The sequence below is a fragment of the Rattus norvegicus genome, chromosome 1 (genome assembly GCF_036323735.1).
Source record: "Rattus norvegicus strain BN/NHsdMcwi chromosome 1, GRCr8, whole genome shotgun sequence".
Classification (NCBI taxonomy): Eukaryota; Metazoa; Chordata; class Mammalia; order Rodentia; family Muridae; genus Rattus; species Rattus norvegicus.
The window spans coordinates 80,021,317-80,082,264 of NC_086019.1; the positions used below are offsets into that span (position 1 = coordinate 80,021,317).

Consider the following 60,948-nt stretch of genomic DNA (forward strand, 5'->3'; position numbering starts at 1 on the left):
TCAAGGAAGAAATAAAGAAAGAAATTAAAGATTTCTTAGAATTTCATGAAAATGAAGGTACAACATACCCAAACTTATGAGACACAATTAAAGCTATGGTAAGAGGAAAAATTATAGCTCTGAGTATCTGCAGAAAGAGACCGGAGAGAGCATATATCAGCAACTGGACAGCACACATCAAAGCTCTAGAACAAAAAGAAGCAAATACACCAAGGAGGAGTAGAAGGCAGAAAATAATCAAACTCAGAGGTGAAATAAATAAAGTAGAAACAGAAAGGACCATACAAAGAATCAACAGAACCAAAAGTTGGTTCTTTGAGAAAATCAACAAGACATATAAACACTTAGCCAGACTAATGAGAGGAAACTGAGTGTGTGTCCAAACAAACAAAATCAGAAATGAAAAGGGAGACATAAATACAAAATCAGAGGAAATTCAAAAAATCATCAGATCCTACTACAAAAGCCTATATTCTACAAAACTTGAAAATCTGCAGAAAATAGACAATTTCCTAGACATATACTAGGTACTGAAGTTAAATCAAGAACAGATAAACCATTTGAACAACCCCATAAGTCCTAAAGAAATAGAAGTAGTCATTAAAGGTCTCCCAACCAAAAAAAGGCCAGGTCCAGATGGGTTCAGTGCAGAATTATATCAGACCATCACAGAAGTCCACACACCAATACTATCCAAAAATTCCACACAATTGAAACAAATGGAGCACTATGGAATTCCTTCTATCAAGGAACAATTACTCTTATACTTAAACAACACATAGACCCAACAATGAAAGAGAACTTCAGACCAATTTCCCTTATGAATATCGACACAAAAATACTCAATTAAATTCTGGCAAACCTAATCCAAGAGCACATCAAAACAATCATCCACCATGATCAAGTAGACTTCATCTCAGGCATTCCGGAATGGATTCATGTATGGAAAACCATCAATGTAATCCATTATGTAAAGAAACTGAAAAATAAAAAACACATGATCATTTCATTAGATGCTTAGAAAACATTTGACAAAATTGACACACCTTCATGATAAAAGTTCTCGATAGAATAGAAATTCAAGGCCCATACCTAAACATAGTAAAAGCCATATATAGCAAACCAGTAGCTAACATTAAACTAAATGGAGAGAAACTTGAAAGAATCCCGCTAAAATCAGGGACTAGACAAGGCTGCCCACTCTCTCTCTACTTTTCAATTTAGTTCTTGAAGTTCTAGCCAGAGCAATCAGACAACAAAAGGAGATCAAAGGGATACCGATTAGAAAAGAAGAAGTCAAAATATAACTATTTGCAGATGATATGATAGTATAATTCAGTGTTCCCAAGAATTCTACCAGAGAACTACTAAACCTGAAAAACACCTTCACCAAAGTGGCTGGGTATAAAATTAACTCAAATAAATCCGTAGCCTTCCTCTACAAAAAAGAGAAAGAAGCCGAGATAGAAATTAGGGAAATGACACCCTTCATAATAGTCCCAAATAATACAAAATACCACTGTGTGACTTTAATCAAGCAAGTGAAAGATCTTTATGATAAGGTCCTCATGCTTCTTAAGAAAGAAATTGAAGAAGACCTCAGAATATGAAAAGATCTCCCATGCTCATGGATTGGCAGGATTAATATAGTATAAATGGCTATTTTACCAAAAGCAATCTACAGATTCAATGCAATCCCCCCCCAAATACCAACCCAATTCTTCAGAGAGTTAGACAGAAAAATTTCCAAATTCATCTGGAATTAGAAAAAACCCAGGACATCTAAAACTATCCTCAACAATAAAAGGACTTATGAGGGATCACTATCCCTGAACTCAAGCACTATTACAGAGCAATATTGACAAAAACTGCATGTATTGGTAAAGAGACAGACAGATAGACCAGTGGAATAGAATTGAAGACAAAGAAATGAGCCCACACACCTATGGTCACTTGTTTTTTTCACAAAGGAGCCAAAACCATCCAATGGAAAAAGTACAGCATTTTCAGAAAATAGTGCTGGTTCAACTGGACGTACGCATGTAGAAGAAGGCAGATCGATCCATGCTTATCACCCTGTACAAAACTTAAGTCCAAGTGGATTAAGGACCTCCACATCAAACCAGATCCAATCAAACAAATAGAAGCAAATGTGGGGAAGCATCTCAAACACATGGGCATTGGAGAAAATTTCCTGAACAAAACCCAATGGCTTATGCTCTAAGATCAAGAATAGACAAGTGGGATCTCATAAAACTGCAAAGCTCTGTAAGGCAAAGGACACTGTTGTTAGGACAAAACGGCAACCAACAGATTGGGAAAAGATCTTTACCAGTCCTACAAGTGATAGAGGGCTTATATCTAAAATATACAAAGAATTCAAGAAGTTAGACTGCAGACAGACAAATAATCATATTAGAAAAGGGGGTTCAGAGCTAAACAAAGAATTCACAGCTGAGGAATGTTGAATGGCTGAGAAACACCTAAAGAAATGTTCAATATCTTTAGTCATAAGGGAAAAGCAAATCAAAAGAACCCTGAGATTTCACCTCACACCAGTGAGAATGTCTAAGATGAAAATCTCAGATGACAGCGAATGCTGCTGAGGATGTGGAGAAAGAGGAACACTCCTCTATTGTTGGTGGCATTTCCGACTGCTACAACCATTCTGGAAATCAATCTGGAGATTCCTCAGAAAATTGGACATTGAACTACCTGAGGATCCAGCTATACCTCTCTTGGGCATAAACCCAAAGATGCCCCAACATATAACAAAGACACATGCTCCACTATGTTCATAGCAGCCTTATTTATAATAGCCAGAAGCTGGAAAGAACCCAGATGCCCTTCAACAGAGGAATAGATACAGAAAATATGGTACATCTCCACAATGGCATATTACTCAGCTATGAAAAACAATGACTTTATGAAATTCCTTCACAAATGGATGGAACTGGAAAATATCATTCTGAGTGAGGTAACTCAATTCCAGAAAAATCACACATATTATGAACTCAATGGCAAGTGGCTATTAGCCCAAATGCTTGAATTACTCTAGATGCACAGAATACATAAACTCAAGAAGGTTGACCAAATGTGAATGCTTCACTCCTTCTTTAAAAGGGAAATAAGAATACCCTTGAGAGGGAAAAGGGAGGCAATGTTTAGAACAGAGGCAGAGAGAACACCCATTAAAGCCTGCCCCACATGTGGCCCATACATATACAGCCACCAAACTAGATAAGATGAATGAAGCAAAGAAGTGCAGGCCAACAGGAACTGGATGTAGATCTCTCCTGAGAGACACAGCCGGAATACATCAAATACATAGGTGAATGCCATCATTAAACCACTGAACTGAGAACGGTACCCCCATTTAAGGCATCTTAGAAAGGACTAAAAGAGCTTGAAGGGGCGTGAGATCCCTTATGACCAACAATGCCAAATAACCAGAGCTTCCAGGGACTAAGCCACTACCCAAAGACTATACATGGACTGACCCTGGACTCTGACCTCATAGGTAGCAATGAATATCCTAGTAAGAGCACCAGTGGAAGGGGAAGCCCTTGGTCCCGCCAAGACTGAACACGCGGGGAATGTGATTTTTGGGGGGAGGCCGGTAATGGGAGGATGTGTGAGGAGCTGTCCTCACATACTCCATTACAAGATGGCACCGGCATCTGGCAGAACGCACCTAGTAAAAAGGGCAATACGCAGGCACCTGGTAACTTCCCTACTCAAAGGGATACGTACGCTTTGGTACGTCATCTGGCATAATTGGCAGCGACCAGTCAGAGAGTGACACGTCCTAGGCGAGGATAGTTTCCTATATAAGGGACGGTTATTCCTCACTCGGCGTCTCCGCATTGTAAGCTTATGCTCTCCCTCTCAAGACGCAGTAAAAGTTGTCTGCAGAAGGATCCTGTGTGTGCTGCGTCGTTCCTGCTGGCGAGACTTAGTGCAAGACATCTGGTGCCGAAAACCCGGGAAAGACCTCACCATCATCAGCACCTTCGGAGATCCCTTGGCGACAAGGAGGATTCAGAACTGCAGGTAGGTACGTTCGGAGAGGCAGGCCTCTCTTGGACTTTGGTCTGGGGTTGTCACCGCCTTGGGAAGGATTTGTTGAGGCTATAGTATTTGTCCTGGGAGCCACCTTACTCTTTCTTATTATTATGTTCTGTTTTCACCGTTTTCGCTGTTAAAAGGACGATCACAGCAGCTGAAGGCGCGTCTCAGTCTCTCGTATATAAGTGAGCTTCGCGCAGCTCCCTTTTACCTTCAGTTTTGACTGTTGAGGAGCAAGGACACGATAAGGCCGATGTAGATAAGCAGCACTGTCCGGGGAGGCGCATGTAAGACTCCCGTACATAAGAGAGCAGTGTGTCCGTCTCTACCCTTTCACCTCACGCCTTGTCAGAAGGACGTAGATAAGCCGCCGGCATTCCTGGCCCATCATGGGATCCTCACAGTCTGTGGTCATGGCCTTGGAAACAGTGTTAAAGCAGAGGGACATCAAAATTGGAGGAAGAACACTTAAAAACTTAGTGAAGGAGGTGGAGAGGGTGGCTCCTTGGTTTGCCTGTTCAGGCTCGTTTACAATTGCCTCATGGAACAAACTTGGAAAGGACCTTGACAGAAAATTGGCAGAAGAGGATCTGCGCCTAGGGACCAAAGCTATATGGAAGCTGGTTAAGAATTGTTTAATGGATGAAACGTGTAAGGCAGCAGTAGTAGAAGGACAGGCCACTCTCGAGGTAGTCTGGGACAGTATGTCAGAAACCGAACGTAGTGAGAGGTTGGGCGCGCGCAAGAAAAAGGACGTCCCAAGAAAGAAAAAAGGCCCTCCTAGTAAGTCCGTAGACAAGGGAGCGTTGAAATTTTCAGATTCCAGCACTTCCTCCTCTACACATAAACCAGGAGGGGGAGCCAGCCTATACCCTGTGAAAGAGCTAGAAGCGCTGAACCTCGACAGTTCTGAAAGCTCTGAAAATAAAACCTTAGACTCAGAGGAGGAGGCCGAGCTAGATGAGGAAGCAGCTAAATATGAGGAGGAAAGATATTACCCCAATGAATGTAGGGGAAGTAATAGAAGGCTTCTAGCGCGGCCGCCACCAACGGCGCCCCCTCCATATGAGACACGCTCACGCGATTTCTCACTAGTCCCCGAGAGGGTGAGAAGAAAGCTGAGTATGACATTTCCTGTCTTTGAGACTCCGGAGGGAGGACAGGTCCATGCCCCTGTTGAAAATAATCAGATTAAGGAATTAGTGGAATCAGTTAGAAAGTATGGAGTCACGGCCAACTTTACTCTAACAGAACTCGACAGGTTGGCCATGACGGCATTGACACCAGCTGATTGGCAGATGATTGCTAAGGCAGCCCTTGCCACCATGGGCCAATACATGGAATGGAAAGTGCTCTGGTATGAAGCAGTCCAAACACAGGCCAGAGCTAATGCTACACCCTCTATACCTGAGCAACAGGAATGGACTTTCGAACTCTTAACAGGACAGGGCCGCTTTGCAGCTGATCAGTCTGCTTACCACTGGGGCGCCTATGCTCAGGTCTCCAGCAGGGCTATTAGAGCCTGGAAGGCACTGTCCAGGAGAGGAGGGATCGATAATCAACTTACAAATATCATTCAGGGACCCCAGGAAAATTTCTCAGATTTTGTAGCTAGAGTGACAGAGGCTGCAGGACGAATCTTTGGTGATCCTGAACAAGAAGCACCGCTTATAGAACAGCTCGTTTTCAAGCAAGCCACCCAAGAGTGCCGAGCAGCCATAGTCCCCCGAAGAAATAAAGGGCTACAGGATTGGCTTAGAGTCTACAGGGAACTTGGAGGGCCCCTTACTAACTCAGGCCTGGCTGCCGCCATTCTCCAGTCCCAGCAACACCCCATTAAAGGGACGGATAAAAGATCATGCTTTCAATGTGGGAAAACAGGCCATCTAAAAAGAGACTGCAGGATGACAAAAGGAGACAGGGGGTCTGCAACCCTCTGTGTCCGATGTGGCAAAGGCTACCATAGGGCAGACCAGTGCCGATCAGTGAGAGACATTAAAGGCAAACTACTCCCTCCTTTGGAGACTCGGCCTAATGAGATGTCAAAAAACGGGCTGGTGGGCCCCCGGTCCCAGGGCCCTCAAAGATATGGGAACCGCTTTCATAGGGCCACGACCCCGGCAGAGGAGGTTCCCCAACAGGCGACACAAAATTGGACCTGCGTGCCGCCTCAGACTTCTTTCTAATGCCCCAGATGAGCATTCAGCCAATTCCTGCTCAGACTGTGGGGCCTCTACCCCCGGGAACCATAGGCCTTGTCCTTGGGAGAGGATCTCTCGCCCTACAAGGACTGATAATCCATCCAGTCCTTGTTGAAGCTCATTGCTCTCTTGATGCTCAGATTCTTTGTTCAAGTCCTGATGGGGTTTTTTTCCATAAGTAAAGGAGATAGAATAGCACAGTTATTACTCCTTCCGTGCTCCCAGGCCACGATACAGGATACCAAGGGACCCATGGGGTCCACTGGTCATGATTCGGCATATTTGGTGGTTCTCCTTAACAACTGCCCAAAATTGAGCTTAGAAATTAATGGAAAGAAATTCGAAGGCATACTGGATACTGGGGCTGATAAAAGTATAATTTCCTCAAAATGGTGGCCTCAATCATGGCCTACCACAAAATCTTCTCACTCGCTACAAGGATTAGGCTACCAGTCATGCCCTATGATCAGCTCTGCCACTCTAACTTGGACAACTGCCGATGGCCGACAGGGACAATTTATTCCTTATGTACTTCCCCTGCCTGTTAATCTTTGGGGGAGGGATGTTATGCAGACCATGGGACTGACCTTATCTAATGAATACCCCCCACAAGTGGCCCACATGATGTCAATGATGGGCTATAAGTAAGGGAAAGGCCTAGGGCGATTAGAACAGGGTCGTCTCACACCCATTGAACCGATCGCCAACCCCCATAAACAAGGCCTGGGTTTTTCCTAGGCGCCATTGGGGCAGCACGACCCATACCATGGAGGACAGAGGACGCGGTGTGGGTTCCCCAATGGCCACTAACCCCTGAGAAATTACAGGCAGCTACAGGACTGGTGGATGAACAATTAAGATTGGGACATTTGGAGCCCTCCACCTCTCCTTGGAACACCCCAATTTTTGTAATAAGGAAAAAAACCAGGAAAATGGCAACTACTCCATGACTTGAGGGCCATTAACGATCAGATGGAATCCCTTGGACCCATTCAGCGGGGCCTTCCTATACTCTCGGCCCTACAAAAAGTTTGGAATTTGGTAATAATAGATATCAAGGATTGTTTTTTCTCTATTCTGCTTTACCCCCCTGATAGTCCCAGGTTTGCTTTTACTGTCCCATCAATTAATCATACTGAACCTGATAAAAGATACCAGTGGAAGGTCCTACCTCAGGGCATGGCCAACAGCCCTACGATGTGTCAGTTATATGTTCAGGAAGCCCTCAAACCAGTGAGGGAGACCTATACAAATTTACTGTTAATCCATTACATGGATGATATATTGACGTATCATAAAGACTTTGAATTACTCAAACAAGCCTATTCCTTATTACAAAAAACCCTTAAACAATGGGACTTACATATTGCTACAGAAAAGGTCCAAATTGCTGACACAGGTCATTTTCTAGGATCCATTATTTTCCCTGATAAGATTATACCCCAGAAACTGGAAATCCGTAGAGACCACCTCCATACTCTTAATGACTTTCAGAAGCTCTTGGGAGATATCAACTGGTTGAGACCATTTTTGAAAATCCCTTCCGCAGAACTAAAACCTTTGTTCGAAATATTGGAAGGGGACGGCCACATCACCTCCCCTCGTGTGCTAACTCCCGCTGCAACCAAGGCCTTATTAAAAGTAGAAGATGCCATAAAACAGGCCCAATTGCAACGCATTGATTGGTCTCTACCTTTTTCACTCTGTGTACTAGATACCAAGGATTTACCCACTGCAGTTTTATGGCAACAAGGTCCACTGTTATGGATCCATCCACATGCTTCCCCTGTGAAGATTATTGATTGGTATCCAGCCGCAGTAGCACATCTGACTATTAAGGGCCTAAAAGCTGCCATCTGTCATTTTGGGACTCCACCCCAATCCTTGATTATCCCATATACACCCTACCAGGTCCAAACTCTAGCCGCTACCTCTGATGATTGGGCAGTGCTGCTCACATCCTTTACAGGGAAGATAGATAATCATTATCCTAAACACCCCCTATTGTGTTTTGCAAGATCACAACCTGTTGTTTTCCCTCGAGTCACATCCCACAGACCATTAAAGGAGGGGATAACAGTGTATACGGATGGGTCAAAAACAGGGGTGGGAGCATATGTGGTAAACTCCCAAGTATTCTCACGACAATATTTTGAAACCTCACCCCAAGTGGTAGAATGCCTAGTGGTCATGGAGGTCATTGAAAAATACCAGGTTCCTCTAAATATTGTTTCAGATTCCTCCTATGTGGTTAATGCTGTTAGTATTCTTGAAACCGCCGGTATAATTAAAACCACTACTAAGGTGGCAGATATTTTCCGAAAAATCCAAATTATCCTATTAAATAGAAGATTCCCTGTATACATTACTCATATACGGGCCCATTCTGGACTCCCTGGCCCAATGAGTTCAGAGAATGATTTGGCTGACAAAGCCACAAAAATGATAGCTGTGGCCCTGGCCTCTCCTTTAGAGGCCGCTGAAGCCTTTCATGGCAATTTCCATGTCACCTCAGAAACTTTACGCCGCCGCTTCTCTATAACTAGAAAAGAGGCACGTGATATAGTCACCCAATGCCAACAGTGCTGCCAGTTCCTCCCAGTTCCTCACATCGGGGTCAACCCGAGAGGAATACAGCCATTGCAAATCTGGCAAATGGATGTTACTCATAATTCTACTTTTGGAAAATTACAGTATGTGCATGTATCTATAGACACATGTTCTGGCATTCTACATGCCACCCCACTTACAGGAGAAAAAACAACACATGTCATTCAGCACTGCCTTGAAGCATGGAGTGCTTGGGGAAAGCCAAAATGTGTAAAAACTGACAAGGGCCCCGCCTACACATCTCAAAATTCCGTCAGTTTTGTGCTCAGATGCAGGTTACCCACCTGACGGGCCTGCCCTACAACCCTCAAGGACAGGGAATCATAGTGCGTGCTCATCGGATGCTCATCGGAGCGTGCTGGCAAGATGTAGCACAGGACACAGAAGCCTAGCATAACTACCCTCTGAGCAGCACAACAAGCAGGTGAATGAGCCAGAAACACATTAAGTACACTCAACCAAAGGACATTAGTGGTGAACACAATTAGGGAAAGGCTGGGAGATGCTTAGGGGGAGGGCACACACTTCGAAAGACTAGCCATCTCAGCTAACATGGACCCCTGAGATCTCCCAGAGACTGAGCTAACAAATAGGCAAAATACACGGCTAGTATGAAGCCCAAGAAATATATACAGCAGAGGGATCCCTATTCTGGCCTCAGTGAGAGAAGATGAACCTAAGTCTTGAGAGTCTTGAAGCCCCAGTCAGTGGTGAGGACTTCATCTTGGAGATGGGGAAGAAGAAATAGGATGAGGAACAGGGGGAAGTTGGACTGGAAAGAGATAAGATAGGACTCTAAAGGAAGGATTAAAGATAATTTATAACAACAACAACAATAACAACAACAACAACAACAACAACAACAACAAAAAGAGATGAGTCTTTGTTGAAGTATGAGTGTGCTTATGCTCAGATGAGTTTAGGAAGTGTTTCTTTTCCTATTTCCTGCCACGTTGTATGTAGCAAACTTGGCTCTTTTTCTAGAATGTTGCTGCCTTTGTTCCAGCATGCATCTTGCCATGATGAAAATGGAATGATTTTGTGAATCTGTAAGCCAACCCCAAATAAACGTTTTCTTTTAAAATTATTGCCATTGTCATAGTATGTCTTCACAACAATAGAGACTCTAAATAATCCCAAGACACAGTTTACTGAGCTTCTCTGGATGATGGGATGTTTCAATCACAGAAGAAACTACTACACAGTAACAGGAGTAGATTTTTGTTAAAATTCATAACCTCAGCATTCCAGGTATTCTGCAACACATATCTAATATTGCTCACAGGATAGCTTAAGAGAGTTTGTGCCAAATACTATCTTCTGAGAAGTCAAGTCTGTTAATACAATTGATCATATAATAAATGGCTTGATTGTGGTATTTGAAGACAAAGATGCTATGGCACTGATGAGGTCAATTGTGCCAGGAAGCATCCATTAGTCATGTCTTCAGTACAACTAATCAGGTTATAAAAGTAATCTTCTTTGATTGTCCCCTGAAAGCCAGATGCTTTATTGTGCCTAGAGTTTAGAGGCATGTAGACTGCTGGATTTGTAATGGCATTATGTTTTCAACAGTGTCTATTATTTCCTAACAGAATCAAAATCCAAAAGTCTTATGATGCACGAGGCAAAATATCTAAGGAAACCAGTGTTATTGGACCTGTATTGAGAACTGTTTTCATTCATTCACTCATTCAATCATTCAATTTCCCCTCCAATCTTCTTCATTCTCCTGTCAGATTGAGTTATAGTCTGATCCATATATATATATCATCCATAATTCTGACCATAACTCAAAGTTCCCCTTTTTTGTTTTCTTTTTCTGTTTCTCACAAATCATCTTTAAATGCTCACCTGAAAGGTCTTCCACAATCCAATTAACACTGTTTTATTCTCCAAATGTGGTATCCCATGACAGATTCTTGGTTTTCTCAAAGTTAGCAGGAAGTTTCTACTGAGTGTATATGTTACAACAACTGTTTGAGGTTCATGGAACTGATTACTCAACAGATTTTGATATCCACAGAGACCCATAATGAGCAGAAATTCTAAGTCATTTATCCTGTAATATCTGCAGTGAATTATAAATGTTTAAAGACAACTAAATACCTCAAATTCCCCTCCTGAGCCAATCATCTTTATTCATCATAATTTTAGTTTGTGTGTTCCACGTCACATTTCCACTACCTTGAGTTCATTCCTTTGCAATATTTCCTTCATGTAAAGACAATTCCCTGGTGACATATGATTTACTTTTTTAATACTGAGAGATATTTCACACTTATAAACAACTCAGCACCCCCAGACTGAACACATTTAATGAGAGTGGAGGAACACAACTGTGTATCTCAGTGTACTGGCTTGCTATGGTAGACTTAGAGTGACTGAGTCTATGGAATGCACATTGAGATAAACAGGAGTTTTGGGACCAATTTGATCTCTTTTCATATTTATGTACTTCAAAATTTTAGGAAGAGTAAATGTCTGGGTGTTAGTCTCTATGTAGTAGGCAGAGATATATCAAATTTGTTTTTCTGTACTCAGTTGCAATTTCATTACAGGCACAATCACAAGTGACAGAGGTAGCATTGTGGTTTCAGATTGCTTACGAATGTTCTCCAGTTGATAAAAAATAAAAGTATACAAGAGGTTTTTGTGAACATTTACAAAAACACAAGGATTTGAGAAGGAACTACGTTTTTTATCTCTTAAAGCTGAGCTAGTGTCTTTTGAAAGATGCTAAAAACTTTGAGTCAGATTTGTAAGAAAGTGAGGGAACCCTCTATGTTTCACTGGTACAAAGTTTTAGTGACCATTTCCAACAAAAAGTACATAGAATAGTTATTTTTTAAATGTTTTTATAATATTTTATATTTGGATATGTGTTTTACTCATTAGCCTTAAGTTGTTACTTTTCCAATCTCTTTCTTATCCACTACCACTATGTCCTCCAGACATCATGTGTCTGAAGAAGAGGGAAAAACACTTGTGCTACTTAGTGAAGTGAAATGAAATATGACTAGATTTGAGACATAAATTAAGGTATGGACCAATCTTGGCCAGTAGATATTCATTGTTGTGAAATTTCCTGACACCTTCAAGTCTACTCAGATTTTTTCTAGATTGATTTTGGAAAGGTTTAGTTCATATTGTTAAAACAAATGAATTATTCACTGGAAGTATCCTATTCTGTCTGAACAAAATTTTACTTGGTATCATATGCTACCTCTGGATTTAATACATTTTGAGTCATCTTCCAGGATGATTCCTGACTCTTGAAATGAATGCTGTGATACAGATAATTGATTTTAGCTGGACATTCCAACATTTATTCCTCTCACCAATTTGAATGATCATGAATCCATAAGTTTTTACCATTAATTTTGAAAATAAAATTCCCTAATGAGTATTGAGGCACAAACTAATCCTCAATATAAAAATAAGATTATGCAGAAATATTATCAATTGTCCATTAAGCTGAATATTACTCTTAGGTCCTTCTCCAGAGTTTATATAATTCTGTAGCTACATATACTTTTCCCTGATAATTTTGCCAGGCATGGGTACTATCTTGTGAAGTGGACCTTCAATTCAATTATGAAGCCATTAGTTACTCCTTGGATGGTCATGACATTATTCCCACAAGAACAATGTTGTTATACCTCTCAAGGCCCACAATTGAGCAATATTTATGATTACTTCTAGGACTATGAAAATATCCATTTAGTTGAAGCTTACAGATAGATTCTCTGACTCAAGTGTTGGGTATCTTCAATAATGTGTACTTACCTTATGAATAAATTTGCTGCTAAATTTTACAAGTCATAAGCTTCATCCTAGGTTGTCATCAATTTATTTCATAACCTTGTAATATCTAATCTTCTGTATTTTAGAATATTCACCAAAGGAACCTAGTACCTCATATCAGACAGATTTTTTACAGAATTAACAGTTAAGGCAAAAACTTGCTGTCACAGATTATGTGCCCAAGGTCAGCCTGGTTTACAGAATGTGTTCCAGTACTGGCATTTCAGGTAATGTGTAATGATGTCATGTCATATTGTGTTAGCGGCTCGCTACTCATGTTTTTCTGATAATATAGCAAACATTCATCCACTGAGAGAACATTCGTTCCCACAACTGCATTATTAAGGCATCTATGGAATAATTGCAATACATATTTTGAAAGCTAGACTGTAAGGAAGTCGGAGTCTAGTTGTAATCTCATAATTTTCCCTCTGTCTATGGTCTCTAGAATACAAGCTTTTTCTAATCCCTTCCTAGGACTTGCTCAGCACCTAAAACTACTAGATTGTAGGGTCACTACCGCACATCTAACCTATACCTTGGAGATGTTCCTTGCTCAGTTAAAGCCTTTCTATGACTTGACACAAGCAATTATTTCCAAAAAGTGATTCATATCCATAGCAGACACCCCATGACGTCCTTCTGTCATCCTTTAGGGGCATGAGGCTTGAGGTAATTTAAATGTAAAACTGAGGACTTTGAACCTCATAGAATTGAGTTTTCTGTACGTTGAGAAATATGGGTCTATTTGCATTCTTTCACATGCAGACATCCAGTTAGTGCAGCCTCAGTTGCTGAAGATACATTGCTTTTTTTGTGGAAATATTTTTGCTTCTTTGTAAAATCAATTGTCTGTAACTGTGCACTATTATTTCTGATACTTTAATTTTTTTTATTAACTTGAGTATTTCTTATATACATTTCAAGTGTTATTCCCTTTCCCGGTTTCAGGGCAAACATCCCCCTCCCCCCTCCCCTTCCTTATGGGTGTTCCCCTCCCAACCCTCCCCCCATTGCCGCCCTCCCCCCATAGTCTAGTTCACTGGGGGTTCAGTCTTAGCAGGACCCAGGGCTTCCCCTTCCACTGGTGCTCTTACTAGGATATTCATTGCTACCTATGGGGTCAGAGTCCAGGGTCAGTCCATGTATAGTATTTAGGTAGTGGCTTAGTCCCTGGAAGCTCTGGTTGCTTGACATTGTTGTACTTTTGGGGTCACGAGCCCCTTCAAGCTCTTCCAGTTCTTTCTCTGATTCCTTCAACGGGGGACCTATTCTCAGTTCAGTGGTTTGCTGCTGGCATTCGCCTCTGTATTTGCTGTATTCTGGCTGTGTCTCTCAGGAGCGATCTACATCCGGCTCCTGTCGGTCTGCACTTCTTTGCTTCATCCATCTTGTCTAATTGGGTGGCTGTATATGTATGGGCCAGCTGTGGGGCAGGCTCTGAATGGGTGTTCCTTCAGTCTCTGTTTTAATCTTTGCCTCTCCCTTCCCTGCCAAGGGTATTCTTTTTCCTCATTTAAAGAAGGAGTGAAGCATTCACATTTTGATCATCCGTCTTGAGTTTTGTTTGTTCTAGGGATCTAGGGTAATTCAAGCATTTGGGCTAAAAGCCACTTATCAATGAGTGCATACCATGTATGTCTTTCTGTGATTGGGTTAGCTCACTCAGGATGATATTTTCCAGTTCCAACCATTTGCCTACGAATTTCATAAACTCGTTGTTTTTGATAGCTGAGTAATATTCCATTGTGTAGATGTACCACATTTTCTGTATCCATTCCTCTGTTGAAGGGCATCTGGGTTCTTTCCATTTTCTGGCTATTATAAATAAGGCTGCGATGAACATAGTGGAGCACGTGTCTCTTTTATATGTTGAGGCATCTTTTGGGTATATGCCCAAGAGAGGTATAGCTGGATCCTCAGGCAGTTCAATGTCCAATTTTCTGAGGAACCTCCAGACTGATTTCCAGAATGGTTTTACCAGTCTGCAATCCCACCAACAATGGAGGAGTGTTCCTCTTTCTCCACATCCTCAAGGCGCACACAAAGGAGGAGCCTTGACTTGAGGGAGTCCGGTCTTTAAAAAGGGCCAGCCGAGATCGCTCAGCACCACCCTAATGCGCAGGGCCCGCGGGTGAAGGCACCAAAAACATAGGCATGGGGTGGGCGCTCACCCAAGGGAAGGAGCCTTTTAACCGCACACTCAACTCTTTAACTCCTCGACACCCCCCCCCCCTTTTTCTGTCACCGTGCAGAAAGCCGGCAACTAGGACGAGGGAAAGCGTAAAGGCACAAGCACCATGGAGCACAGGAGGCACGCCGGGGAGCGGGAAGCGCCACCTCCAACTCAGAAGCGGGCACCTTGGTGGTCAAAGCCCGGAATGCTCCAGGAGCACCGCAAGGCTCACACAAAACAGGGCGCGTGCACACACCATTCGGGAAGGGTATGCACCGCAGCGGGTCTACCACCTTCCCCCCGGCACGGGGGAAGAGGGCCGCGAAGCAGTGAACGGTGTGGGGGCAAGCACCCTGGACACGTCCACAGGGACACCGCGAACCACAGCAACAAGTGTGCGCGGGTCAGTGCTCGTGCCTGACAGCCGCACCCCTGACTTCCACACACCACCCTGCAAAGGAATGGGGAGGAGAGAAGAGGGGCCCGCTGGCAGAACGAGAAGAGCGGTTGCCATTCGCGCTGAATGACCATTCGCCATGAATGTCCGTCCCTCGCCTGGCGCGGCTTAGGCCCCGGCCCGAAGAGAACGCGGCAGCACCACATCGATCCAACGTCTGATACTTTAATTTTAATCCACCCATCAATCTGTCTGTTCCTGTACCAATACTGTACATTTTAATTACTCTAAATCCATAGGACTGTTGAAATGATATTGTGAGATCTTAATGATTGCTTTTGTTTCCATCAGGATTATAGGTTTATTTGAAATGTGAATTTGTGCTAGACCAAAATATTCTAAGAGTTATCTACTGAGAATATCAAACATTTCTCTTGAATTTTCCATCATAATTGAGTAAAGAATTTTAGTGAATGCCATTATGATTCTTATGGTTAGTTGTTGTTTCTGGTGATGCCCCTTTCTTCAGTCCTGATTTTATTAATTTGAATTTCCTCTTATGACTTTTTGTTTAGATTGGCTAAGTGTGTGACTTTCTTCAGTTATTTCTTAAAGAACCAACTCTTTGTTTTCTTTGATTCTTTGTGTTTTTTCCTCTCTTTCCTCTCTTTCTCTCTTATTTATTCCCCCAGTCATGTTGTTATATCTGATAATTACTGTTCTTATGTTTCCTGAGTTCTTCTTATTCTAAAGCTTTCAAGTGGGCTGTTAAGTTGTAGCAGGCACTTAGTATAATTAAAGCTTATGTTAGCTTTCATTTTGTTCCATTGATTTGGGTATGTTTTAAACTATTTTCAATGAATTATAGGATGTCTTTAATTTTTTTGATGAGTTTTGTCTTGCTTTAATAATCATAATACTTTTTCAGCTTCCATGCGTTTGAAATGTTTCTGTATATTCTCTAATTCTTGATGCTCTGTAGTTATGCATGCTAGACTAATAATATAAATGAATTTCCTGTATCTGTAGAGATTGTTTTTATGACTGAGTATGTACTAATTTGGGAGAATAATCCATGCATGAAAAGAAGAAATTTTATTTTTTGTGATTATTTGTAATGTTCTATATATATGTTTATTAGGATATGAGGCTTGAAAATATATATTACTTTTGGTTATTTTCCATTTACTATTTTTCCTAAACAATGAAGAATTTGTTTAATACTTTTTAAATGTCTGTTTTGTTACCTACAGGAATGGCTCCAGAAGTTTGCACTTAGGGACATTGGTCTCGCTATCCTTGCTGGGATGAGGTGGATACTGTTGAGTTTCTTATTCTTCAGAGGCCATGCAGGCCATGAGGTCTGACACCTGTTGCTCTAGCCCTATTCATTCTCATACCAGGAAATGAGCTTTACAATGTTGTCATTGAGAGCAATGGCAGCCCCAACATTAAAGGTGGAAAAGTGGTAGTTGCTGTTGAAGTCACAGGAGACAACCTGGTTTTTAGTGAAGCCCAGGATGCTCTTTAGTGGGACCTCAGGTGGCTGCTTCACCACCTTCTTTTTTTATTTCATATATTTCTTTACTTACATTTCAAATGTTATTCCCTTTCCCGGTTTCCTGTCCATAAGTCCTCATCCCCTGCTACTCTCCCATACAGGTATTCCCCCCATCCATCCCCCTTACTGCCCCACATATTCTTCTACACTGGGTGTCCAATCGTGGCAGACCCAAGGGCTTCCCCTTCCACTGGTGCCCCAACAAGGCTATTATCTGCTACACATGTACTTGGAGCCCTGGGTCAGTCCATGTATAGTCTTTCAGTAGTGGTTTAGTCCCTGGAAGCTCTGGTTGTTTGGCATTGTTGTTCTTATGGGGTTACAAGTTCCTTCAACTCTTTCAATCCTTCCTCTAATTCCCCCCCAAGGGGAGGGGACAGTTCTCAGTTCAGTGGTTGGCTTCAAGCGTTGACCTCTGTATTGGATATTCTCTGGATGTATCTCTCAGGAGAAATCTATATCTGGTCCCTTTCAGCATGCATTTTTTGGCTTCATCAATCTTTCTAGTTTTGGTGGTTGTATATGTATATGAACCACAAGTGGGGCAGGCACTGAATGGCCATTCCTTCACTTGATACTCTAAACTTTGCTTCGGTAGCCCCTCCTCTGGATATTTTCCCCCTTTTAAGAAGGAGTGGAAGAATCCAATTTTGGTTATCCTTCTTCTTGAGCTTCCTGTGGTCTGTGGATTGCATCTTGGGTAATCCGAGCTTTTGGGCTAGTATCTACTTGTCAATGAGTTCATACCAAATGTATTTATCTGTGATTGGGTTACCTCACTCATGATGATATTTTCTAGTTCATTCCATTTGCCTATGAATTTCATTAAGTCATGGTTTTTGATAGCTGAGCAGTACTCAATTATGCAGGTTCACCACAATTTTGAATCCATTCTTTTGTTGAAGGGACTGCTATGAATGTAGTGGAGCATGTGTCTTTGTTCTGTGTTGGATCATCTTTTGTGTATATGCCCAGGAGTGGTATACCTGGGTGCTCAGATAGTGGAATGTTCAATTTTTCTGAGGAACCTCCACAATGACTTCCAGGGTGGTTGTACCACTTTGCAATTCCACCAACAGTGGACGAGTGTTCCTCTTTCTCTACATCCTAGCCAACGTCTGCTGTCACGTCAGTTTTTATCTTAGCTATTCTGACAGGTATGAGATGGGATCTCAGGGTTGTTTTGATTTGCATTACCCTGATGACTAAGGATGTTGAACATTTCTTTAGGTGCTTTTTGGTCATTCGATGATCCTCAGCTGAGAATGTTTTGTTTACCTCTGTACCCCATTTTAATAGGGTTATTTTGCTCTCTGGTGTCTAACTTCTTGAGTTCTATGTATATGGTGGATATTAGCCCTCTATCAGATGTAGGATTGGTTAAGATCTTTTCCCAATCCGTTGGTTGTCATTTTGTCCTAATGACAGTGTATTTTGCCTTACAGAAGCTGTGCAGTTTTATGAGTTCCCATTTGTCGATACTTGATCTTAGAGCATAAGCCATTGGTGTTTTATTCAGGAAATTTTGCCCAGTGTCCATGTGTTTGAGACTCTTCCCCACTTTTTCTTCTATTAGTTTGAGTGTATCTGGATTGATACGGAGGTTGATGTTGTTGATTTTCTCAAAGAACCAGCTCCTGGTTTTGTTGATTTTTTTGTATATTCCTTTTCCTTTTTGCTAGGTTGACTTCAGCCCTGAGTTTGATTATTTCCTAACTTCTACTCTTCTTGGGTTTATTTACTCCTCTTTTTTAGAGCTTTTAGGTGTGCTGTCAAGCTGCTGACATATTCTCTCTCCTATTTCTTTTTGCAGGCACTCAGATCTGTGAGTTTTCCTCTTAACATGGCCTTTGTTGTGTCCCATACATTTGGGAATGTTGTACCTTCATTTTCATTACAATCTATGGAGTCTTTGATTTCTTTATTTCTTCCTGACCAAGTTGTCATTGAATAGAGCGTTGTTCAACTTCAATGTATATGTGGGTTTTCTATCATCATTTTTGTTATTTAAGACCAGCTTTATTCTGTAGTGATCTGATAGGATGCCTGGGGATATTTCTATCTTCCTGTATCTGTTGAGGCCTGTTTTGTGACTGATTATATGTTCAATTTTGGAGAAGGTACCATGAGGTTTTGAGAAGAAGATATATCCTTGTGTTTTAGGATGGAATGATTTATAAATATTTTAAAAACCATTTGGTTCTTAACTTCTGTTAATTTATCTATGTCTCTTTTTAATTTCTCTTTCAATGATCTGTCCACTGATGAGAGTGTGGTGTTGAAATCTCCTACTGGGGAGTCCCAAAACCGCGGTTCCCTGCCCGCAGCAGCTCCCTACTCCCAAAGCCCGTGGGAGAGAGAGCTCACCACCGAGACAGGTGGGCACTCCTGAGACTGCAGAGCAGAAGAGACCACCAGCACAGCCCACCTCTGCCCACATCCCTGGCCCAAGAGGAAACTGTATATGGCCTCTGGGTTCCCTTGGGTAAGGGCACAGGAGCAGGAAATCCGCTGCGTCTGAGACACCACCAGAACCTGAAGGGACCAACCTGATAAACAATTCTCTGCACCCAAATCCCGTGGGAGGGAGAGCTAAACATTCAGAGAGGCAGACAAGACTGGGAAACAAGAAGAGTCTACACTCAGCACACATCTCTGACTCCTGAGGAAAACACCAAACGCCATCTGGAACCCTGGTGCACAGAAGCTCCCAGAAAGGGCGTTGTAGATCTTCCTGGTTGCTGCCACCATGAAGAGCTCATAAGGAACACCCCACAAGCAAAGTTGAGCCTTGGGACCACAGGTAAGACAAACCTTCCAGCTCCAAGCGACCTGCCTGGAGAACTCAAGACACAGGCCCACAGGAACAGCTGAAGACCTGTAGATAAGAAAAACAACAGGCCCGAAATCAGAACACTCAGTCCCCATAACTAGCTGAAAGAAAACAGGAAAACAGGTCTACAGCACTCCTGACACACAGGCTTATTGGACAGTCTAGCCACTGTCAGAAATAGCAGAAAAAATAACACCAGAGATAATCTGATGGTGAGAGGCAAGCACAGGAATCCAAGCAACAGAAACCAAGACTACATGGCATCATCGGAGCCCAATTCTCCCACCAAAGCAAACACAGAAGATCCAAACACACCAGAAAAGCAAGATCTAGTTTCAAAATCATATTTGATCATGATGCTGGAGGACTTCAAGAAAGACATGAAGAACTCCCTTAGAGTAACACAGGAAAACATAAATAAACAAGTAGAAGCCTTTAGAGACGAATCACAAAAATCCCTGAAAGAATTCGAGGAAAACATAAATAAACAAGTAGAAGCCTATAGAGAACAATCACAAAAATCCCTGAAAGAATTCCAGGAAAACATAAATAAACAAGTAGAAGCCTATAGAGAATAATCACAAAAATCCCTGAAAGAATTCCAGGAAAACACAATCAAACAGTTGAAGGAATTAAAAATGGAAATAGAAGCAATCAAGAAAGAACACATGGAAAAAACCCTGGATATAGAAAACCAATGGAAGAAACAAGGAGCCGTAGATACAAGCATCACCAACAGAATACAAGAGATAGAAGAGAGAATCTCAGGAGCAGAAGATTCCATAGAAATCATTGACTCAACTGTCAAAGATAATGTAAAGCGGAAAAAGCTACTGGCCCAAATCTTACAGGAAATCCAGGACTCAATGAGACGATCAAACCTAAGGATAATAGGTATAGAAGAGAGTGAAGACTCCCAGCTCAAAGGACCAGTATATATCTTCAACAAAATCATAGAAGAAAACTTCCCTAACCTAAAAAAAGAGATACCCATAGGCATACAGGATGCCTACAGAACTCCAAATACAATGGACCAGAAAAGAAACACCTCCTGACACATAATAATCAAAACACCAAATGCACAAAATAAAGAAAGAATATTAAAAGCAGTAAGGGAAAAAGGTCAAGTAACATATAAAGGCAGACCTATCAGAATCACACCAGACTTTTTGCCAGAGACTATGAAAGCCAGAAGATCCTGGACAGATGTCATACAGACCCTAAGAGAACACAAATGCCCACTCAGGTTACTGTATCCTGCAAAACTCTCAATTAACATAGATGGAGAAACCAAGATATTCCATGACAAAACCAAATTTACACAATATCTTTCTACAAATCCAGCACTACAAAGGATAATAAATGGTAAAGCCCAACATAAGGAGGCAAGCTATACCCTAGAAAAAGCAAGAAACTAATCATCTTGATAACAAAACAAAGAGAAGAAAAGCACACAAACATAACCTCACATCCAAATATGAATATAACAGGAAGCAATAATCACTATTCCTTAATATCTCTCAACATCAATGGCCTCAACTCCCCAATAAAAAGACATAGATTAACAAACTGGATACGCAACGAGGACCCTGCATTCTGCTGCCTACAGGAAACACACCTCAGAGACAAAGACAGATACTACCTCAGAGTGAAAGGCTGGATACCAACTTTCCAAGCAAATGGTCGGAAGAAGCAAGCTGGAGTAGCCATTCTAATATCAAATAAAATCAACTTTCAACTAAAAGTCATCAAAAAAGATAAGGAAGGACACTTCATATTCATCAAAGGAAAAATCAACCAAGATGAACTCTCAATCCTAAATATCTATGCCTCAAATACAAGGGCACCTACTCATGTAAAAGAAACCTTACTAAAGCTCAAAGCACACATTGCACCTCACACAATAATAGTAGGAGAATTCAACACCCCACTCTCAACAATGGACAGATCATGGAAACATAAATTAAACAGAGTCCTAGACAGACTAAGAGAAGTCATGAGCGAAATGGACTTAGCAGATATTTATAGAACATTCTATCCTAAAGCAAAAGGATATACATTCTTCTCAGCTCCTCATGGTACTTTCTCCAAAATTGACCATATAATTGGTCAAAAAACGGGCCTCAACAGGTACAGAAAGATAGAAATAATCCCATGAGTCCTATCAGACCACCACGGCCTAAAGCTGGTCTTCAATAACAATAAAGGAAGAACGCCCACATATACGTGGACGTTGAACAATGTTCTACTCAACGATAACCTGGTCAAGGAATAAATAAAGAAAGAAATTAAAGACTTCTTAGAATTTAATGAAAATGAAGGTATAACATACCCAAACTTATGGGACACAATGAAAGCTGTGCTAAGAGGAAAACTTATAGCTCTGAGTGCCTGCAGAAAGAAACAGGAGAGAGCATATGTCAGCAGCTTGACATCACACCTAAAAGCTCTAGAACAAAAAGAAGCAAATACACCCAGGAGGAGTAGAAGGCAGGAAATAATCAAACTCAGAGCTGAAATCAAACAGGTAGAAACAAAAAGAACCATAGAAAGAATCAACAGAACCAAAAGTTGGTTCTTTGAGAAAATCAACAAGATAGATAAACCCTTAGCCAGACTAACGAGAGGACACAGAGAGTGTTTCCAAATTAACAAAATCAGAAATGAAAAGGGAGACATAACTACAGATTCAAGGAAATTCAAAAAATCATCAGATCTTACTATAAAAGCCTATATTCAACAAAATTTGAAAATCTTCAGGAAATGGACAACTTCCTAGACAGATACCAGGTACGGAAGTTAAATCAGGAACAGATAAACCAATTAAACAACCCCATAACTCCTAAGGAAATAGAAGCAGTCATTAAAGGTCTCCCAACCAAAAAGAGCCCAGGTCCAGACGGGTTTAGTGCAGAATTCTATCAGACCTTCATAGAAGACCTCATACCAATACTATCCAAACTATTCCACAAAATTGAAACAGATGGAGCACTACCGAACTCCTATGAAGCCACAATTACTCTTATGCCTAAACCACACAAAGACCTAACAAAGAAAGAGAACTTCAGACCAATTTCCCTAATGAATATCGATGCAAAAATACTCAATAAAATTCTGGCAAACCGAATCCAAGTGCATATCAAAACAATCATCCACAATGATCAAGTAGGCCTCATCCCAGGCATGCAGGGATGGTTTAATATATGGAAAACCATCAACGTGATCCATTATATAAACAAACTGAATGAACAAAACCACATGATCATTTTATTAGATGCTGAGAAAGCATTTGACAAAATTCAACACCCCTTTATGATAAAAGTCCTGGAAAGAATAGGGATTCAAGGCCCATACCTAAACATAGTAAAAGCCATATACAGCAAACCAGTTGCTAATATTAAACTAAATGGAGAGAAACGTGAAGCAATCCCACTAAAAACAGGGACTAGACAAGGCTGCCCACTCTCTCCCTACTTATTCAATATAGTTCTTGAATTTCTAGCCAGAGCAATCAGAAAACAAAAGGAAATCAAGGCGACACAGATTGGTAAAGTAGAAGTCAAAATATCACTATTTGCACATGATATGATAGTATATTTAAGTGATCCCAAATGTTCCACCAGACAACTACTAAAGCTGATAAACAACTGCAGCAAAGTGGCTGGGTATAAAATTAACTCAAACAAATCAGTAGCCTTCCTCTACACAAAAGAGAAACAAGCCGAGAAAGAAATTAGGGAAACGACACCCTTCATAATAGATCCAAACAATATAAAGTACCTCGGTGTGACTTTAACCAAGCAAGTAAAAGATCTGTACAATAAGAACTTCAAGACTCTGAAGAAAGAAATTGAAGTAGACCTCAGAAGATGGAAAGATCTCCCATGCTCATGGATTGGCAGGATTAACATAGTAAAAATGGGCATTTTACTTAAAGCGATCTACATATTCAATGCAATTCCCATCAAAATACCAATTCAATTCCTCAAAGAGTTAGACAGAAAAATTTGCAAATACATCTGGAATAACAAAAAACCCAGAATAGCTAAAACTATTCTCAACAATAAAAGGACTTTAGGGGGAATCACTATCCCTGAACTCAAGCAATATTACAGAGCAATAGTGATAAAAACTGCATTGTATTTGTACAGAGACAGACAGATAGACCAATGGAACAGAACCGAATACCCAGAAATGAACCCACACACCTATGGGCACCTGATTTTTGACAAAGGAGACAAAACCATTCAATGGAAAAAAGATAGCATTTTCAGCAAGTGGTGCTGGTTCAACTGGAGGTCACCATGTAGAAGAATGTAAATCGATCCATGCTTATCACCCTGTACAAAGCTTAAGTACAAGTGGATCAGGGACCTCCACATCAAACCAGATACACTCAAACTAATAGAAGAAAAACTATGACAGCATCGTGAACACATAGGCAGTGGAAAAAATTTCATGAACAAAAAACCAATGGCTTATGCTCTAAGATCAAGAATCGACAAATGGGATCTCATAAAACTGCAAAGCTTCTGTAAGGCGAAGGACACTGTGGATAGGACAAAACGGCAACCAACAGATTGGGAAAAGATCTTTACCAATTCTACATCAGACAGAGGGCTTATATCCAAAATATACAAAGAACTCAAAAAGTTAGACCGCAGGTCGTCAAATAACCCTATTAAAAATGTGGTTCAGAACTGTACAAAGAATTCACAGCTGAGGAATGCCGAATGACTGAGAAACACCTAAAGAAATGTTCAACATCTTTAGTCATAAGGGAAATGCAAATCAAAACAATCCTGAGATTTCACCTCACACCAGTGAGAATGGCTAAGATCAAAAACTCAGGTGACAACAAATGCTGGCAGGGATGTGGATAAAGAGAAACACTCCTCCATTGTTGGTGGGCTTGCAGACTGGTAAAACCATTCTGGAAATCAGTCTGGAGGTTCCTCAGAAAAATGGACATTGAACTACCTGAGGATCCAGCTATACCTCTCCTGGGTATATACCCACAAGGTGCCCCAACATATAAAAAAGACACGTGCTCCACTATGTTCATTGCAGCCTTATTTATAATAGCCAGAAGCTGGAAATAGTCCAGATGCCCTTCAACAGAGCAATGGATACAGAAATGTGGTACATCTAAACAATGGAATATTACGCAGCTATCAAAAACAATGCCTTTATGAAGTTTCTTAGGCAAAAGGTTGGAACTGGAAAATATCCTCCTGAGTGAGGTAACCCAATCACAGAAAAACACACATGGTATGCACTCATTGATAAGTGGCTATTAGCCAAAATGCTTGAATTACCCTAGATGCATAGAACACAGGAAACTCAAGACAGATGATCAAAATGTGAATGCTTCACTCCTTCTTTAAAAGGGGAACAAGAATACCCTTGTCAGGGAATAGAGAAGCCAAGATTAAAACAGAGACAGAAGGAACACCCATTCAGAGCCTGCCCTACATGTGTCCCATACATATACAGCCACCCAATTAGACAAGATGGATGAAGCAAAGAAGTGCAGGCCGACAGGTGCCGGATGTAGATCTCTCCTGAGAGACACAGCCAGAATACAGCAAATACAGTGGCGAATACCAGCAGCAAACCACTGAACTGAGAATAGGACCCCCGTTGAAGGAATCAGAGAAAGAACTGGAAGAGCTTGAAGGGGCTCGAGACCCCTTATGAACAACAATGCCAAGTAATTAAAGCTTCCAGGGACTAAGCCACTACCTAAATACTATACATGGACTGCCCCTGGACTCTAACCTCATAGGTAGCAATGACTATCCTCGTAAGATCACCATCGTAAGTGAAAGCCCTTGGTCCTGCTAAGACTGAACCCCCAGTGAAAGTGATTGTTGGGGGGAGGGCGGCAATGGGTGGAGGGTGGGGAGGGGAACACCCATAAAGAAGGGGAGGTGAGGGATTATGGGCATGTTTGCCCAGAAACCAGGAAAGGGAATAACATTCGAAATGTAAATAAGAAATACTCAAGTTAATTTAAAAAAAAAAGAAAGAAATCTCCTACTAATATCGTTTGAGGTGCAATGTGTGCTTTGATCTTTAGTAAAGTTTCTTTTATGAATGTAGGTGTCTTTGCATTTGGAGCACAGATATTTAGGATTGAGAATTCGTCTTGATGCATTTTTCCTTTGGTGACTATGAAGTGTCCTTCCTTATCTGTTTAAGTAACTTTTGGTTGAAAGTCAATTTTCTTTGATATTAGAATGACAACTCCATCTTTTTTCTTCGGGTCATTTTCTTGGAAAGGTGTTTTCCAGCCATTTTCTCTGAGGTCATGTCTGTCTTTTTCCCTGAGGTGTGTTTCCTGCATGCTTCAAAATGCTGAAACCTCTTTATATATCCAGTCTGTTAGTATATTTTTTTAATTTGGGAATTGTGTCTGCTGTTGTTGAGAGATATTAAGGAATAATGATTGTAGTTTCCTGTAAAAATTCATTGTTAGAGGTGGAATTATGTTTGTGTGTCTCTCTTTTCGTTTCATTGCAAGGAAATTATATTCTTGCTTTCTCTACAGTGTATTTTCTCCCACCACATTCTTGATGTTACATCATATGTGGTGGGGTTCTCCAGGTGGCATGTCAGATCTATAAAGGATATATTGGAGGATTGAACACAGAAAAGCATGTCAGTAGCTTTGTGTTCAACCCTGGGATCACCTTACCAACACCCTTGCATCACCACTCGATGTAGGGTGATGTTCTGGGCTACTACATGGCCTTCACACAACAGGTTTCCAGAGGGGCCATCCACAGTCTTCTGAGTGACAGTGATAGCATAGACTGTGCTCATGAACCCTTCTGTGATGCCAAAGTTGTCATTTTTGACCTTGGACAGATTGTCTGAACCATTGATGGTTCCCAATGCATTGCTGACAATCTTGAGTATCTTGTCTTTTTTCCCATGGTTCACAGTCTGCCCAAACATGGGTGCATCAGCTGAAGGGGCAGAGATGATGACTCTTTTGCCCCCCCTCTTCAAATTGGCCCCAGCCTTCTTCACGGAGGTACAAATACTAGTAGACTCTATGACATACTCAGCACCAGTATCGCCCATTTGATGTTAGTGTGGTTATGCTCCTGGAAGAGTGTAATGGTCTTCCTATTGATGATGAGCTTTCTATTCTCAATCTTGACTGTGTCATTGAATTTGGTCTGAGTAGAGACATACTGGAACATGTAGACCATTTAGTTGAATTCAATGAAGGGATAATTCATGTCAACAATTTCCACTTTGCCAGATGCTTAGAAGGCAGCCCTAGTAACAAGGTGCACAATACTGTCAAATATGTTCACACAGACATTTACCATCTTGTCTACAGTACAAGGCTGGCACTGCAGGAGAAGATGCGGTTCTGTCTGGAATAAGGAGGAGCAGAGAGCAGTAACCTGCATTCCTAGAATTTCAACATTATAATTCAATGGATATCTAATAGTAAATATAACTCTTTAGACTAAAACTCCTGAAACAATCTCATAAATTATTAAGGAAATTGATGTTATATAATACAAAAGTGATTTAAAAAATTGTTGAAGTTAAACACATAAGATTTCTGGATCCACTGTTCTCATATTCATATCACAATTTAGATGACAGAAATGAAATATTTACCAATAAATAAGAAAGTTTTCTCAAACCTTCAAGGATTATATCATCTTCTTAACACTAATTGGCAATGTTACAAGATGTTATTATTTTAAACAAAAAAAACTCTCTGGGGAAAGTTGGACTATTCTGAGTCTCAATATAACAGTGTATGTAATTTTAGCAGTAAGTGTGTGTGTGTGTGTGTGTGTGTGTGTGTGTGCATGTGTATGTGTTTTCACATCTTTGAACAAAGAACGTAGTAGAGGTATTATTTGAAAACTGAAAAGAGATGAAGGAATTGGGAATGAGTGTATCATGTGCAGTTGATAGTAAAATATAGATAGAAACATCATTCATGAATTTAAAATTAAGCATTCTCACAATGTCATGAAGAGAGAAAGAGGTTGATTGAATTGAGGAATGGTTCAGTAGTAAGAAAATGTTGATTGAGTTGCAGATACTCCTAAAACATATTCTCCATTTTTGTTAGTGTGCCATATCTTAATTATGAAAAACAAAAACATGCATACTAATTCTGGACTATTGAAGATTTCATTTAAAATCTTCTTTTCTTTTTTTTCTGGGTTATTTTATTTACTTACCTTTTAAAAGTTGTCCCCATTCCCAGATTCCTCTTGCCAAATTTCTTTGCCATCCCCCTACCCCTGGTTATGTGAGGGTGCTTGCCCAACTACTTAATCACTCCTGGCTTCCTTTATGCACCTTCACAGGACCAAGAGCCTCACTTTTCACCGATGTCAAATTAGGCAATCCTCTGTTTCATATGCAGCTGGATCCATTAGTCCTTCTATGTGTATTCTTTGGTTGGTGGGTTAGTCTGTATGAGTTTGGCAATATCTAGTTGGTTGATACTGTTGTTCTTCCTATGGAGTTGCAAATCCCTTTAGCTCCTTTAGTCTTTCCCCTACCTTCTCCATTGAAATACAGATGGTCAGTCTAATGGTTCACTGCCAGAATCTGCATCTGTATTGGTCAAGCTCTGGTAGAGGCTTTCAGAGGACAGTTATATCAGGCTCCACTCAGCAAGGACTTCTTGCAATCAGCATTAGTGTCTGGTTTTTTGAATGCATATGAAGTGATTCCACATGTTGGGCAGTCTCTAGATGATAATTTCTTCAGTCCCTGCTCCACAGTTTGTTCCTGTCTTTTCTTTTCACATAAAGAATTCTGAGTTAAAATTTTTGTGAAGGGTATGTGGCCCCATCCCTCAGTCATGATAGACGATTTTACTCAGTATTTTTATGAAAGACTTCTCCATTGAAATCCCTCTAGATACAAGTCTCAGCACACTAGGACCCAGTTTATAACTTATAGTTTATAACAGGACCCAGAAGTCATACATATGAAGAGCATTGACCTTTAAGTGTACAACAATATCGAGTGCAAAACACTAAAATTGTTTGTGTGTCATTGAAACACAAAATAGGATATATTATCACCCAAACCAAAGAGTTTCCTACATATGCTCTGCTTTCGTTTAGTCCAAATCCACTGAAAGAGATTAATGAGTATATAACCAAGAGTAAACTCTCTGAGGTCATTGTTGATTCTAGATTGAAAGTAAGAATAGATGGGTAGAAAGATTTTTATGAAGAAAGTTTGCACATTAGAACTCAGTGTTGCTTCATAGTCAATAGTTTAGTCTAAGATACTAAGACAATATTTCTAAACAATACTTTCTTTCAGCCATGGCTGCAGTGTAAAATGAGCAAAAACAATGTAGGACAACATTGCCAACCAACCAGAGTTCCCAGGAATTATGCCACTACCCAAAGACTATACATGGACTGACCCTGGGCTCCAACTTCATAGGTAGCGATGAATAGCCGAGTAAGAGCACCAGTGGAAGGGAAGCCCTTGGTCCTGCCAAGACTTAACCCCCAGTGAATGTCATTGTTGGGGGGAGGGCAGTAGTGGGGGTAGGATGGGAAGGAGAATACCCATAGAGAAGGGGAAGGGGAGAGGTTAGGGGGATGTTGGCCTGGAAACCGGGAAACGGAATAACAATCGAAATGTAAATAAGAAATACTCAAGTTAATAAAGAAAGAAAAAAAAACAAAACAATAGAATACAAGCAGTATTATGTCTACCCACTATACTCCCCATGTACAAACACACGGAAATTAAAATCTAGGATGTTAAATTTGAGAAAAAATAGCATAGCATTTGTTTTTTGGGGTTTAAGATACTTTGCTTAATACCACAATTTTTAGTTCAGTCCAGCAAAGGTAAATTCCTGTTTTCAGCGACTAATATTCCACACTGTTGGGTACTTCATATTCTGTATCTGGTCATCTGTTTCAGGTAGCTGTGGTGGTCTATGTTTCAGTTACTGTGATTAGTATAACAATATTGTGGAGAAGTAAGCCATGCCCTATAAGAAGGACACCCATAAGTCTGTTTCATATTTCTTACAAAGCTCATGCTAATATCTATAGCGAACACTAGTTTCCATTCCTGTTCACATCTTCTTATGTTTTCTGGTTTCTTTCTTGTTATCTATTATAACTGTATTAAGCTATAATCTCATGGTAATTTTAATTCACATTTATGAGATAGCTAAGAGAACTCAACAGTTAAAGAATATGTTTATTTTGCAATTATTCATTTAGCTCATTAATTCACTTATTGACTGGAAGATTTAAGATTATACTTTTAATTTTACAGTTTTAAAAAATATATTTTATATGTTAGCCCTGGTATGAAGCATAATAAGGAAGGTTCATTTTCCATTCTGCTGTAGGACTGTTCAACTGATTTTTTTTTCTATACAAAAGCATTTTAACTTTTTCATACTTGTCAATTTTGGGGCTTATCTCCTTTGTTATTAGAACCTCTTTCAAAAAATGTTATCTATTTAGGAATAGACAATATTAGTTGTGGCAGGAAAGCAGACTGAAAGGATAGGCGTACATTATTATTAGTAGTAGTATTAGTATTAATATTAGAATTAGTATTAATCTTTCTTTCCTTTGTTGTGTATATTTGTATGCATGAATGAATTCCATGGATATGACATACATGTGGAACTAAGACAACTTTGGAGAATAGTTTCTCTCTCTTCACAAAATGAGGCCCAGATATCAAATTTGGGTTTTATGACAACTTTACACACTGGGGAATCTTGCTGGCACTGGCTGTACTATATTAGTTTTCCTTTCCATAGATCTGATCCTGAAACATTCTCAAATTGTTTTGGGTTCTCTGCGAATTTTGTGAAATTTGCAGACGTGAACCCAATAAATTACTTTCCAATTTTTATCTCATAAAAAAATCAATGTAGGAAAACAAAGATAATGTAGAATAGATTGGACAGCAAAAATTGTTAAATTGAAAAAAACCCTGATAATCAGAGAAGAAGATCATGATTTTCAATTCAATTATTAATATTACATTACTTTTTCATTAGTATTGAATGTTTGGAGGTAGATTCACAGGGAAAAAACCATTTACCAAAGAGTACAAATGGTGTGACCCATGGTTCCATCTGGAACTGCCTTATCACTGGAAGGGATGTCCTTGGCCTTACAGAGGCTCCATGATTCAGGGTAGGGAAATGCTAAGGAGCTGAGTTAGGAGTGGGTGTGTGTTCTTTGTTTAGTTCTATACCACATTTTTGCTTGGGTTGCTTGGTTTCTTGGTGATTAGCTTCTTCACTTCTTTACATATTTTGGATATTAGCACTCGACTGGATGTGGAGGCATTAAAATTTTTTCTTCCTTTTTTCATAATCTGTAGGTTGCAGATTTGTCTTATTGACTATGTCCTTCATCTTACAGCTTTCCAGTTTCATCAGACCCATATATCGATTCTCGATCATAGAGACTGAGATATTGGGGTTCTGTTTAAGAAATTTAGTAAATTTCCCTCTGAACCAATAAGTTCAAGGTATTTTGCCACTTTCTCTGCTGGTGATATATATGAATCTATTTTCATTTTTATACATAGTGACTGCTAGTTAGATCACAATTTATTGAAGATGTTTTCTTTTTTCCATTTTATATTTTTGTTTTCTTTTTCAAAGACCTATTGTCCCTAAGTATGTGGTTTCATTTCCGGGTCTTCAATTCTACTTCATTGTTCAATGTGTCCATCTTTCTATCAATACCATGAAGTTTTTATAACTATTGCTGTTTAGTATAGCTTGACATCAGGGATGGTGATTCCCTGAACAGTTCTTTTATTATATAAAAATGTTTTCACTCTTCTGGATTTTTTTGCACTGCAAGATAAATTTGAGAATTTATTTTTCTATGTCTTTGAAGAATTGAGTAGGGATTTTAATAGGGAGGGTGTTGGATCTGTAGAATGCTTTTAGTAGGATGGCCATTTTTACTATGTTAATTGTGATGATCTATGATCATGGGAGAACTCTCAATTTTCTGATCCACCTATGTTGATGAATTTGTTTGTCAGTTACTCTTAGAATAGGTATGTCATTGTTTCAACAGGTAGAATGTTGGTATACCTCTCAAGGCCCACTTTTGTGTAATATTTATGATTACTTTTAGGACTATAAAAATATCCAGTATACTTGAAGCTTCCACCTAGATTTCATCATATTCTTTGATTCAAGGTTTGGGTATCTTTATTAATTATTACTTTCCTTATGAATACTAATACTACTAAGCATTAGAGGTCATAAGCATAATCCTAGGTTTTTCCTCCATTTATATCTTAGCTTGGAAATAACAAACATGTCCCATTTTAGAATACTCACCAAAGGAACATAATACTTCATATCAAAAAGCATTTCTAAAGAATTAGGAGTTAAAGCAAAAACTTGCTATCACATGAAGCAATGGAGATCATCAGAACATTTAGCATAGTCCGCTAAATTATTTATATAATCAAGACATGAACATATTCTGGAACATATTGTTCTTTTGTAACTTTTTAAATTTTAAGAAATGATTTACAATAAAAATTTAAATATAAATAAATCATTTCCCTTTTCATTTAACTCTTCAATCCTTCCCGTGTATACTCCTCAAAACTCTTATCTTCATAATGTCTGTTTATAAAATATATATAAATAGAACCTGCATCAACCATACAACATAATTTATATGTACAATATTTCAGGGTGGAACATTTGGTGATAGATTACCTACTAGAAATCTCTGCCTTTGCGTAGACTATTTCCCCAATTTCACCATTCCTTGATATATAGCATTATATGTACTCCTCTGCATATGGTTGAGTCCTCATGAAATTGAACTCCTCCATGTTAGTATGCCTATCAATATCACAGCTTCCATTTTTGTTTAGGAAGCCAAATTTACGAGAGATCATGGATGCCATCTCTCTAACATGTGTAGGAGAGTATTCTTATAGAAAACTTCCTGTTTCTCTCACTCTTTCAACATTTTCACTTGCAAGATTTTCTTCTACTTTGATACCTAAGCTTTATATACAATTGTATTGTAGATATATCATGTAGTAATAGGCACCACAATAACTCTTATTCTCTGAATTTGTTTCAGTTTGGTTCTCAGTCATAATACCCACCTGTACCAATCCATATTTCTCTTAGATGATAGAGCTGTAATGTATTGTGAGCATAAGGTAAATATCTACAATGTACTTAGGATCCATGTTGGTTTAGTAAAGTGGCAATAGCAGACTCTCTTTTAAGATCACAAAAATCTCTACTTCTGGAAAATTGCCTAGATTTGCAACAAGCTATCCTTTCCCCCACAAAACAGAAAATATTCCTAAATCATTTTGTTCAGCCGTGTGTAATCTCAAATCCAAACAAGATAAATACCCAAAAACATGTAATATATATATATATATATATATATATATATATATATATATATATATATATTCTAGGACTTGGGTTACAAATACTGCCCAATACAATGTTATTTTCCATTAAAGAAAAATATATACCAAGAAAGAATTGGATTGAGCAATTAAAGCCAGACATACAAAAAAAAACAGTTTACAGTCTGAAGTTGTGGCACACCTCATTAATGCCAGGACTAAGAAGACAAGGAGGCAGATTATTTTCCCAAGACCAGCCTGGTTCATAGAGTCTGTTCCAGTACTGACTTTCAAGGAATGTGTAATGATGGCATGTCATATAGTGCAAGATGGTCATACTTCAGTTCTTTCTGATAATATAGCAAATACTCATCCACTGAGAGACCATCCTATATCACAACTGCATTTTAAGGCCTCTATATAACTCTTGCTATACATGTGTGGAAAGATATTGTGGAGGAGTGCAGAGTCTAGTTGCAACCTCATACTTGTTCCTTAGTCTATGTTCACTAAAATAGAAGTTTTGTCTAATTGCTTCCCAGGACTTGATCAGCATTTAACTCCACTAGAGTGAAGGGTGACTTCCACACCTCTAAGCTGTCCTTGTCAGATGCTCACTGTTCAGTTAAAACATGTCTCAGTGCTCTAGGACAGCTTATAACAGAACCAGAAGTCATACACATAAAAAATACTGAAGTTTAAGTGTGCAGCAATATACAGTGTAAAACACTAAATTTGTTTGTGTTATTAAAACACAAAATATGGTTTATCATTAAACAAACCAATGTTTTGCCTATATGTGCTCTGATTACTTCCAGTCCAAATCCACTTAAAAAGTTAATGAGAGTACAAATTTTGTTAAACTAATGATTGTCATTGTTGATACTAGATTTAATGTAAGAATAGATAGGTAGAAAGATTTTATGAGAAAAGTTTGCACCTTAGAACATAGTGTTGCTTCATAGTCACTAGTTGCTTCTAAGATACTAAGAAGATATTTCTAAACAATACTTCCTCACAGCCACTACTGCAATGTAAAATGAGCAAAAAATGTAGGAAAATAAGGGCAATGTAGAAGAGATTGTTCAGCACAAGTTATTAAATTGAAAAAAGAAACATGAGAATCAGGGGTAATGTCATGATTTTAAATTTGAATATTAAGATTTCATTAATTTTTCACTAGTATTAAATGCTTGGAAGGTAGAGTTGCAGGGACTAAACCACAATCCAAAGAGTACAAATGTGGGTTCCATGGAATTTTAGTAGAGGAGTGCTTTATCTAGCATCATTGAAGGTGGTGTCCCTTGGTCCAATTAATGCTCCATTATGCAGGGTAGAGGAATGCTAAGGAACTGTCAGGATTGGGTGGGGTTTATGGATAAGAACCCTCATAGAGGAGGAGAGGTAGAGGGGATAGTGGATTTGAGGAGAAGAAACTGGGAAGGGGGATAAAATTTGAAAAGTAAATAATTATAATGACCAATAAAATGAAAGAAAAAAGAAAGAAAGCACAGAGCATGACATTCTCTCTAGGTCTTCTTGAACCTTTAATATTTATCATGTGAATTAATTGTGGATCAGTGAAGAACTGAATACTTTTGGATACAGCTAGACTAAATATATATCTGCCTTGGTCTGTTTATTGATTCTCAGGAAAATAGAAGCACAGGCATTGACTTGATGATCTGATCATGACAACAGTGTGGCATAGTACATACTGTGCATGGTCTGTGGATCTCAATGACTTTAAAAATGAGTCTGCCTCTCCCTGACTTGGATCTTGTAATACAATGTCCTATGTGTCTCCTGTAGCTTTGATTGTGCCATTAATGAATTTCTCACTGTGAATGTCCTCATAAAATCCACTGACATCATTAAAAATTGTGTCAATATAATAACTTTGTTAAAAATTTCCAAGACCAAATTACAATAGGCTTCCTTCCAGGAATTAACAAACATGAGTGATATCATGGAGCCTGAGAATTAATAATTCTCCAAAGTATTTACGAGTCTCTGTTAATTACATGAGCTCTGGTCACCAGTTGCAGAGCCCCAGGGAAGAAAGTGCTTCAGCTTCCTCCATGGTTCAGAAGCAATCTGGAAAACAAAATGAGTCATGAATATGTAATCTCTGCTTTACACATAGTAATAAAAGATGGTTCAGATTTGATGTGCTGATATGCACGGCACTTCACAATCCACACTGCCCAGGTTTAAAGCAGGAAAAATATGTTCATTTTGATGGTAGTATTCTTCTTCCTCAACCTTCCACATCTCATGGCAAATTTCACTGATCCCAGGTGCTTTTGGAGAATAAATTTGGATGAAGATCAGAATAAAGACTTGGGTATAAGTTGTTCCTTCATCCTTGGAGCAGTTCAGTTACCTATGGAGAAAGATTATTTCAACCAGACTCTGAATGTCCTGTAAGTCCATTTGTACTTTTTATGTAAATGACAACTTCCATATTTCTAGAGTATTCTGAGGATGAAGATCAGGTAAATCCTTGAGTCCTCTGTTGTGTTACTAATCTGAACACCACTAAACAAGCTTAATTATTTTACAGATTCAATTCTACTTTCTCCTTTTTATTAATCCAATGAAGGCTTTGTTTTTCTTCCATGTGTCCTCTGATTTAAAGCCTTGAAACTGAGGAAGAAAGGGATATCTACATAGGTCTATCAAGTAATGCCCTTCTAATAACACTTTGTGTTCCACACTAGATATAGATGGCTTATTGAATTTGATCCTGTAATGTTTCATTGAGTTTTATCCCAAGTACTTGCAAATAAATGGTAATAAACTCTGCTTAAAATTCTTCCATCAAGGGTTGGGGATTTAGCTCAGCGGTAGAGCGCTTGCCTAGCAGGCGCAAGGCCCTGGTTTCGATCCCCAGCTCCGGAAAAAACTAAAAAAAAAAAAAAAAAAAAAAAAAAAAAAAAAAAAAAAAAAAAAAAAAAACCTAAAATTCTTCCATCAATGTCTTTCTCCTAGAGTGTATGCTGGTTCCAGTAATATTCGTGGTGCCTCTAGTTATCAAAAACTTTACATACATGTAAATTACTCTCTGAAGTTCATTGCATGTGTTGACTTCTTGCCATCTAATGATTAATCAAGTTTGGAAAGAGGAGATGTTTGCACTCAGAAATTCATACTTTATAGAAATGCCTGAAAGTATATGTTTGTATGTCATAAGCAAGGAATATTTAGGTCATTAGAGGGAAAGACATCAAATTGTTTTAAAAGATAAAGCCTGAAAGACCTTTGGCTGTGTGATATACACTATTCATGTCTAATAACTGGCTTTTGTCTTTCATAGAGTTCAATTTGGCACTCTCCCTTTAGAGTAAAATATATTTGAAACATATGGGATTGAATGATATATTTACATTCCTGGAATAGTGAGGCTATCAATAACAGTGGTGATAGCTTATGTCCCTTGTCGCTGCCATAGGTTACAGTTGTTGTGTGGGACAGTTGCAATATTTGAGAACAGAGATACAGAAATTTTTCATTAGATTTTTGTCACTTTTTTATAAACATATCTACTCTTTTCATGTCTAACTTGGTTAATCTCTGACCCATTTATGATATCTTACGTGGCTTTTTCAGTAATTTTAGAAAATATTGGTGCACATGCTACCAATGTGTTATCAATACTCATTTTAGTGGATTGCTGAAACTTATTTTGAAACACAGCCCTTTAGTCTGCTAGGCTACACAGACAGCTTAAGCAAGACAGTTTGATGTTTCCTAAATTATCACTGAAGAAAGTAGTTTGAGCACTGCACAAAGTTTATTCTTAAATTACAGTTGTATATTAATAAAATGTTTAATTGAAAATTTTGTGTGTGTTAATGGAGAATATCATAAAATTGTCAATTATATGGAATATAGAATGAAAAGACTGCAGGAATACAATTTTTGAAAACCTAATTGTACTTACCTCAAATTTAATCATTAAATATATGCCCATATGTTTATTGTTTATTGATCATATTATATTAAATGAGAAGAATGATAGTCTCCAGTGTCAAGATATTGATCTTTACATAAGCATAAAAACAATATGGTATTATTCCTTTCCCACTGTCTTGTAGCCCACTTCTATTCCAAAAAATAAACATTCCATCAAAAGTTCTATATTATAAACATTTAATAGTGGAAAACACTAATATCACTGGAATTTATTTATTTTTCTAGTTCTTGGTAGGATGCTAGCATTGATTTTTTGTAACTGGAAATGTTGTCAAAGATGTTTACTAGAAATTAAGTTATAATGATGAGAAGTACCCACAATGAATATATTGCATTCCTTTGTAAATAGAATGTAAGGGAATGATACTTGGCTGGTGGGGCAAGCCATTAATCTCTGTAAAAATACATGGCAAAAGTGTATACCTGAACATTTGAAGTGAGTATAGTCTGTAGCAAAGTATCTTATAAAACACTCAGATAAGATTGATTAAGCTAAAAAATGAATGCTGACAGGAGACTGATATAGCTGTCTCCTGAGAGACAGAGCCCAGGCATGTCAAATATAGAGGTGAATGTTAGCCGCAAACCATTGAACTGATAATTTGATCCCAGTTAGAGAATGAGAGAAAGGATTGAAAGTGCTAAAGGGACTTGCAACCCCAGTAGAGCAACAATGCCAACCAAACAATGCTCCCAGGGACTAAATTGCTACATAAAGACAAAGACTGACCCATGACTCCAGATGCACATATAGCAGCAGATGGCCTTGTTGGGCAACACTGGAAGGAGAAGTCCATGTTCCTGCCAAGGCAGGGCAGCACAGTTTAGGGGAATATAGGGGAGCAGTAAGATGGGTGGATGAGAAGGGGAATGCCCTCAAAGGAGAAGGGGAGAGGGATGGCATGGGGAGCTTATGTCCAGGAAAACGGGAAAGGAAATAACATTTGAACTGTAAATATAAAAATCAATATAAGAAAAAATTATTATAGTGGAATAAAGTTTGATGTGGGAAATAAAATAAGAATCTTTGTTCAAAGATAAAAAACAACTGTAAAAATAAAATAAAACACTCAGATATATTGCCCTCTAATGACCTAAGTAAACCTTGATCAAATATATCAAATATATGCACAGACATGTATGATTTACAAATACGTGCTTGATATTTGAATTTATATATTTAGAAAATGTTTTCTTTCACCAAAGGACTGAAAGAAAAAATAACAAAATGAGGGTAAATATGATGGGCATGTTAAGAATATTGGCCACTTATTATATGTGATTCTAAGTACAGGAAACAATGTTGTTGAAGAAATGCTATTATGCACTGATCAATAAACAATGTTTCCAATTCCTAACCAACTCATTTAATTTCACAAGAAAATATGAACTAAATAGCTCTCATAACACACATATTTTTATATTGTTTACTAATTTCAAAATGAAGACATGATAAGAATTATTGTTTTGTCCATATCTATTGTTTGCTCTTTACTCTATGATCAAACACTCAAACCCTGAGATGGAAATCCTCTCTGTAAAAGAGGTAAATACCATATCTTATTCATGGGAGACATACTGACATGAACTTTTAATGTGTTTGCTATTTTCTAGATTATCATTTCAACCCAATCTCAGAAAAAAGCCAGTTGTTTCCATCTTTAGAGATCAGATGGAGAAAATTCTAGTACAGAATAGTGCTTATATTGAGTACAATTGATCATGTATAAACATCTGTCGATAATAAATTCTGTCCTCTTTTACAGAAAAACAACTAAAACCAACAAATATGCCTTGGTATTAGCCTTTTCAATGAATGAAATCAACAGGAATCCTGATCTTTTACCAAATATGTCTTTGGTTATAAAACATACTTTGAGCTATTGTGATGGAAAAACTGTACACCACATAGTTAAAGAAAAATTTTATAACCCTTTACCTAATTACATCTGTAATGAAGAGACTATGTGTTCATTTCTGCTTACAGGACTGAATTGGATATCATCAATAAAGCTTTTTAGAGAGTTGGACGTCTTCTTATTTCCACGTGTAAGTTATCATAGAAAAAAGTTCTTCATATCATTTTAATTAGATATTAAGAAAATTAATGGATGAGACTGGACTTATGCTTATATCAATCTATGTGGTTCCACAGTACTTATTAATGAGACTAGGGCGTAACCTCCAGAAGTTGACAGATTACAGAACAGAGGAAAAGAGGAGGCCATAAAAAATTAAGTCTGGAAAACTCATAGCGCTGAGTGCCTGCAGAAAGAAACAGGAAAGAGCATATGTCAGCAGCTTGACAGCACACCTAAAAGCTCTAGAACAAAAAGAAGCAAATACACCCAGGAGGAGTAGAAGGCAGGAAATAATCAAACTCAGAGCTGAAATCAACCAAGTAGAAACAAAAAGGACCATAGAAAGAATCAACAGAACCAAAAGTTGGTTCTTTGAGAAAATCAACAAGATAGATAAACCCTTAGCCAGACTAACGAGAGGACACAGAGAGTGCGTCCAAATTAACAAAATCAGAAATGAAAAGGGAGACATAACAACAGATTCAGAGGAAATTCAAAAAATCATCAGATCTTACTATAAAAACCTATATTCAACAAAACTTGAAAATCTTCAGGAAATGGACAATATCCTAGACAGATACCAGGTACCGAAGTTAAATCAGGAACAGATAAACCAGTTAAACAACCCCATAACTCCTAAGGAAATAGAAGCAGTCATTAAAGGTCTCCCAACCAAAAAGAGCCCAGGTCCAGACGGGTTTAGTGCAGAATTCTATCAAACCTTCATAGAAGACCTCATACCAATATTATCCAAACTATTCCACAAAATTGAAACAGATGGATCACTACCGAATACCTTCTACGAAGCCACAATTACTCTTATACCTAAACCACACAAAGACACAACAAAGAAAGAGAACTTCAGACCAATTTCCCTTATGAATATCGACGCAAAAATACTCAACAAAATTCTGGCAAACCGAATCCAAGAGCACATCAAAACAATCATCCACCATGACCAAGTAGGCTTCATCCCAGGCATGCAGGGATGGTTTAATATACGGAAAACCATCAACGTGGTCCATTATATAAACAAACTGAAAGAACAAAACCACATGATCATTTCATTAGATGCTGAGAAAGCATTTGACAAAATTCAACACCCCTTCATGATAAAAGTCCTGGAAAGAATAGGAATTCAAGGCCCATACCTGAACATGGTAAAAGCCATATACAGCAAACCAGTTGCTAACATTAAACTAAATGGAGAGAAACTTGAAGCAATCCCACTAAAATCAGGGACTAGACAAGGCTGCCCACTCTCTCCCTACTTATTCAATATAGTTCTTGAAGTTCTAGCCAGAGCAATCAGACAACAAAAGGATGTCAAGGGGATACAGATTGGAAAAGAAGAAGTCAAAATATCACTATTTGCAGATGATATGATAGTATATTTAAGTGATCCCAAAAGTTCCACCAGAGAACTACTAAAGCTGATAAACAACTTCAGCAAAGTGGCTGGGTATAAAATTAACTCAAATAAATCATTTGCCTTCCTCTATACAAAAGAGAAACAAGCCGAGAAAGAAATTAGGGAAACGACACCCTTCATAATAGACCCAAATAACATAAAGTACCTCAGAGTGACTTTAACAAAGCAAGTAAAAGATCTGTACAATAAGAACTTCAAGACACTGAAGAAGGAAATTGAAGAAGACCTCAGAAGATGGAAAGATCTCCCATGCTCATGGATTGGCAGGATTAATATAGTAAAAATGGCCATTTTACCAAAAGCGATCTACAGATTCAATGCAATCCCCATCAAAATACCAATCCAATTCTTCAAAGAGTTAGACAGAACAATTTGCAAATTCATCTGGAATAACAAAAAACCTAGGATAGCTAAAGTTATCCTCAACAATAAAAGGACTTCAGGGGGAATCACTATCCCTGAACTCAAGCAGTATTACAGAGCAATAGTGATAAAAACTGCATGGTATTGGTACAGAGACAGACAGATAGACCAATGGAATAGAATTGAAGACCCAGAAATGAACCCACACACATATGGTCACTTGATTTTTGACAAAGGAGCCAAAACCATCCAATGGAAAAAAGATAGCATTTTCAGCAAATGGTGCTGGTTCAACTGGAGGTCAACATGTAGAAGAATGCAGATCGATCCATGCTTATCAGCCTGTACAAAGCTTAAGTCCAAGTGGATCAAGGACCTCCACATCAAAGCAGACACACTCAAACTAATAGAGGAAAAACTAGGGAAGCATCTGGAACACATGGGCACTGGAAAAAATTTCCTGAACAAAACACCAATGGCTTACGCTCTAAGATCAAGAATTGACAAATGGGATCTCATAAAACTGCAAAGCTTCTGTAAGGCAAAGGACACTGTGGTTAGGACAAAACGGCAACCAACAGATTGGGAAAAGATCTTTACCAATCCTACAACAGATAGAGGCCTTATATCCAAAATATACAAAGAACTCAAGAAGTTAGACCACAGGGAAACAAATAACCCTATTAAAAAATGGGGCTCAGAGCTAAACAAAGAATTCACAGCTGAGGAATGCCGAATGGTGGAGAAACACCTAAAGAAATGTTCAACATCTTTAGTCATAAGGGAAATGCAAATCAAAACAACCCTGAGATTTCACCTCACACCAGTGAGAATGGCTAAGATCAAAAACTCAGGGGACAACAGATGCTGGCGAGGTTGTGGAGAAAGAGGAACACTCCTCCATTGTTGGTGGGATTGCAAACTGGTACAACCATTCTGCAAATCAGTCTGGAGGATCCTCAGAAAATTGGACATTGAACTGCCTGAGGATCCAGCTATACCTCTCTTGGGCATATACCCAAAAGATGCCCCAACATATAAAAAAGACACGTGCTCCACTATGTTCATTGCAGCCTTATTTATAATAGCCAGAAGCTGGAAAGAACCCAGATGCCCTTCAACAGAGGAATGGATACAGAAAATGTGGTACATCTACACAATGGAATATTACTCAGCTATCAAAAACAACGACTTTATGAAATTTGTAGGCAAATGGCTGGAACTGGAAAATATCATCCTGAGTGAGCTAACCCAAACACAGAAAGACATACATGGTATGCACTCACTGATAAGTGGCTATTAGCCCAAATGCTTGAATTACCCTAGATGCCTAGAACAAATGAAACTCAAGACAGATGATCAAAATGTGAATGCTTCACTCCTTCTCTAAAAGGGGAACAAGAATACCCTTGGCAGGGAATAGAGAGGCAAAGATTAAAACAGACACAGAAGGAACACCATTGAGAGCCTGCCCCACATGTGGCCCATACATATACAGCCATCCAATTAGACAAGATGAATGCAGCAAAAAAGTGCAGGCCGACAGGAGCCGGATGTATATCGCTCCTGAGAGACACAGCCAGAATACAGCAAATACAGGGGCGAATGCCAGCAGCAAACCACTGAACTGAGAATGGGACCCCTGTTGAAGGAATCAGAGAAAGAACTCGAAGAGCTTGAAGGAGCTCAATACCCCTTATGAACAACAATGCCAATCAACCAGAGCTTCCAGGGACTAAGCCACTACCTAAAGACTATACATGGACTGACCCTGGACTCTGACCTCATAGGTAGCAATGAATATTCTAGTAAGATCACCAGTGGAAGGGGAAGCCCTTGGTCCTGCTACGACTGAACCCCCAGTGAACGTGAGTGTTGGGGGGAGGGCAGTAATGGGGGGAGGGTGGGGAGGGGAACACCCATAAAGAAGGGGAGGGGGAGGGATTAGCGGGATGTTTGCCTGGAAACCGGGAAAGGGAATAACACTCGAAATGTAAATAAGAAACACTCAAGTTAATAAAAAGCTCTCTTTGTAAAAAAAAAAATTAAGTCTGGCATGGTGGCAGAAAGAAACTTACAGCCTTGAGTGACTGGCAGTCAGAGAGTTTCTTTTTATACAAATCTCATTAAGTAGAGATTGATTCATGTTGTTCCAAAACCTAGAAAATATTTCTGTTCCCAGATATGTTATCATCACCTTCATCATAAGTTTAGGTTATCATTGTTAAACATTCAAATAACACATTTATAACTTACCATCATGGTGGTGTTATAAGTTTTGTTATCAATGATAAACTGGGATTGAATAGAATTTCATTTTATAAACATTTTCTCTATAACCCAACTTTTAATTACCTGGAGTACTTTTTTACAAAGGCATGATGACAAACCATTTTAACCTGGCAGCTCCTGACATTTCAGTGTCACTAGACAGGATGAAAATATCCAATCAAGTCTGTGAACTTAACTGATTTACTAGCAGCAAGTGTTTGACCAATCATTAAGGGTCTGTCCATTGTCATTAGAACTTCTGTCAAAATTTTAATCAACATACTGCTACAGTTAGTATAAATCATTCCTTTAATTATATAATGGTTAAGTCATATCTTTTTGAATTTATTATGTCTTACCTTTTTCATTTGTTTCCTCCTCATAATTTATGAGCAGACATTCATAAGTGAACATTTCTAAGACAGAGGAGTTATGGGATTCTGATACCTCATTATTTCATATCTTTCCACATGATTATTTTTCCATCATTTTAAGATACTTTGTATGTTAGAGATAACTCCATTCAATTTAACTTTATTTCTGTCTAATTGCCTCAAAAAATACAACTTATGAGTGTGACATATTTGCAGCAAAATTTCTTGGTTATTTAGTAGGATGAGGTTTTTAATATGATCTGCTGCTAACACTTTCATGCAGCCAATTTGTTTCACATTTTTAAATTTACTTTGATCTCATGATCTGTTTCCCAATAAGGACAGAGACAGATAGTCACAGAGTATTTGGTAGCCTTATCCTCAGAAGGAAAGTTATACCATGTTTATCTGAGTCACATCCTCCAGTAATACCTACAAGTAGGGAAAGATAAGAATATGTGTTCCTAAAAGCTAAAACAGTGTTATGCATCAGACTTACCTGTGAAATGGTAGAGGATGCATTTCTGGATTAAGGGATAAATGCCCTTTCAAAAAATATATTAGCCAAATACCCCCAAGTTGTAAATATATTATAATCTCTCAAATTTTTGAATACACAGATGTCAAGACAAAAACTGAATGACAGAACAGAAGTTATTATAATATGCAAATGTGTTTTGTTATATTTTGACAATAAGCTGTGCTTGCTGTTTCCATTAGAAATGGATGTACCAGGCTTCCAAATTTTCTCCTTTGAATCTGTGATGAGAGGAAAAGTCATAGGTAATCAACAACTGTTTGTAGGTAAATATAATTACAAGTTTTTTAAACTACACTCCACCTCATGCTGCTCTCTGTATTGTAGTTCCTTCAGATTTCCTATGGACCTTTCCATTCCATCTTCAGTGATAATGAACAATTTCCATATGTCTATCAGATGACCCCAAAGGACACATTACTACCCTTGGCAATGGTCTCCATCATACATTACTTCAACTGGAACTGGGTTGGCCTTGTCATCTCAGATAATGATGAAGGCAATCAATTTCTCTCAGAGTTGAAAAAAGAGACCCAAACCAAGGAAATTTGCTTTGCCTTTGTAACCATGATGACAATCAATGACCTTTCATCCTATCATAAAACAGAGATGTACTACAATGAAATTGTGATGTCATCAACAAATGTTATTATCATTTATGGGGAAACAGATAGTATTATTGAATTGAGCTTCAGAATGTGGAAATCTCCAGTTATACAGAGGATTTGGATCACCAAATCAGAGTTGGATTTCCCCACAAGTAACGGAGACTTAAGTCATGACATATTCTATGGGACTCTCACATTTTTACACCACCATGGTGAGATTTCTGGATTTAAAAATTTTGTAGAGACACGGTACCATCTCAAAAGCAGAGATTTAAATCTGTTAATACCAGAATGGAATTACTTTAACTATGAAGCCTCAGCATCTAACTGTAAAATACTGAGGAACTATTCATCCAATTCCTCATTGGAATGGCTAACAGAACAGAAGTTTCAGATGGCCTTTAATGATGAGAGTAATAGCATATACAATGCTGTGTATGCCATGGCCCATGCTCTCCATGAGAAAAATCTGCAAGAGGTTGATAATCAGGAAATAAAAAATGGGAAAAGAACAAGTACTCACTGCTTGAAGGTAGAGTTTCTTTATTTTTTCTATTTTTATTGGATATTTTCTGTCTTTACATGTCAAATGTTATTCCCTTTCCTTCACTTCTTTCCCTCCCCCTACTTCTATGAAAATGCTACCACTCATCCCCATCCACTCACAACACCATATCACTGCTCTACTTTTTCTGTCTCATACAGAATTACTTGCTTTGTTGAGTATAGGCTTTCATAGTAGGATATTTTTTTTTTAATTTCTACAGTTACTCTTATGTCTCCCTTTTAATTTCTGATTCTGTTAAGTTGGATACTGTCTCTGTTCTTGATGATTAGTCTGGCTAACGGTTTAGGTATATCTTATTGATTTCTCAAAGAAATAGCTCCTGGTTTTGTTTATTCCTTGTATAGTTCTTTTTCTTTCTACTTGGTTGATTTCAGCCCCTACGTCTGATTTTTTTTTTGCTTCTGTCTACTCCTGCTGCATCTGTTTACTTCTTTTTTCTTGAGCTTGCTTCCAGGTGTGAGGTAAATTGCTGTCAACCTGATTGTGTATGCAAGTTGTGCCTTCCTTTTCATTACATTCTCAAATGTTAATTTCCTTCTTTATTTCTTCCATGACCAAGTTATCATTGAGTAAAGTGTTGTTCAACTTCCATGGGTATGTGGGCTTCCTGTTGTTTTGTTGTTTATGAAGACCAGCCTTAGTCCTTGGTGATCTGATAGGATGCATGGGAATATTTCCACTTTTTTGTATCTGCTGAGGCCTGTTTTATGAATGATTATATGGTCAGTTTTGGAGACGATCCCTTGAGATCCTGAGAAGAAGGTATATTCTTTTTGTTTTAGGATATAATGTTTTACAGATATCTCTTTATTCTGTTTAGTTCATAACTTCTGTTAGTTTCAACGTGTCTCCATTTAGTTTCTGTTTCCATGATCTGTCCATTGATGAGAGTGAGGTCTTAAAGTCTCTAACTCTTATTGTGTGTGATACAAAGAATGATTTAGCTTTAGTAAATTTATTTTATGATAGTGGGTTCCATTACATTTGGAGCATAGACGTTCAGATTTGAGAGTTAATCTTGGTAGATTTTTTCCTTTGGTGCATATGAAATGGCCTTCCTTAACTTTTTTGATATCTTTGGTTCAAAGTTGATTGTATTCGGTACTAGAATGGCTACCCCAGATTGTTTCTTTTGACTATTTGCGTGTAATGTTTTTCCACCCTTTCCCTCTGAGGTACTGGCTGTCTTTGTCATTGAGGTTTGTTTTCTCTACACTGTAAAATGGTGAGTCATGTTTATGTATCCACTCTGTTAGCCTATATCTTTATATTTGGGAATTCATTACATTGGCGATAAGAGATATTAGGAAGGAATGAGTGTAGTCTCCAGACTTGCATTGGATATTTCCATCTATTATCTTTGTAAGGCTGGATTTGCGGAAAAATGTTTAAATTTGGTTTTGTTATGGAATATCTTGTTTTCTCCAACTTTGTTTATTGAGATTTTTGCTGGGTATAGTCTCCTGGCTGGCATTTCTGTTCCCTTAGGGTCTGTATGGCATCTGCCTAGGGTCTTCTAGCACTCATCTTTATGTTGAGACTCAGATACAATTCTTTTTTTCCTTTTCTATTTTTCGGAGCTGGGGACAGAACCCAGGGCCTTGCGCTTGCTAGGCAAGCGCTCTACCACTGAGCTAAATCCCCAGCCTCTGATACAATTCTTATAGGTCTGCCTTTATGTTACTTGGCCATTTTTCTTTACTGCTTTTAATAATCTGTTTTTGTTTTGTGGATTTGGTGTTTTAACTATTATATGATGGGAAATTTTTTTTTTTTTGGTCTAATCTGTTTGGAGTTCTGTAGGCTCCTCAATGTTCCTTAGGCATCTCTTTTTTAGGTTAGGAATGTTTTCTTCTATAATTTTGTTGAAGGTATTTTTTGGCCCTTTTAATTTGTGAATCTTCACTGTCTTCTATACATATCATCCTCAGGTTTGGCCTTCTTATGGTTACCTGGATTTCCTAAATTTTCTCGGATAGAGCATTTTTATATTTGGCATTGACTTTGACTACTGTGTCAATATTTTCAATAGTACCTTCTGCCCCTGAGATTCTTGTTTCTATATCTTGTATTCCAAGTGAGTCATGTATCTATGACTCCAGATCACTTTCCAAGATTTTCTATTTCCAGAGTTGTTTCCCTTTGTGATTTCTTTATTGTTCCTCTTTCCATTTTTGGATCCTAGATGGTTTTGTTCAATTCCTTCACCTTATTGGTTGTGTTTCCTGGTAACTCTCTAAGGGATTTTTTTGTTTTCTCCTTAAAGGCTTATATTTGTTTTATTATGTTCTTCTGTATTTTTTAAAAGTTGTTATTTATGTCCTTCTTAAAGTTTTCTCTCATTATCATGAACTGTGTTTCTAAATATGAATCATGCTTTTTTGTGTGCTAGGTTATCTAAGACTTGCAGGCCAGATGGATTCTATCCCAGGATCCTCCATGGTTCCTGTCCACTATGTGCTTCTCATGGATCCCTCTTTGTACAGTTATTGTAGCAAAACTGGTGACTCACATGCGGATTTAGGAGTGAGAGCACTTCTGAGAGACCAGTTCTCTCTGGGCAGGTTTTGGGTCCAGAGGCTGTGCAGATGGAGACCACAAGAATCTGTACAGTTTCGTCTAATAGATGATGTTTGATATCTTCAAACACCTAGCCATTTAGAATTTTTCAGATGCACCCACTTAATGAAATCAGAAAGATTTTCCAAAATAGATTGGTTTCTGAACATTTTTTAAAGAAAAAAAATCTAGTGACTGTGATAAATGTGAAAGGAAAATGAAGGCAAAGTTTATTAATTAAATTTTGTAATTTCATAGGGAGCACCTTAATATCCATCATCATATCCCTTCCAATGTTCAATATAAACAGTACTACTTCATGAATTTTCTCTATGTTGAAAGGAGAAGTTTTTATAGATACACATCAGTTGTTTAGAAATCATTTTAAGGATTGGTTTTCATTAGGGTACTCCAGTGATTCTGTCCACAGTGAATCCTCTGGGTAACTTATTTGGTTTCTGAGAGTAATTAAAGAAGAAATAGTGTTAGTAGTCTGTTCTATCTATAAAAATATATTTATAGGTGTGGATGTGCCTTTCTCACTGTGAATAGGTGTATTTGTTTAGACTTCCTGTGTATCTGTCAATTTTGCTTTGGACAAGCATGGTTATGTATCTGTATGACTGTGGATGTGTGCAAAATTTTTTCTATTTATGAATTTCTTTCTATAAGTGTTTCCAGAAAAAGAGTGTATGTTTCTTTGTGTCATTGTCAGATCATATGTCTTAGTGTACCATTATATTTATTTTGTGAGTATTTGTATGAGCTTATACATATTTGTATCTGCTTTACTGTGTATGTGCCTACCTATTTCTTTGGGCTTGTCTTGGTTTTACCTGCCTTTTAGTAATTACGTGTGAATCTAAATGTCTCTGGGTATAAATATCATTCAAGACTGGTGCTTAGATTTTATACATCTCCCTGTGTGTTGCTGTATTTCTGTATTTGTGTGATTGTGTATGAATGCCTGTGTGTGCGTGTGTTTATATGTGTGCAAGTGTATGTATTTTGTGTAATTTCATATCTGTGTGCATATATACATATAAATACATATATATATATATATATATATATATATATATATATATATATTGTGCCTGAATATATACATCTGTGTATCAACACATATATATCTTTGTGTGGAAATATGTGAAGAGCTGTATTATTTGTGCTACTCAGAAAAGCTATGAGCCTCTCTATGTTTTAATGTGTTTGTGTGTGTGTGTTCACGCATGTGTGTGTGTGTGTGTGTGTGTTTTGCATATATCTGTTTGTTTCTCTATTTTTGTCAGTTTGTGTTCGGTAGTACTGTCTGAGAGAATAGAAATTTTTGGATTATTATGATAATTGCATTTTTAGAATATTTTATTTTTTTATTTTATTGGCTATTTTAAATACATATTTTAAATTTTATCCCCTTTCCTATTTTCCCCTCCAGAAACCTTTTAACCCACACACTCCACCAGCTTCTATGAGGGTGCTCTGTCACCAAACCACCCACTACCTCTCAACTGCCTAACCTGACATTCCCCTATACTAGGGCATCAAGACTTGACTGTAACAAGGGCCTCTCCTACAAGTAATGCCTGAGAAAGGCATCCCCTGTTACATTTGCAACTGGAGCCATTGGTCCAGGCTTGTGTACTCTTGGGATGGTGATTTAATCCCTGGGACCCTATGAGTTCTGGAGTTCATGGTCTCTTGATATTGTTGTTCTTCTTATGGGGTTGCAAACTCCTTCATGTCCTTCAGTACTTTCTCTAACTCCTCCATTGGGGACCATGTTTTCAGTTCAATGTTTTATTGCAAGCATTGGTCTCTGTATAGGTCAGGCTCTTGCAGTGCCTTTCAAAATACAGCTAAATCAAGCTTGTGTCAACAAGTACTTCCTGACACCCATAATAATTTCTGGAATGGTGTCTGTATATAGGATGCATCCCTCAAGTGTGACAGTCTCTGGATGGCCTTTCTTTCAGACTCTGCTACACAATTTGTCACAATATTTCCTCCTATGAACCCTTTGTTCCCCCATCTAAGAAGGTCAAAAGCATGCACATTTTTTCTTCCTTCCTCTTGAGATTCAGGTCGTCTTTGAATAATATCTTGATTATTCCTTGCTTTTGGGCTAATAGCCACTTTTTCGTGAGGGCATACCTTGCACATTCTTTTGCGGTTAGATTACCTCATTCAGGATGATATTTTCTAGTTCCATCCATTGACTTCAGAATTTCATGAAGACATTGTTTTTAAAAGCTGAGCAGTATTCAATTGTGCAAACGTGTCACATTTTCTGTATCCACTCCCCTGTTGAAGGACATCTGGATGTTTTCAGTTTCTGGCATTATAAATAAAGCTGCTTTGAACATAAGGAGCATGCATCCTTGTTATATGTTGGAGCACCTTTCAAGTATATGCGCAGGAGTGATATAACTTGGGCCTCAGGTAGTACTAAGTCCAATTTCCTCAGGGACAACCAGAGTTATTTCCTCAGTTGTTGAACCAGCTGGTATTCCAATGGAGGAATGTACGTCTTCTACACATCCTTGCAAGTGTCTACCATAATCAGATCTTAGCCATTCTGACCAGTGTGAGAGATGTTTTGATTTGTATTTACCATATGACTAAGGATTCTGAATACTTCTTTAGGTGCTTCTCAGCTATTCAGTATATCTCCATTAAGAATTCTTTGTTTAGCTCTATAGCACATTTTAAAGGGGTTTTTGATTCACTTGAGCCTAACTTCTTGAAGTCTTTGTATATATTGGATATCAATACTTTATTGTCTGTAGAATTTTTTAAGATATTTTCCCAATTGGTTGTTTGCTGTTTTGTTTTATTGACAGTGTCCTTTATCCTATGGAAGCTTGAAATTTTATGAGGTACCATTTGTTCATTCTTGATCTTAAAGCATAAGTCATTAGTGTTCTGTTAAGGAAATCCCCCCTGTGCCCATGTGTTTGAGGCTCTTCCCCACATTCTTTTCCATTAGTTTCAGATTATCTGCTTTTACATGGAAGATGTTGATCCACTTGGCCCACTCTCTACCTACTTATTCAATGTAGTACTTGAATTACTAGCCAGAACAATTAGGCAAGAAAAGGAAGTCAAAGGAATAAAAATTAAAAAGAAGTCTAAATATCACTATTTGCAAATGTTATGATAGTATACTTAAGAGACCACATAATTCCACTAGAAAACTCCTACCACTCATAAACAGCTTCAGCAAATTGGCTGGATATAATATTGTACAAAGAAATCAGTAGTCTTTCTCTACTCAAAGAATAAACAGGCTGAGAAAGAAATTAGGGAAAAGTCACCCTTCAAAATAGTCACAATTATTAAATATCTTGGTATAACTCTAACCAAGCAAGTGAAAGATCTGTATGACAAGAAATGCAAGTCTCTGAAAAAAGAATTGAAGAATAACTCAGATGGTAGAAAGATCTACCATGCTCCTGGATTGGCATGATTAATATAGTAAAAATGCACATCTTGCTTAAAGCAAAATAGAGATTCAATGCAAACCCATGAAAATACAAAGTCAATTTTTCACAGAGTTAGAAAGATAAATTAGCACATTCATTAGGAATAACAACCACAACAAAAACAGAACAGTGAAAATTATTCTCCACAATTAAAGAACTTCTGGGGGAATCACCATCCCTAAAGTCCAGCTTTATTAAAGAGAAATAGTAGTAATAAAAAAATGCATGGTATGAGTATAGAGGCAGGCAGGTAGATCAAAGGGATAGAATTGACCACCCAGAAATGAACCCACACATCTATGGTCACTTGATCTTTGATAAAGAAACTAAAACTATCCTGTAGACAAAAGACAGAATTTTCAATAAATGGTCCTGGTTCAACTGGAGGTCAGGATGTAGAAAAGAATGGAAATTGATCTAATTTTTATTGGCATGTGCAAAGCTCAAGTCCAACTGGGTAAAGGACCTCCATATAAAACCTGGTAATTTCATGTCTCCTATTGCTTTTGTTGTGATTTATCTTTTATTCTTTAAATGATGTTGCTTTAATTATAATAAATTTTATGATTTAAAGGTATGGTATGCACATTTTTGTGCAATGGTTATCTTTCAGTTAAACTCCTTTCTCAGAAAGACTCACTTTACTAATCCTCTTGGGGACAAAGTGATTATGAAACAGAGAGAGAGAGTGCAGGAAGACTATGACATTGTTCACATTCAGAATTTCTCACAACGCCTTCGGATTAAAGTGAAGATAGGAAAGTTCAGCCCATATTTTCCACATGGTGGACGCTTTCACTTATATGAAGAAATGATTGAGTTGGCCACAGGAAGTAGAAAGGTGGGTGTATATTAACTTACTGATTTATACTACACAGCAGTAGCATGACAATATATTGAAATGAAACATTTTGTCCTATCAGAAATATTATCTAAAATATAATGAATATAAAACCATTGTTCATCACTGTTTGGTATTCTTTATTTAAAGTGAACTATATTCTCTTTATATCATTGCTGTTATTACACAGTATTCTTCTCTGTAACTTAAAGCTCTGGAGCACATTCTAATACAAGTGAGACTAATGTTACATAATACAAGTGTTACATAATGTTACATAATTCTAACACTTTTCACTATACTATATTTTCCATATAATACAGGGATATACACCAAGTTCACTAATGAATACAATTAAAAATTCATATTCAAAGAAACATCAATTTTTAATAAACTTTAAGCTGCACTTCACACTTTTAAGTTAGATGATTGAAATACAAAGGAATAAGTGTACAGAACTTGTACAACAGACAAAGAAATAGCTATTAAAACCCATCATATACAGCAATAACAGCAACCAGAAAAAATAATTTTCAACTATAGATGAATATTTTGGTAATATTCTATAAATGTAATCAATGACAACACAGATTTTTTTGTATTTGAAGATATTCCTTGGTACTTTCAGAAGGTGTGGAGACTCATTCACAAACAAGAGGAGAACTTTTCTTAATAATATTGAAGGAAAACTTAAAATGTGTACTAATAGGGAAAAGGAAATTAGATAACAATATCTTTGATTGATATGTATGCAATAATTATTGAATAAAACCCGTACCAAAGGAAAAAAACACACAACAGAAAGATCATACTCTGAGAACAGAGATAATTTAATCCAGAGATGCAAACATGGTTGCATACATGCAGATTTTTTGAGTGTAATATAGCACACAACATAGAATTACATTATTTTCTGTAAGCATTCAGAAATGTCTGTTAACCAAGCTCAAAATTCATTCAAGTTAAAGAAATAAATCAAGTAATAGAACAGAAGGAACACATAGTGATATGACATTTTCTTTCTTAAACCTCTTCATTATTCATGCAGAGAAAATTATTATCCATGAAAGTCAGAAATAAGAGGTAGTTTTATTGGTTCATGTTTTTATCCAAGTAATTTAGATTCAGTGGTCTGAAAATCACTGTTTCTTGCCAGTCTCCCTTATAATGTGAGGCTAAACCTGCCATATGTGATATGAAAATACTACTTTAAAATAAATTAATATGAAGCATAAACATATGCCCTTTTTGGTACTCTAATTCAAAATAGTCTTTAAAATAGTACAGTGTTAACATAAATTTAGAGAAAATTATGGGGTAAAAAAGAGAAAATATACTCTCATCTTTATTATGAGAACTAATCTACAAATACTTTAAGGTAAAACTCTGTTTCCACAATTTGAAAATGATAGGAAGAACTCTTCACATCTTCAATTAATTTTAAACAGTCTAATTTTTTAATCCAGCCTTTTCCAGTATTTTCAGCCACTGTGCAGCAGTTTGACCACATAAAACACTCCATATTTATCACTTTATTATTTCCAATTATATTAAACCAGTATCTGCATAGTCCACTGTTTATTCTTACACAATTTTTCGTGCTTTAAAATGGTAATTTATTCAAGATCATGTTTCTTATCAGTGACTGAAAGACATGCTGTTCCTCACTCAGATATCTTCAAATACTAACTTGCTTCTTTGTTGCTTTAATTAAACTTGATCATAAGGAATGCAAAGAGGAAGGGTGATTTGAGGTATGACAGTCAAAGAAAGGCAAGTGTGGATATCTGGAGATTGGAACGAAGGGGACGATCTCAAAAGCACACTATTTACTGTATGTACTCCCCACAGTGAGATGGGAAATCTTATATTAATTACTAATTAAAAATGCATGAAAGATATTAGGGCAGGCTTGTTGGCCGAGAAAATATCCCAACTAAAGTTCCCACTGTCTGTTCACAGTACTTAGTGCAAAATTGAAAATAATTAACTAAGAAAACATCAGGCTGAAAGCTCTAGTTTTACACATATCTCACCATCAGATTTTTTTTCTGAATAATAAGACATTGAAAATTATCCACCATTTCTTCAATGTATTTCCAATATTCATAGCTAGTCAGAGTGAAATGGAAATCAGTTGGTATACATAAAACAAGCTCATTAAATTATAATATAATAATATAAAACATAAAGGAAGTAGCTAAAACTCATTACTAGTATGTGTCTAATTTTTTCTCAGATGCCATCCTCTGTGTGCAGTGCAGATTGTAGTCCTGGATTCAGAAAAATCTGGAAGGAAGGAATGGCAGCCTGCTGTTTTATTTGCAGCCCCTGCCCTGAAAATGAAATTTCTAATGAGACAAGTGAGTGTTTGCTGCTCTGATAAATACGGCAAATATATATCCTACTCTTGTGCCCCCCAGGGATTATGAAGTCAATTAAGGACAACTGAAAATATAGGATATATAATTTTTCTAATTTACTAGTTGTAGATATAAAAGTAATTAACAAAGTCATGCCAAAACAACAAACAAACAAACAAACACATATAACTTTTGCCTTGAACCACATATTGACTCATTGAAAATTCATAGCATATTACATTTTCTCAAAAATACTTTAGTAAATAAAGCTGCAATATAAGGGAATTCTCCACAAGATTTTTCACAACCATTAAACTATTGTAAAACAACATGTGCTTTAGATTTTAGTCACAATTTCTAACAAAATTAAAGTAGTCATATTTCATCAATATATTCCTCATATACATGAATATGCACACCATCTACATATAGGGCTCATGAAGGATTGAATGTAATAGAAAGTCTATTGGATTAGATCATGAGACTGCTAGGTACACAAATCCATGTTGTCTTTAAGATTAATATAGAAGACAAAAGTATTTGAAAATTTAAGAGAAAATCCTATATACATAAAATTCTGAAAACCATATTTGAAGCCAGATGTGATATGAATTCAGAAAGTAGAGAATAAAGGTTAAACCTTGATTTAGAATGTATGATGAGACTCAAGCTCAGCATATTACATCCACACCTATTATTAAAATTATTATTTAATTTTAATTTATTTAATTTAAATCATTGTTTGCTAAGGCTTACAATCTGATTTAATTCCCATTATTCATGAAGTAGAACCAAGCAATGTATTCAGAAGTTCTCTTTTGAAATCATGAATTGCAACATTAGGCTATGCTGGAAAATAATTTCTAAAATATACTGAATTTGTTTTAAATGTAAAAACAAAAAAGAATTAATATTTACATCAATGAATTTCAAAAAAGTCCATAAAATATTTCATGATATTAATTTTTATGTGTGTGGGATTTGTAATACATGTACAGGTACACATAAGAGGAAATAATACTCCTGTCATTACATTTTACATGCACTCATGAGACACCAGTGCTGAGATATGAACTCAGGTTTGCTGCTAGACCAAAATATTCTATTTATAGTAAAACCAACTTCTTAGGCTTTTAGGTGACTTATTAAATAATAGCTCACCACAAAGTCATTGTTCTACATAAGAATTCTGAAAACCAAAGACTCACATCACCATAGTCTGAGATGACATAAAAATTAATTTCAGACACAACCACAGTTAATATTGTAGCCATGAAGGGAATTACAACTTTGGAATGGGATGCTATTGCTTAAGAAAGACCATCTGCATTACACTTGCTTAAGGATTCCACTGTTATTTTACTGATTTTTGTTTCTCAGTACTGATTTTTATCCTTGAGTACATTCACAGATACTAAGACACATAGGAATGGAGACGAGACAAGGATGAAAATGCTCAGCATTCCAAATGAAGAAGGGATCAAAGTGAAGTACTTATTAGTACCAAGTATTTACAGAGGTTTTTTTTGTTTTTTTTTTTGTTCTGTTTTGTTTTGTTTTGATTTTTTGTTTTGTTTTCTGGTTTTTCTCCAGTGCTAATATTAGTGAATCTCAGGGACAATAACCCAAACTTTTGTTTACTTATTGGCAGATAAAGAAACATCTGAGTGTTTATTTCTTAAATGTTTTCTACTTTTCAAACATCATTATTATATCTCCTCTCAAGTTTAATTAAAGCAACTTTTTCTTATGACTTATGTGAGGAATCATCTAAATTCAAATTGCAATTTTTTACTTTTACATGAACACATACATATAAATATGTACACATAAACACAGACTACCTGTTCAATTTAGTGTTGCTTTTATGTCAATTACTTAGTTATAGTGATTTCTAAAGTACCTATTATACGTATTGGTGAAATAAGAGTCATAATATGTCACAGGGAACAAATTCATAAAGCAGTCAATTATCTCAGGAAACAGTGAGTGTAGGGTTTTGTATTTATAAAATAAACCCAGCAGCATTGTGGTTTATGAAATTATATTCTCTCAGTTAAACGTTCAAATTGACATCAACATAGAACAGAAGGTGGGTTTGGAAATGTTTTCTTTCTGATAACATTAAATATGATGTAATCAACAATGTTAAATAGACAACAAAATAATTTCTTGCTATTATGTTTCTTTACAACTTTATGAACATTATGAACTGAAAGAAATGCTTTGCAGAAATGTCCTTGAGATTATATTGTCAGCACTGGGGCAGCATTAACATGCTTCTTTCAACAATCTTACTTGAAATACCTTGTCATTAAAGTTTCTAAAACAATACTAACTAAACTCTTCTTTGGATATCAGATATGGATCAGTGTGTGAATTGTCCAGAATACCAGTATGCCAACAAAGAAAAGAACAAATGCATTCAGAAAGGTGTGATTTTTCTAAGCTATGAAGACCCATTGGGGATGGTTCTTGCCTTAATAGCCTTCTGTTTGTCTGTCTTCACAGCTGTGGTATTTTGTGTCTTTGTGAAGAACCATGACACTCCTATTGTGAAAGCCAATAACAGAATCCTCAGCTACCTATTAGTCATGTCACTCATGTTCTGTTTTCTGTGCTCCTTTTTCTTCATTGGCCATCCTAACAATGCTACCTGTATCTTACAGCAAATCACATTTGGAATTACCTTCACTGTGGCTGTTTCCACAGTTCTGGCCAAAACAATAACTGTGGTTCTGGCTTTCAAAATCACAGACCCAGGAAGAATGTTAAGAAACTTCCTGGTATTGGGGGCACCTAACTACATTATTCCCATATGTTCCTTATTGCAATGTATTCTGTGTGCAATTTGGCTAGCAGTTTCTCCTCCCTTTGTTGATATTGACAAACATTCTGAGCATGGCCACATCATAATCGTGTGCAACAAGGGCTCTGTTATGGCGTTCTACTGTGTCCTAGGATACTTGGCCTGCTTGGCCCTTGGAAGCTTCACTATGGCTTTCTTGGCAAAAAATCTGCCTGACACATTCAATGAAGCCAAATACTTAACCTTCAGCATTCTAGTGTTCTTCAGTGTCTGGGTAACCTTTCTTCCTGTGTACCATAGCACCAAGGGCAGAGTCATGGTTGCTGTGGAGATCTTCTCCATCTTGTCATCCAGTGCAGGGATGCTTGGATGCATATTTACACCCAAAATCTACATCATTTTAGTGAAACCAGAGAGAAATTCTATCCAAAGGATCAGGGAGAAATCATATTTCTGAATATTTCAGGGATTCTGTCAAATGTAAACTTGGTATATACCCACCAAGTATTTGTTTACAGTACATGTACACAGTTTTAGAATCACTGTTACTGGTACTTCTAGTGATGCCTAGAAGTATCATATCTACCAATCTTGCATATGTTGTCCATAAAATCTTGCACTCTTTCACCTCCTTGATTTCCTCTGGGAAAACTAAAATTCTCAAATTGTTATTCAAATTTTATTCAACATCATGGTTTCATGGAGATTTGCCCCCTGGTAACATCAAATAAATTTGATGAGGGAGTTGAATCTGTATTCTTACATAGAATATGAGTTCCAGGACAGACAGGAATTACACATCAAAACCATCTATCAAGTAAAATGATCAATTAGACTAAAAAACAAACTAAGGATCAACAAGTATACATTTTCTGATTTCAAGAAGGAGTACATACATGGCAGAATATTGTCTGTTCTTCCAGTTGCTCTTCAAGATATTGACCAATAGTCTTAGGAAAATTCTTTTCTGATCTAAAACAAAAAAATGTTATTTCCAACAGTGGACAGAAGTCTTCAACCAGTGTGTTTGAATTAGGGAATAGTTGGAGGATCCTTAGAAGGAGGGTGACCCATAGGAAGACTGGCAATCTTAAATAACCTGGAAACAAAAATTCTCAGAATCTGAGCTACTAACCAGGCAGCGTACACCAGCTGATACGATGCCCCCAACACATATGCAACATAAGACTACCTGGTCTGGCCTCAGTAAGAGAAGTCTCACCTAACTCCTGAGAGACATGTGGCTGAAGGAATTTGGAAGGTGTGGGGATTGGGTAGGTGGGGATTTCCTCTTCAAGTTGGGGGAGGAGTTATGACATGAGGAAGAGTCAGGGGGAAGATTAGGAAAGGGTTAATGAGTCCACAGTAAAAATAAAATAATAAAACATAAAAAACTAAAACAAAATTGAATTAAATAGGCTTGTAGATATATCAACATGCAATTATATTACAGTAATGGAAGAGATAGGTAAAACTCCTGATATTGATATAAAACTAATTTTTCTTAGAATCTGCCCTAGGTGTGCCATTCTGATTGAGGTCCCGTAATTACAAAATTCTGGAAGAAAGAATTGGGAGGTAGATGCTTTTATTATACGGCTTCCTCAAAAATGAATTTTCCAAAAAGACAATTGAGTTCATGCAGCTGCACTAAATCTTCACATTTGTTAATTCTCTTCCCACAATGGGATACTGTATGGGTCTCAAATGCATCAGCATTAACCAAAAAGAAAAAGAAATAAAGGAAAAATCATTTCCCTAAGTTAGTCTTCACAGACTATTAACCATGTCCCCTTAAGGAATACATTCTGCAGAAACATCCACTTTTTCTCACTGAAAATCTGTGGATGTTGTTATTTTCGCAAAGAAAGATTTGATAATTGAACTGCGTTTTAAGGGATTTCTATGCAAATTTATTATACTAACTGATCTCCTCTAAAATTACATTCATATCATATTTCCATGTTCAATTTTTATATTTATTTATTCTTTTTGACATTTAACTATGAGTTCCTATATATTCTATGGACAACATGTAAGTGAATGAGACAGTGGAGAATAGAAAACGTGAAAAAGGTACCTGTTGGATGTAGGAAATCAAGATTCAAGACCTCTGTTAGATTAGTGAAGAGGATAAATGATTAATTGTAACATTAAAAAAAACTGCTAGTGAAGAGTCTTAAGATTTTATTCACGAACTAGGCACCTACATTGTCTAATCATGATTCCTATTCTTGCACATACATCTTGCACATGCATCAAGAAGCAAGTTGGGAGGAAAGGGTTTATTCAGCTGACTTCCAAGCTTTCATCACCAAAGGAAATCAGGGCTGGAATTCAACCACATCAAGAATCAGGAGCTGATGCAGAGGCCATGGAAGGATGTTTCTTACTAGCTTCCTTCCCCTGGCTTGTTCAGCTTGCTTTCTTATAGGACCCAAGACATCTAGACAAGGAACAGCACTACCCATAATGGGCTGAGTCCTCCTGCCCATATCAGTCATTGAGATAATGCCTTACAGCTGGATCCCATGAAGGCATTACCCACTTTAGGCTCCTTTTTTTCTGTGATAACTCCAGATTGTGACAAGTTGACACACAAAAGTAGCCAGTACACCCATTTAAAAAATTCACATGATATGATATCTGAATTTGGAGATAATTTTTGATCCAATATGTATAAAGTAAAAGGAATCTTATGTTTGATATATTATTCACACCCCATTTACTTTGCTATAGAGCAATGGATTAAAATGTTATTTCAGAGTTAGTCAAAATTATTCAAATTGTGTTGTCATCTATAAAACCAATATTATTCAAAAGATTAATTGTTTAGTGTTCATTATCTTTAAATTGGAAACTAGTATATTTAGCCTGTAATAATTTATAAGGAAATCAATATCTTTTACGTACAATTTTGGCCAGTATGATGCCAAAGCAGTTAAGGCCTTAACACTAAATATGATGAACTGAGTCCACCTCAGAACTATTTAACACAATGAGGAAGCCTAACCCTAGAAGGTGCCTTTTGAAAACCATACATTCTTATATAATATATACCCAAAATTATTACTCAGAGTGACAAAAAATGCTTTCAAATAAAGCAAATAAGAATCAAAAATATTTAGAAAAATAAATACACCCAAATTTTCAAATAATTGTTTTTATTGTTTTATTTAAATGTGTTTGTGTCATGGTATGCATTCATTGATAAGTGGATATTAGCACAAATTCTTGAATTACCCTAGGTGCACAAAACACATGATACTCAAGAAGGATGACCAAAATGTGAATGCTTCTCTCCTTTAAAAGGGGAACAAGAATACCCTTGGGAGGGAATAGGCAGACAAAGTTTAGAACAGAGGCTGAAGGAACACCCATTCAAAGCCTGGCCCATGTGTGGCCCATACATATACAGCCACCAAACTAGATAAGATGGATGAAGCAAAGAAGTGTAGGCTGACAGGAACCGGATGTATATCTCTCCTGAGAGACACAACCAGAGTATGGCAAATACATAGGCAAATGCCAGCAGCAAACCACTGAACTAAGAAGAGGATCCCCATTGAAGGAATCAGAGAAAGGACTGAAAGAGCTTGAAGGGGCTTG

General features: G+C 37.6%; 1 protein-coding gene and 1 pseudogene across 3 annotated transcripts; one reads left to right on the top strand and one right to left on the bottom strand.

Moving 5' to 3' along the window:
* Window positions 1-16,643: 16,643 nt before the first annotated feature.
* Window positions 16,644-26,999, bottom strand: Gapdh-ps111 (Glyceraldehyde-3-phosphate dehydrogenase, pseudogene 111; annotated as a pseudogene).
* Window positions 27,000-35,298: 8,299 nt separating this feature from the next.
* Vom2r30 (vomeronasal 2 receptor, 30) lies at window positions 35,299-57,796 on the top strand. Of its 3 annotated transcripts, none has more exons than NM_001099467.1 (6): window positions 35,299-35,495; window positions 38,814-39,096; window positions 44,434-45,246; window positions 51,940-52,167; window positions 54,407-54,530; window positions 56,892-57,796. In NM_001099467.1, the coding sequence occupies exons 1-6, from the start codon at window positions 35,299-35,301 to the stop codon at window positions 57,794-57,796; spliced, it is 2,550 nt and encodes an 849-aa protein (NP_001092937.1). The 3 variants fall into 3 exon arrangements, with proteins under 3 accessions (NP_001092937.1, XP_038958749.1, XP_038958747.1); XM_039102821.1 differs by having other exon boundaries at window positions 57,042-57,796; XM_039102819.1 differs by having other exon boundaries at window positions 38,814-39,078.
* Window positions 57,797-60,948: the final 3,152 nt, after the last annotated feature.

What these genes read in the sequence shown, in the direction of transcription:
- Vom2r30 (NM_001099467.1), top strand. Translation starts at nt 35,299, where the DNA reads ATGTTCATTTTGATGGTAGTATTCTTCTTCCTCAACCTTCCACATCTC. An exon ending in ACGTCTTCTTATTTCCACGT is followed by an intron (nt 39,097 to 44,433) that starts GTAAGTTATCAT and finishes TCTGTATTGTAG; the next exon opens with TTCCTTCAGATTTCCTATGG. An exon ending in CAAGTACTCACTGCTTGAAG is followed by an intron (nt 45,247 to 51,939) that starts GTAGAGTTTCTT and finishes GTTATCTTTCAG; the next exon opens with TTAAACTCCTTTCTCAGAAA.